This window comes from Panthera leo, chromosome A2 (genome assembly GCF_018350215.1).
Source record: "Panthera leo isolate Ple1 chromosome A2, P.leo_Ple1_pat1.1, whole genome shotgun sequence".
In the NCBI taxonomy this organism is placed as follows: Eukaryota; Metazoa; Chordata; class Mammalia; order Carnivora; family Felidae; genus Panthera; species Panthera leo.
The window spans coordinates 59199156-59269833 of NC_056680.1; the positions used below are offsets into that span (position 1 = coordinate 59199156).

The following is a 70678-nucleotide window of genomic DNA, read 5'->3' on the forward strand; positions in this document are numbered from 1 at the left end:
GTGTGTGGATGTCCTGGCTGGTAACCCCAGCTAAGACTTCAGCCGAGAGTTTGCGTCAATTCCCAGAAATGTGATGAGCAATCTTGCAGATCACTTCGACTCCCAGACTTTGAATCACCTCAGCTGATGCCAAGTGGAGCAGAAGCGTAGTATCCCCACTGAGGCACACTCAAATTGAAGATCTGGGAGCAAAATAAGTGTTGTCACTGTTTTAAGCCAGTAAGTTGTGTTGTATTTGTTATGTAGCCAACGCAACCAGAATTTCTCTACGCCAGCTATTGGCTAAGTAGGCCCTGAGGATAAGACGGGGAGTGGGCTATTTCCCGCACCTAAGGAGATCATAATATATTCAATTCAACTAAAAAAATTTAAACAATGTAAAAGAGGGTGAATAACCCACATACTCACTGGAGCCTTAACATTTGTTCTTGTCGACATGGTGCCCTCAGACTCGGCCGTGGATGGCCCTCTCGAAGGGTAGGAGGCACGCTGGTGGGTCTGCTTCTCTGGGAACGTTTGGTCAGATTGTGCTAGTGACAAGGGGGTGATGAGAAGTTGGATGCTTTTGCCTGTGCTGGCCCCCTTTGTGGTCCGGTGGTCCGGGTAGTGTCTCACCTCTGCCCGCTCCAAGTCTGGCACCCGGGGGCCGGAGAGCAAGCACAGCTCTCTCCTCCTAAGTGTGGACTGAGTGGGGATCTAGGAAATGTTTGTTGAACTGGGCTGGAGAGCCATACTCCTAAGGCTTTAAGAGGCAGACTTCAGACCTACAGGGCGGGCAGAGCTACTGGGCTCTGGAACACGGTTGCCCAGTGACAACCAGAAATGCACAGCCCCTCCCGACCCACATGAAGCAGAAGGGGGGTCACCTTGGGGAAGAGTGTGGCCGCCGTGAAGGAGCTCTGGTGAGCCTGGAACGGGGGCAGAGGGGCCCACGGGGAGCACGCAAGGGCTGAGCTGCTGACAGCTGGGTCCTTCTCTGCCCCCGTCGTAGGTGGGAGCCAGGCAGGTGTTCGTGCTTGGGCTGAGGTTGGAGATGAGACCTTGGAATGACCCTTGGGGGGTGGGGGACTGACTGAGCAGTGTGAAGTTATTCCTTCAGTCATTCAAGGAAGACTTATTGAGCCCTCATCACCGGCCAGGCACATGGGAATGCAGAAAAGAACAAAAATAGTCAAAATCTCTCCCCTCAAAGATCCAACCTTCTCATGGAGAAAGGGAGACAATGCATAAACATCCCAACAGGCAGCAGGCTGGATGGAGAAGAGGCAATGGCAAGAAAGCTGAACCTTGGTAAGGGCGCTATGGAGGGTCTGGGGTGGGGGAGTTATTCTGTCGTACAGAGTGGTCAGCACAGGTCTTCCGGGAAGGGGACTTTGGTCCAGGGACCTGAAGGAGGTGATGCTGTTCGTGTACCTCTTCCTGGGAGACATGCTGTCCAGGAGCCCCGGGTGAAGTGGGAAGCGGTTGGTCGGTTTTGGACCCAGGACGATGTGGCAGGGTTCTGGATGCTGGGAAGAGGGGCAGGGTCGCATGTACATGGTGAGCCTTTGCTGGGCGCCACGGGTCATGAGACAGAGAAGCCAGTGAGGGCCCCGGAGGTGACTTTGGCCTGAGCACCCAGGAGCGACCAGAGCACGCGGTGAGTGACCGCTGGGCTCTGGAGGAATTCTCAGTCCCCAGCCAGGGCTTGGCGGTCACTCAGCAGGGCTGCAGCGCGCCCGTACATTCCAGCCGGCAGCAAACCTTTATTGCTGTCGGGGAAAGAGGATGCAGACGTAAATCATTTGTTCAGTCATTTATTCACCCAGCAAACGTGTACTGAGCTCCTACTATCTGCCCGGCACGTGGCAGGAACTGGAGGTCTGTGGTGGTCTCTGTCCCCATGGAGCTCACGGCCCCTTAGGGCAGAGAGATGTGAATCAGATGATGACTGTCACAGGGAGTGAGCAAAGGGCTTCGTGGACAGGAGAAGCACTAGAGGGAGGCCCCTCCAGGGTCCATGTGAGCTGGAGAGGGTGAAGCTGAGGCGGAGAGGAGGAGGGCAGAGAGGTGGCAGGGATGATGGGGCTCTGAGGAGCAGAGGGGTTGGGGACAGGGACAGCGGGAAAGCCCAAGTCGGAAGGCTGAGGGAGAGCCGAGCCAGCAAATCAGGATGAAGCAGGACCCAGAGGGGCAGTGACCCACGTGAAAGGCCAGAGGTCAGGAAGGCCCCGGGGAGCTCAAGGAACTACGTGGAAGTTTCCGTCAGCTTTTGCCCTGTAACAAACGGCCCCAAAATGTAGTGCTTAAAACAACAGCCACTGAATTTGCTTGTGATTCTGTGACGCTCCACCTGGGCCCGGCAGGGCTTGCTTGCGTGTCTGAAGTCAGCGGGCAGGTTGTTGGAGCTGGGGGCCTCGGAGGTCCTGGGTGTGAGAGGGCTCCTCCTTGCTCCCCTGTGGGCCAGCCCGGGCCTGTCCCGCCAAAGCCGGGCAGGGGTGTGGGTGGGAGCTGCAGGGCCTTAGGAAGCCCAGGCTCAGAGGGGCACAACCTCACTGCTGCCACGTTCTGTGGACCAAGGTGAGTCACAGGCCAGCCCAGACTCAAGGGATGGAGAGGCAGCTCTATGTCTGGACGGGAGACCCGGAGGGATGACGTCGCGCTTGCCGTGGTCAATGGGCGGACCTTGAGAGCAAGGGGGGGCGTGGGGTGGCCGCAGGGGGTGGAGTCTGTGTTGTGCAAGGGGAGACCACTCACCTGGGGACTTCAGCTCATTAACATCTTTCAAAAGTTGGAATGGATTGGAGCAGACAAGAGCACATGTGGGAAGAGCCGTGGCTCTGGCCTCTGGATGAGAGGGAGGTGGTATGGACAAACCCAGGGACTAGGGAGGGAGAGGCTGAAAGAAAATCTAGAGGACCGGGTAGATGGTCGGCTGTGGGGCCAGGAAGAGGGTGTTGGGGTGACTCTTCAGGATCTGGACCTCAGAGTTCCCCGCCCAGATGACTTGGAGCCTGGCCCCAGACCTGCCCCTCCAGGAGGGAGGGTGCATCACAGGAGTGTGCGCCCTGAGGCCCAGGAAAAGCAAGGGTGCTGTTTGTGGATGTGGATGTGGGTGTGGACAGAGTGTGGGCCCCAGTGTTCATGCACGTGTGTGCTAGCCCTGAAGCTCTGGACGGATCCGGGACGGGAGGAGAAGCAGGTAGACGGCGCCTCTGTTTCCCTCTCACCCCGGGTTCCACAGATAGTAGGGGTGAGCCTGCTGGGGTCAAGGGAGAGCAATCACCGAGGGTTGGTGGTGTTTCAGAGACATTCATGTTGAGCTACAAACCGGTGGCTGGGTGCACAAGATGGGAATTCAGGGGAGAGGTCCCAGCAGGAGACGGAAATTTACAAGTCACTGGCAAAAAGACGGCAGACAAGGCACGAATACAGATGAAGTCACCTGGAAAGGCCGATCCCAGGGCATAGCATCGTTCCAAAGTTTTGATGAATTTCAACGAGAGCAGGGGAAAAAAAAATGGTTCTCCCCTTGGGATAAATATCTTACTTGAAAGAGAAGTAAATATCAGAAAATGGCTGATTTCGTTATTTGATGAGATGAGGAAGGCCTCAAATCTGTTGCACGTGGACAAGGAAGATAAAAAGAAAAATCAACAAAGTCCAGGCGGTAATACTGGAATAATGGCTGGATGTGCGAAAACGGGAGATGTGGTTGACAGGCATCCAGAACGCGGGAGTCAGAAGCTCGGAGGCCTGTGGACTGACACGGGAGTTCCTCTTCAGGGCAAGACAGTTGCAGCATAGAAGCCAAGGGCCTTCGGGGGAGGAAAAAGCAAGGAAGGATGTAAGCCAGCGTGGATGAAAATACGCCCACTAATAAACCAAACCAAACAAACTTGAAAACTCAGTGGTAACATACAGCTGGGACATGTTTACATATTTTGCAGAAAAATGCTGAGCCCCCAGAAGCTTGCTGGCAGAAGACAGAAACTATTTTTTAAAGACATGAGCTTCGGGGTGCCCGGGTGGCTCAGTTGGTCAAGCGTCCGACTTCAGCTCAGGTCATGATCTCACAGTCTGTGGGTTTGAGCCCCACGGGCTCTGTGCTGACAGCTCAGAGCCTGGAGCCTGCTTCGGATTCTGTGTCTCCCTCTCTGTCTGCTCCTCCCCCACTCATGCTCTTTCTCTGTCTCTCAAAAATAAATAAACGTTAGAAAAAATTAAAAATAAAATAAAATAAAGACATGAGCTTCAAACTGCACCCCTGAGAAACAGCCCTGAGTGACAGAAGCCCTCCGGGGGCAAGAGTAAGACAAAAGGATTCTACAACCAGCTAAGTAGCGTTCCTGATCCTTTCTCAGACTTGGAGTTATTGTCTGTCCCAGCCAGCTGCCCCTGGCATTTTTCTTCTCTGTTTAACAGATGGGGAAACTGAGACCCAAACATCTGGAGGCCACACAGCTGGCAGGCCTCTGAGCCTCTGGCGGCCTCTTCCCCTGCATGGTTATGCCTTCCCCAGTGGTCAGTATCCCCTACATGTGGGCCCCCCTCTGTCACCAAGCATCCTTCATGTGACCGCTACTCTTGACTCCTGTCCGTCAACGCCTCCTCCAAGGCCCTGGTACACAGGCTCCCCCTACCTCTGGTCCCATGTCCAACCCTGTCTGCCTGCTCTGTTGGACAACCTGCACCATCCCAAGGGGGTGTCAATGCTTATGCTCCTGAGCAATGCTTTGTGCCTGGGGCCGCCACCCTCCCGGGTAGCGATCATCCTGGCTCCCACCTCCAGTGTGGGGTCAGGGGTGGGGAAGTGGGACTGCCTGGCGGTCAGACCCGAGCTTGACCTTCTGGGCCTCTGTTGCCTCCCATCTCTGATGAGGACTCAGTCTTCTATTTTCTTTACAGATGTCCTCCCTCAGGATGAAGGTTGTGACTTTTTTTTTGTCCCAAACTTATGGCTCTTCAAGAGCCTGCGCTCTGGCTTCAGATGACTTGCCTTCAAATCCAGACTCTGCCATCTTTCAGCTGTGTGACCGGGGGTGAGTTCCTTCACATCTCTGTGCCTCAGCATCCTTACCTATAGGACGGGACCATGAGCGCACCTGCTGTATAAGGCTATGTGAGCATTAAGTGAATTAATACTGGCAAAGCTCTTGGAATAGAGCCTGGCCTGGGCTAAGCTCTTGGTCCCACTGTGTGTCCTGCTGGATTCACGCCGCGGCCGCTCCCCTGCCTCAGACACCTTCATCCATCTTACAGAGTCTCCAACTGCTCTCCTGGCTTCCACCTTATACAACCTCGCCCCTCTCCTTTGACTCTCCCTGTGTTGCTGTGGCCACACTAACTTCCTTGCTTTCTTAGCTACCACAGGCCGGCTGCCTCAGGGCCTTTGCACCCTCTCCTCTTCCCTTCCCCTAGAAAGACTGCTGTCACTTCAACAAGCCTCACTCCCAGTGGCCTGTTCCAGACTGCCTCCTGCGTCTCTGGCCTGGGGCTCCTGAGCACAGCACTCTATTTCAGTTCTTCTCCACCGTGTATCCCCCTTCTGACCTCTCCTATCATTGCCTGTGTGGGCCTTTCTGCTGTCTGTTTTCTGTCTTCCCCGATAGAACGCAAGCTCCTCGAGGGCAGAAGTCTTTGCCTGTGTGTTTGCTGCCGTGGTTCAAATGCCCAGGTGGTAGCTGACATGCAGCGGTGACTCATAATGCGGACTGAACTGGGATGTTGTGTCTGAGGCGGGCACATTCTTCAGGGCCTTGCACGGAAGGCGGAGGCCTGCACCCCAGAACCCCGCCTGACTGCCACATGCCCCACTGCCCGGCCCACAGTTGGAGGCTCACTTCTCGGGCCCCTAGCTGTTCTCGCCCCCGAATTCTCCTGGTTTCTCCGATAGTGGCAACACGCCCAGTGCTGTATGGGACACATTTGCTCTTGCAACAAGTGGCCAGAGGCACAGAATAAAGTCCAGGTGAGGACCGAACCAGATAAAGAGCCATTTTCAGGCAGCTAAAGAGGTCTTGCTCCTGAGGATGAAGGATGGCCTGAGGCTGGGTCAGTGTGGAGGGCCCAGCCCTGCAGGGGCGAGATAGTGATCCCTCTCCCAGCCTACAAGAGGAACGGGAGCCGGGCAGGGCTGCTGGTGGGGCCGGCAGTAACTGGGCAAAGGGGTTTGGAGTGGGTTAACCCAATTCCCTTTGATTCTCTTATCAAGAGCCAGTGACACACCTTGCAGATGTTAACCCAACTTTAAAAATGCAAATATCCTTGACCTAGCTCCACCCTCCCCCCTTCCCCTTCCCCTTCCCCTTCCCCTTCCCCTTCCCCTGCTCGGCCCATTATGCTACAGGGGGCGCTGGCAGTGAATGGTGAGTCACATGCACAGTGGAACTGAAGTATCAGGGAATATCCGCTGTATCCACACAGAACCACCCCAGGGAGATTGTTAAGAAGTGTGTGTATGTGTGTGTGTGTGTGTGTGTGTGTGTGTTAGACTCCACTTTGTGTATTAAAGATGGACACGCTTTTCTGCTTGGCAAACCCATGGAGATGGCCTCAGGGTGGCCTCTGGGCAGGGGCACTGTGGGAGGGGGTGACAGTAGGAGGCACACTGGCTCTTTATTGAACACCCATTTCCACTTTTTGACTTACTTGCTGTGCGCATGAGTTACACAGAAAACTCTGCTACCCTGAAAACAAACATAGGCGGCCATGGTCCCAGCAATGGTCATGCTGGGCACACACTCACTCACCAGGCACGGACTTCCATTCCCTTCGTGCCCTGCTCGGGGCTCAGCACAGGGAGGGCGCCTCGGGCGTTCTGTTTTGGTTTTAAATGTTTTTTGTTTGTTTGTTTGTTTGTTTTTTTAATTTTAGTTTCTGGGAAAGAGAGAGAGAGTGCGCGCGTGGGAGAGGGAGGGGCAGAGAGAGAGGGAAAGAGGAGTCCAAGCAGGCTCCGTGCTGTCAGGTCCAATGCGGGCCTCGATCTCACAACCACGAGATCATGACCTGAGCCAAAACCAAGAGTCGGACACTTAACCGACCGAGCCACCCAGGCGCCCCTGGTGCGTTCTGTTTTGAACCAGGGAGAACCCATTCATAAGTCACCAGGAAGCCGACTGAGAGAATGTGGCAGCCCTGAACCATGCGAGCCCAGGACCGCAGATCCGGGGCTGAACGGCAGGATAGTGAAGAGCTCTGTGCAACTCCTCACTGGCCTTGGCTGGAAACAAGCCCTTCCCTCTGGCCTGCTGACCTCTGCTCCACTGCCTGTGCTGACCATGCTACGGACACACTGGTGTTGTCTCGGTCTGTCTCACCTCAGTGCCTTTGCATGTGCCGAGCTCTTGGCTAGAGATGCTCTCGTGTGATTCTCAGCCTGGCTGGGCCCTTCCATGTAAGAGAAGCCTGTCTTGACATTGCAGTATAACTATGCCTTCTGTTCCTCTTTTTTCCCTGTCTCAGTCTGTGGCTGGTTTTCTTCAACCACGTTACAGGTAAGCTCTCTTCCCGACAGGTGTTCCTGTAAGTGCCAGGGAGCAGGGGCTGCGCTGACCTTGTCTGCTGCCTTCTCCTCAGCACCCAGAATGGAGCCTGTACCTGGTAGCTAGAGCACACACACCTGTATCCTTGATGCCATCCCTCCCTGGCCCTTCTGCCCTGATTCTCATGGCCCCAGAGCCCACAGGAGTCGGTAGGGGGAGTCCTCTCACGGCCCCCAGTATACCCACCCCATGTGGCCTCTCCCATCTCCCCCCAGCCTCACCTGGGGTCAGTACCGGTGTGCACAGGCAGGGCAGGAAGTCATAGGGTCCCGGACGGGACATCCTCCTCCCTGGATTCCCTCCTCCCCAGTAAGATGGGGACAAAAACAGTCAAGAGGATGATGCGGTGAGCCAAGGGAGGTGAAAAGCCAGAGAGGAGAGCTTGGGCAGGTCCCAGGGAGTGGGGACGGGACAGCAGCAGGAGCTGGCCATCTGGAGCGAGAGTGCAGAGAAGGGAAGCAAGGACCCTTGTCTGCAAACGCAGTGACCCCCCCCCCCCCCACTTTAAAAAGTACCCGTCCTCTGGAGCAAGCCTGAAAGGGACTCTTCAGGGGACAGTGACTGTCTTGGTACCTGCAATGAACTTTGATGTTTTCCTTCCTTTCCCCTTCGATTGTACCCTTCGGTTTTGTTCCGAACAATGCTGATTGCACTTCACTAAAGGGATCGCCATGACCCACTTACTGGGCTCTAACTTGCAGCTGGACGTAGAGGTAAACACGTCTGGCAAGCAAGCATGGAGGGAAGGTGCCATCCAGGCCTGGCTCTGCCGCTTCCCGTGCCCCTCCCCCCAGCACGTTGGGGTCGGGGAGATGATGAGTGTCACACACCTTCCTCCATCCTGCTGGGTTGGGCTGGTCCCCCCACCCCAGATGCCACCCCAGGCTGAGCTCGGCCTCTGGCCTCTGTCTGTCGTTTCTTGCTGTGCCTTAGGAACATTCCAGCATAATCCCCTTTAGCTCAAATGCCACACCTGGGTGGTGACACACCCAGGGCACCCTGGTGTGGATGGACCAGCAGGGAAGAGCCCTGTCCTGACCTCCAAGGGTGCCCTGTTCCCAGCCACTCCTCTGCCCTGCGCCCCACTCTGCAACCCCTGGGCTGCCCGTGGCCTGGTGACAGAAGGGGGCACCTCACACAGCCCGCCCTGCCCTGGCGCTCTGACCAGGGGACGCCTGCACCTTCCTGGTGGGGAGATACTCTGAGTGTCCTGGCTGCCCACGATGCCTGTGTGCCTTGACACCTGTGCTCTCCCCTCACCCACCCTGGGCCCCCACTACATCTTGCATCTTGTGTTTTCTGAAGAGCCCCCAAAGTGGAAAAAAGCCCTTTCTGCAGGAGTCTAATCCAACCCACAGGCTGGTCCTGGGGTTCCACCTTCATGTTCCCAAGGCCATTTCCTCTGCTGCTAGCCCGCCCCAGCCAGCTCTGGCTCTCACCTGGCTCTTCCATTGGCCCCACTCTGCTCCCCACCCCTGTCAGGGACCTCTGCTATGTCCTGGAGGCTGACCTTGCACCTCAGAGGGGATGTCTGTGTGGTTGGGCCAATGAGAGGCAGACAATGGGAGGTGGGAGCGGAGAGGGGTGAGGCATTTCCCCTGAACCAAGGTTCTGGCCCGCTGCTGGCCCCTACCTTCCCACGCGGTTCCTCCAGCTCCTTCCGGCCTCGGTGGGGGTGACTGGTTGTGGGACTGCCCCTCACCTGCCCCACCTGTGCGGAGCGCCCTGTCTTTAACTCAGTATCACCCTTTTGAGGGCGTTGTCTGTCCTTCCGGGACTCTGGCTGACTGACTGACACACCCCAGACACTCCCTTTTGCATACAACAGCAGGATAGTCTTTTTAAAACCTCAGTCTGGTCCAGTCTCTCCCTCCCCTAAACACGCCGCCGTGGACTCCCACTGTGCCGAGCAAACAAACAAAAATCTTTATTTCCATCTACAACAGCCTGGCGTTAAACTGCCAGTTGCAGCCCCTCAGGGGGTCAGGAGGTTAATTGCAGGGGTTGCATTCCTTTCCTTTCTTCTTCCTCCCTCCTTTTGAGGAGAGCAGAGCAGAATAGACAGAATAGAAAACCCCAGCACTCAGTGCCGGGAGCGCGGCTTAGGTGATGGGGTGAGACTTTTGCTAACACACAAGCTGGCGAAGCCGGAAGGCGAAGTTTCACCGTGGGTTGCGGTGTGCTGAACGTTGGAATCCCTGGCCTTCTCTGGCCTCCTCTCCATTGCTCCTGCCTCACCCCCACAACTGCCTGGCTCACAGCCTCGGCTTCCTGTCAGCGCCTCAAACCCACATGCTCTTTCCCTCCTGAGGCCTTTGCATGTGCTGTTCCCTTGGCCTGGATTGCCTTCCGTTGGCTCCTTCTAAGAACTCCTCCTCACCCCAGTGTCACCTCCTCAGAGAGGCCCTCCCCGGTTGGCCACCCTGAAGCAGCTTCCCTCTGTCTGTCCTGGTCACAGGACATTGGTTCCTTAGAACCTCCATGAGGACATAAAAGCTGTTGGGTGAGTATTAGTAACTGTTCCTAGCACTTATTCGCATGAGGAGTTACGCCATGTCCCTTTATTCCTCTCCTTGCTTATTCCCACTGGAATAAAAGCTCCAGAAGATGGGCTTTTGCCTCTAGTTAATGGCTGTATCCCCAGACCAGTACTGGGTACACGGTAAGCACTGCCGTATACCCGGGCCAGTACCGGGCATACGGTAAGTTCTCCATAAATGCGCGCCAGGTAAATGAGTGGATGAAGTGCTCCTGTAACAGAGAACAGGGAGGTTTCAGGGAAGCACATCTCAGGATGCCTTGCGTGTTTGGCGACCCTGGGTGGGGGCTGGGACTCAGAGGAGTGGGTGTGGGTGAGATGGCTGAGGGTCCTCGAGCCTCAGGCTTCGGCCCCTTGCCCGCCCTGGGCCCTGCTTGTGTCAGCACCTACGGCTTGCAAGGTCCCACACAGCCCTGACCTGACAGCTGGAGCTCCCTATGGGTCCCTGCTCCTGGGACGGGTCCCTTCCTGTGGCAGAAACCTCGAGGATAGGCACCAGGAAAGCCCCCATCCTGCCTCTGCTGTGTGTAGGTGGTGTCACCAGACACGGTCCTCTGTGTGGCTCCCCCTTCAGCTGAGAAGTCAGGATGGAAAGCGATACGTACTGTAAGGACCGAGGGAGATAGTGTGCTCTGCTGAAAGACTGATGTGCAGTGTGACATTGACAGTAAATCATCCCAAACTGGGGGCAGAGTGGGTGCCCGCTGGTTGGGCCAGTTGAAGAAGTAGCTCCTGGGTCCCACGATGGCTCGTCCATTAAATGTCAGTGGTGGTTCCTGAAATGCCACTGTCTGGACCCTCCCCCCACCCCCAACCTGGTAGCTTCTCCCGAATCCTCTTCTGTAGGGCAAATGCCTTTGGGAAAGGCCGTTTGATAGGGCTCGATAGGGCTCCTGCTCGGCTCGCTGTGGAAAAGAGTTTTTCTTGAAGGTGGGGATTATGCAAAAGGCCAACTCATGACAGGAGGAAGTGCTGAAGCCCAGAGAGTGTGCAGGGAAGACTGGTCATCCAGGGATGGCTGGCCTTGACTTTTAGACACAGGGGACGTCCTAATCTTAGCACACACCCATCCAAATAATTCCAGCTGGACTAAAGAAGCAAGTGAGAACACCGAACCGTGACAGCACTGGAAGCAATGCAACAGGGGTCACTATGCAACAGGGCGAAAATGTGACTAATCCACAGGTAACCCTGAAAGAGAGCAATTTGCTAGATATGACCCCAAAGGCAGAATCCTTAACTGCATTTGGCTCCATCAATCTAAAAAAAATCCTGCAGCTTCAAAACGTGGCTGGTCACATCCCTGGTGCATAGAGTTCACTCATCCTTCCTGTGCAGTTCCTACACACCGGTAAGAGAAATATCAGTATCTCTATACAAAGTAGAGATAGGACTCCATGAAGAAACACAAACTGCCAGTAAAATATAAACACAGGAAAAAATGCAACTTCACCAATAATCCAAGAGATACACATGAAAACAACGGCACTTTTTAAAAAACCTGACACACTGGCAAAAACTGCCCAAAATGTTGTCACTTTTTATGAAGTGCTAATATTCAGTACCGACCAGGATATTGGAACTTGGGGATTGAGATTCATTGATGGCAGGAATCCAGATTAATATAATTTTTGGAGGACAAATTGGTCAAAGAAACCAAATCTAAAAATACCCCTTGACTCAGAAATCTCACTTTTCAAATTTATCTTTAAGAAATAGTAGGATAAGTACACAAAGACTATTGCAGTTTTGTATATATGAAAATTTGGAAACAATGTAAATGTCCTTCAAGAATGGATTTGGTAGGGGGCACCTGGATGGCTCAGTTGGTTAAGCATCCAACTTTGCTTGGATCATGGTCCCATGGTTCATGGGTTCGAGCCCTGCGTCGGGCTCTGTGCTGACAGTTCAGAGCCTGGAGCCTGCTTCGGATTCTGTGTCTCCCTCCCTCTCTGCCCCTGCCCCACTCATAGTCTGTCTCTCTCTGTCTCTCTCAAAAATAAATAAGCATTAAAAATTAAAAAAAAAAAGAAAAAAGAACAGATTTGGTAGGATCCCTATGTTATACAGCTGAAACTAATATAACATCATATGTCAACTATGCCTCAATAAAAAATAAAGATACATTATTTAAAAAAAAAAGATTTACCAAATATAGAATACTAGGCAACTTAATAAAAGTAATTGCTATTGGGGCACATGCGTGGCTCAGTCGGTTAAGTATCTGACTCGATTTCAGCTCAGGTCATGATCTCATGGTCATGGGATTGAGCCACGCATCGGTCTCCATGCTGGGTGTGGAATCTGAGATTTTCTTTCTCTCTCATTCTCTTTCTCTCTCTCTCTCTCTCTCTCTCTCTTTCTCCTGCCCCCCCACTTGCTCTCTTTCAAAAAAAAAGTAAAATGTTTAAAAGTATCTGCTTTTGGGGCGCCTAGGTGGCTCGGTCGGTTGGGCGTCTGACTTTGGCTCAGGTCATGATCTCATGGTTCGTGAGTTTGAGCCCCACGTTGGGCTCTGTGCTGACAGCTCAGAGCCTGGAGCCTGCTTCAGATTCTGTTTCTCCCTCTCCCTCTGCCCCTCCCCTTCTTGCACTCTGCGTCTCTCTCAAACATAAATAAACATTAAAATTTTTTTTAAAAAAAGTAACTGCTATTAATTTATCATTATTGGCACAGGAAGAGGTACACAATATATTGTTCTGTTTGAAAAGGCTCTAGAAACAACCCAACTGTCCATCAATGGATGAATGGATAAGCAAAATGTGATAGAATATGGTTCAGCCTTTAAAAGGAAAGAAACACTGTCACATGCTACAACATGGGTGAGCCTCAAGGACATTCTGGTTCATGAAAGAAGCCAGTTACCAAAGGACAAATATTGTATGATCCCACTCCTATGAGGCCCCTGGAGTGGTCAAACTCACAGAGACAGAAAGTAGAGGGGTGGGTGCAGGGGCACGGGAAGGGGAATGGGGAGTTAGTGTTTAATGCGGACAGAGTCTCAGTTTGGGGAGATGAAAAATTTTGGAAATAGACAGTGGGGATGGTTGCACAACAGTGTGAATGTACTTAATGCCACTGACTGCACATTTCAATGGTGAAGATGGTCAATTTTATGTTACATGTTTGTAGTCACGAGTTTTACAAAGTCTCTAAAATAGTATGTATGATGTGTTTCCATTTTTGTAATATAGCAAGAAAACGTTAACAATGATGGGATTACAGATGAGCGTTTTCTTCTTTTTTATACCTGTTTGTATTTTCTGATTTGAGGGCAGTGAGAGCATTTACTACTATACTAATGAAAAACCTATTTAAAAAATAACATACCAAGTTGCACAATCAAACGATATTTTTTTTCTGGTTATAGAAGTAGTATATATTCATTGTAGAAAATCTGGAACAGTGAAAAATAGAATGCTAGAAAAAGATCACTTGTAATCCCATTATTCAATATAAATACTTTCATTTAAAAATTTTTTTTAGGGGCGCCTGGGTGGCTTGGTCAGTTAAGCGTCCGACTTCGGCTCAGGTCATGATCTCACGGTCCGTGAGTTCGAGCCCTGCATCGGGCTCTGTGCTGACCGCTCAGAGCCTGGAGCCTGTTTCAGATTCTGTGTCTCCCTCTCTCTCTGCCCCTCCCCTGTTCATGCTCTGTCTCTCTCTGTCTCAAAAATAAATAAACATTAAAAAAAAATTAAAAAAAAAAAGAAAAAAAAATTTTTAATGGTTATTTTTGAGAGAGAAAGAGAGTGAGAGAATGAGTGGGGGAGGGGCAGACACACACACACACACACACACACACACACACACACACACACGCAGAATCCGAAGCAGGCTCTAGGCTCTGAGCTGTCAGCACAGAGCCCAATGCAGGGCTCGAACTCACGGACCTTGGGATCATGACCTGAGCTGAAGTCGGATGCTTAACCGACTGAGCCACCCAGAAGCCCCTCTAATGTTTTCTATAAACATATATTCTTTACATAATCACATATAGAATAACTCCTACATAAATTTTTCATCCTGCCTTTTTTCACTGTAACTTTTATCAAATAGTCTTATGAAAACCCAATTTAAATAGATAAATGATATTCCACTACACAGATGGGGCATTGTTCATTATCACTTTCCTTTGGCTGGACATTCATTCAGTGGTTTCTAATTTTTCTCAGCTGGAAGCAACATTGGGAAGAACAAGCTTGTATAGAAATCTGCCAACAAATCCGATCACTTCTTTGTGATCAGTTCCTAAAAGTAGACTTACAGACTGAAAAGTGATGTCTATATTGCAAGGTTGCTTTCTGGAAATGTACCTCTTCCCAACAGTGTTATAACTTAAAATGTCCTTGTCAGTTGGATGAAGACAGCACGTTTTCATTTGTGTTCTTTTGATCAGTGGTGATGTTAGAAATTTCCCTGTGCATGCACTGGCCATTTGCGCATTCTGTTTACATCTTTTTCCCACTTGGGTCACCGTTTTCCTTGTTGTGTTTTGAAATGACAAGGAGGTCCTCCCTGAATCTGCCAGGTGGCTATTGTCAGGCTGGCGTGGTGCCCGCCCAGTGCTCTCGGTATCTTCGTGTAAGTCCAAGATTCTGACACAGACCCCCCCCTGCTTACCTGTGAAGCCTGCCCTGTGGGTGCCGATCAGTGGTCACTTCGCAGCCCCACTGGTTCCCTGTGGTTTGCTTGGGGCCCGTGATAGCTAGCAACTTCCCGGACTACCAGGATAGGCACCTGGGGAAAGGAGATGGGGACCTCAAGTACAAGGGTGGCTTAAAAAGCACACACTAAACCTCGAGGGCTTTAACTAGGCAGGAATGACTCACCAACTCCCTGTTATCCATCAACATCTCTCTGCCGGAGCGAGGAGGGGCCGGATTTCACTGGGAAGGTGATTTTGATCCATCTTCATTTCTGCATGTGAATTCAATTCCTTCCATTGAACCGCGGCTCTGGCATTTTTCTCTCATAATTTCCATCTGTCGCTTTGATTTGGTTCTCAGGTGTGTCCATTCTGCTATTCAGTCTTGGTTGGGTTTTCATGATTACTGTGAACGCTTATGTTTTCGAATGTTCTTTCCTGTTCTCTGAATGCTCCTTTTTCATAGTGGTTGGTTCTTATTTTACAGGTTTGCTATTCCTGTGGTGATAACAACAGCGCCTGCATCACAGAGAAGTTGTGTGGCTTAAGCGAAGTGGAAGTTGTAAAGCACTTAAAATAATGCCCAGCATATAGAAAATACTAATAAATGCTAGCCCTTAGCTCCAAGCCTGGTGTATAACAAGCACTTAATAAAAAAGTTACCTGACGTATTAGCAGCAGTTCATAGAAGCTTTTCCAAGAAAGTTTGGGAGCTCGGGGGCTGTGTCAATGGCCTGGGGTGCATTGCTTGCCCCCGGCCTCCCAGTACAGTCGAGGGAGCCACCCACAGCCTGATTTCACCTTTCCTTCCCCAAGACTGTGCCTCAATGGCCTCGAGAGACTATTGGTTCAGAGTCTTCCACTGAGGACCCCTCAGAGGCTATTTTGGCCAAACGTTTGGTGCAGAGAGGAAAACAGTCCCACAGAGTATATACAGTGACTCGCTCTGATCTCTGCAGCTGGAGACAGGACAGGACTGCAAGTGTCTGGCTTCCCAGCCCCACTGGCAGACAGACACAAACCCGGCCACACAGCTCACACCCCAACCTTGTTTTCTCCCAGTGACAGTGGCTCCTTCTGCGTGGTGGCCTTAAAGGGCAGAGACATCCCTCCCCTTTTTCTTTCCCCTTCCCACGGGCTAAAGCCCACGTGTAGCTGTGAGTCGTCATGTGGGAGAGGGCAAGGCCCTGCAGGGAAGGAGCCTGGCAGGCAGCAGTCTGGCCTGGTGGGTGGGTGCGAGATGGATTCCTCTCTTATTTACAACGCTGCTAGTCTCAGAGCCAGTGTCACATCTTTGTCCTGGGCCTCCCCCCTCCCAACAGTGGGCTGGAAGCTTGGCTCAACCCCAGGCCTGTGCCCACTTGGCTGCTGGTCACTACTTGGACCTCCAGAGCCATGCAAGATCCCCTAGGCCTAGGTGCAGTGGGATCGTCCAGAGGTGTGGGGGTAAGGACAGTAAGGACTGAGTGACAGAAGATGCTGAAGAGGCGAATGCCAGGTGTCACTGCCGGAGCTGGGCTTCATCTGTCTCCTGCCCTGGGAATTGTGTGAGGTCCGATGCCCTGACCCACCCCCTCCAGGCTCCCACCTGACACCTTGCTAGGGGACCCTTTCTCCAGACCCTTCTCCTACTGCCCCTTCCCAGGGTTTCAAAGCCTTCTCCAGGAAGCAGCAGATGCCTCCCAAATTCCCATGACCTCGTTATTTTCCGGAACCTGAGCACCACCTCCTGCCGGCTGGGCTGCGTGATTTCTAGTAAGTGACTTCACCATGCCTCTGTTTTCCCATCTGTAGCATGGACCAAGTAGGAGGGGGGCTATGGGGGTTAAATAAAGTCACCTGTTTAAAGAGATTAGCACAGGGGCACCTGGGTGGCTCAGTCGGTTAAGCTTCCAACTTCAGCTCAGGTCATGATCTCATGGTTTGTGGGTTCGAGCCCCGCATCGGCTCAGTGCTGACAGCTCAGAGCCTGGAGCCCGCTTCAGATTCTGTGTCCTTTCCTCTCTCCCCCCCTTCCCCACTCATGCTCTGTTGCTCTCTCTCTCTCTCAAAAATAAATAAACATTAAAAAAAAATTAAAATAGATTAGCACAGCGCTGGGCATACTTCCTGCCTTCCCCTTGCCCACTTGACTTTTGCCCAGGGGACTCCTGCTGTTTCCAACCAGTGGGCCCATTAAGTTGTATCCCATGCAGGGTTGCCGAGCGCCCCCCAGAGGAAGCTTTCCTTCTCCACTGACTTGCTAGGCCAGCAGCCAGCTTGGATGATGATGCTTCCCCCTTCCCGGGTACACGGAGGTGGGGTAGATGCAGCAGTGAGAGCGCTGGTGGTCTTGTGAGGACTGCTGGTCCCAGGACTGCAGGCTGGTGTGAGGTCTGAGGTGGGGGTCCGCCTCTGCTGCATCCAGCCATTCTGGCTCCATCCTGACTCCTGACAGGGAGATCCTCTCTGAGTGGCAGGGAAGGGTACAGGTGGCCTGGGAGGAGCGGCAGGGTGAAGCAACAGTGGGGACGCTGTCCTGGGGCCAAGCTCCACAGCCTGGGATGGGAGAAGAGAAGTCTCTGGAGCGAGATAGTTCTCAGTTCTCTTTTTGTCTTTGCCAGTGCATTTGCTGTGTGACCTTGGGTGAATTGCCCACCTCTCTGGCCTCAACTTTCTTTTCTGTAAAACGGGAAGAGTCAAGATGTGAGCGCTGCCCCCCGTGTCACAGCGCCGGGCCTGGCACGCCGCAGACCCCGCCCTCCTCCACCTGTCTCAGAGTGCGTGGCTGTGAAGGGTCCAGCATAGACCCGGCACATGGTAAGTCCACCCTCTTTCTCCGCTGCCCTCTCCGGCAGCCTGGGACTGGTGAGGCTGCTTGGCACCCCTTACCATGAGGCAGATCTGGGCTTCCTGCCCTCGCCGGTGGTGGTAGGTGTCAGCAGGAATTGGATGACTAGGGAGGGCTGGCCGCTGTGATTGGCCGTGCTGCCTCCATGACGTGAGTCCTCAGTGTGACCCTCACTGAGGGGGCCAGGAGCAGGGGCTCGAAGGCCTCCTCTGCCTGGTGGCCTGGCTCGTGTGTCGGGGTTGGGACAAGTGTCTACCTGATTTCAGCAGGCTGGCAGCTCCTGCATTAGGGGAGGGGCTGCATCTCAACACTCCCTTCTAGCCTGGTGTGCACTGTCCAGCGTGGTGGCCGCCAGCCGCATGCGGTACCTTACTGGACAACAGGCATACATGGAGCATCTCCTGCCTCACAGAAGGTTCTAGCGGATAGTGCTGCTCTAGATTTCTGTACAACTTCACTCCATGAGCTGGGTGCTGCGGCGGTCCCCGAGATGGCTGAGAAAGGGTCCAGCCCCAAGAGAACTCATTCACTCACTCATCATACAATAATCAAGGACCTTCTAGGTGCCGGGAGCACATGGTGATGACCAAGGTGGACCTGTTCCCTGGCTTCACAGAGCTTCCTGTTCTACAGGTAGCCAAATCTCTGCCGTTAACAGAGACTCGAAGTAGTGTTGGCTTAAACAAGCTACACTTTGAGTTTTCTCTCCTTGAAATCCCACGCTGGTGAGGCAGTGCACTCTGAGGCTGTTTGGGTCTGTATTCCTTCTACCTTGTCCATCTCTCCAGCAGACAGCATTGGCCTTGTCTGCCCGCATTCCAGCCAGCAGGGAGGAGGAGGGAACATGGAAGGAGGCATACCCCTTCTCTTCCCAGGGGAACTCAGAAGGGACAGCCATCACTTCTGTGTACATCCCATTGGCTAGCCGCAAGAAAGGCTGAGGAATGCAAGCTTTCTTTGGGGCAATACTGTGCTCTGCTGAAAACTGGGAGTTCTGGGAAGGGATGGATAGGGATCTGAGGACTGGCAATCTTTGCCCCAGAGAGACAAGCGTGAAAGAAATGAACACACATAAATGGATAAACCTTGAAAAATTCTTTGAAGGAGAGGCACATAGTGTAGGGAAAACATATAAAGGAGGTCAGGTAGGCTTCCCTGAGGAAGTGACATCTGAGCTAACAGGAAAGAGGGGTAAGAGGGCTCACAGTAAAGGAACAAAGGCAGTGGTGGGTGCAAAGGCCCTGTGATCACAGGAAGCATGGCACACTTCGGAAACTTAAGAAGGCCTGGTCCACAAAAGAATATGCAGAAATCTATGGACAGGGCAGATACAGTCCCCAAGAATGGCCCTTAGAAAGGAGCTACGTGGTGTTGGGACTCAGATACCTACTCTGTTCCAGGCACCTTTCTAAGGTTTCTGTGTGTGTTAATGCGTTTAATCCTTGAACAACCTATGAGACAGCTATCCGGGCCAGTTCTCATCTTCAGAGAGCAGATGCCAAGAAGGGGTTAGACGTGCAAGAGGCTCGTGGGGCAGTGCCTGTGGAGGATGAGGGGAAGGAAGTAGGAGCAGGAACTGGCAGGGAGAGCCTTCGATCTGGGTGTGGGGTTGGCACCCGTGAAAGGAGAAGGGAGGAGGGAGGATAAAGAGGGAGAGCCTCGGGCTGCAGTGCAGCCGGGAGACAACTGGACCACACTCGGTGGAAAGCCCCCGGGGTCAGCCTGCCTGTGGGGAAGCGGGGGTCAGGCAGGAGCAGTGGCTCCAGTGCCTAACATCCTGGCTTCTGGGTGAAGCTCGGCTAGATCCCCAGGTGGGGCTGCTGCTGGAGGCAGTCAGTCAGCAGTGCTCCGTGTGGCAGCTCTTTAAGAGAGACTGAGCAGGACACCTGCATGGCTGAGGAACGATTGCTGCTGTCCCCGCATCGTAGGTATGGTGGCCCACAAGGGGAAACAATGTTCCTAGAGTTACGCAGCTCGGGGGTGGCAGGAGCATGATGTGAGCCCAGGCAGGTCAGTGCAGAGTCCTTGCTGTCCTTGGGTGGGACAAGTGGGGCAGGAGGCGCGTCACTCAGAGCCATGGATGCCCGGGGAAGTTAGGGCGCAGACCTTTTACTGTGATCATGGGGAGCCAGTGTGGGCTCTGAGGCAGGAGACTGCTTTGCCTGGCCACCTGCGTCCCCCCGCAGCATGGCCATCCTGCTGCCCCCACACATGACTAGGTGGGAATTGCTGGATGAAGCACTGGGTGAGGGGGGTGCCGGGATGGGGGCACCCTGGGGGGTTATGATGTTACTATATCCCCCCCAGTTCGTACGTTGAAATCCTCAGTACCTCAGAATATGTACTGTATTGGGAGACACAGTCTTTACAGAGGCAATTGAGGTAAAATGAGGTCATTGGGGTGCCCACGCATCTCACCTGACAGGTGTTAATAAGAAGAGAAGGTTAGGGCCCGGCCCACGTGAAGAGTCGGAGAAGGCCACCATCCACAGAAGGAAGCAGAAGGAAGCAGGATTGCTTCATCTTGATCTCAGACTTCCGGCCTCCAGAACCGTGCGGAAATCATGCGTATTGTCTGAGCTGTCTGGTCCGTGTTGCTTGTCACAGCAGCCTGAGCTTACTAGTACCCCGGGGCAGAGGGGCAGGCCTAAGGGGTTTTCCTTGGGAGACGCCTGGTGACGTCTGCGAGGTGTCAAGGGGAGATGTCTGGGGAGGATTTGGAGCTGGGGGCTGGGGGGAGGCCAGGGCCGCAGATATCCCATGCCTCATGGATGCGGTTTATGGGACCACACACAGGGCTCCTGCCGGGGGAGCAGAACGGCAGAACTGGCGAGGCCCACCAAGCATGTTCGGGACAGGCCCTGCCAGGCCTCGTGTCTCGTCCAAGCCATCTGGCTGTGGGTGTCCCGGGCCCTGCGGCGGGCCCAGCCCCTCAGCCAGGCCTCGGGAGCCTGCAAGGACAGGGCCGCACGGGCCCGAGGGGGCAAGTGTGTGCGGGCCCTGCCATGACTGCGTCATTGGCCCCTGCGAACAGGCGCCCCCTCTGAGCATCATTTCCTCATCTGTGATGCCGGCCTCTGGGGTGCCGTGAACACACAACAAAGTGAGCATCTTTGAAGTGCGATGCGTGCGCCTCCATATTATTAACCCGAAAGCTGGAGATACCCAGCCAGGAGGGTTGCCCCCAGACGGGCCTGTGGAAGAGAGACTTTGGGCGAGGATGGGGGCGCGGTGGGAGGCAGAGGCTTTCTGGGCAAAGGTTAGGAGAGGGGGGGCTTCAAGCTCTGCCAGGATGCCTGAGAGGAGCCGCTCCCACTGGAGAGACACAGCCAGCTGACAGTGACCCACAGGGGACAAATGTAATGTCATGTTCCTCCCATCCTCACCTGTCACCAGTGCCTCCCACTGGCCAAACCCTCTCGGAAACCAAAGGGCCCCCATTCATGGTCTGTGCAGATAAGCCTCTGGGGGCACAGAGCAGGGGCAGAAGGGCAGAGAGAGATCTGGAGGGGCAAACACAGAATGTGCAGCACACAGAAAGGGGGCATCATTCGCTTCCTTTGTAGACACAGAAGAGACAAGCATAGTACGTACAATTAGGTCACATGGAAACAGAAATGCTGAGCGGAACTGAGGCCGAGTGCAATTTTACTCTTCATTTCATGCCTTTCTGCGGTGCTTCAACACTAAAACAATGTGCAGGCATTACTTTTAAAAGAATTACTCAAGGGGCGCCCGGGGGGCTCAGTCGGTTAAGTGCCTGACTCTTGATTTCAGCTCAGGTGGTGATCTCAGTTTCTGAGATCGAGCCCTGTGTCAGGCTCTGCGTTGATGGTGTAGAGCCTGCTTGCGACTCTCTCCCTGCCTGTGTGCTCTCTCTCTCTCAAAATAAATAAATAAACTTCAAAAAAGAAAAGAATTATTCAAACAAATGGCTTGGATGTCAGTCCAAGTGGCTTGGGCTTGCACCTGCAAGGGGACAGAGAATCTACACCTTTGGTTCCATCCATAGTGTGGCCACTGTTTCATAGGCTTTCTTGTATTTTCCGGCATTCCAGAGCACGTCCTGGACTGCCTCCTCTCCAAGGGGGCCTGGACATACGCTTCTCAGCAAAGTTGCTCCCTCCTCCCCAGGAGGGGCTCCTTGCTGCCCTGTTAGAGCTCATTTACTGCCATTATCCAGCTGCCCCCTGGGGGGGGGGGTGCTGTGTGCCAGGCTTCCCATTCCCCAGCATTGCCCAGTGCTGCTAACCGCCTGTCCTCAGTCTCTGGACCTTTCCAATGCCTTTTCCCATCTATTACTGTTTTGGCTCCTCCAACAACCCTGGGAGGTAATGAAGTCAGGGGTCCTGGCACCCATTTTATAGATAAGAAAGCTGAGGCTCTGATGGGCAAAGTAACTTGGACGGACTCTACCAGGACTGGAGGCCAGGCTGCCATAAACACAGTCCCGCTGGGCTGAGACCCAGCCTGCCTCCCAGTCTGGAATTCTAGCAGATGTCAGAGAGACCACCATTTATGGCAGAGATGGGGAGGAGGGAAGCTGAGGAGCCCTCTGTCTCCCGGAGCTGTGCCTGTGTCCTCGAAACAGGGAAAGCTGGAGCCCCTGCCCTAGAGGTGAGCCCCACTTCTGTCCCTGGGGTCTTTGCAACCGTTCAGGGCTGGACAGGTACCAGGGACTCGGGTCCTTTTCTGTGGGAGATGATGTACAAGTAGGGAAGGAATTAATTGCGTGGGAACGTTGGGGGTTTTCATTGCTATGAAGAGAAATATTTCTTTCTCTTTGTCATCTGTTTGGAAAAACACTACCTGGTTTCTTTTTCTTCTAACAGAGTCTCCCCACAATATGGGAGAGTTTTTCTACTTAGATACAGCCATACCTAACTACTCAGGTGGACATTCAGCTACTTAGGCTGCCAGTGTCCCCACATTCACTCATTCATTTATTTATTTTCTCAACAAAAGTTTACTGAGGTCCTACTACATGCCGGGCACAGTGCCACAAAGGATAGGCATGTGAGACCTGGTCTTGCCTGCATGTGGGAGAGGTTTTTATGGGACTATGTCCCCAAGAAAGGTAAGTTTGAGCTGATGGCTGAAGGATGAATACAGTTCACCAGGCCAAGGTGGGGGCTGGAGGGAGGAGGAGACTGAAGCAGAGAGAAGGCACCCTGTACAAAGGCAGAAACTAGCTTGAGGGTGCTCTGGGTCTCTTTGGGGAAAACCGTTCTAATTTCTCCAGTGGCCAACTCCTTAACTCATTTGGGGTAGGTCCCTCAGCCCTGTTGAATTCCTCTCAAGCCGACCTTTTTGCTTTAAGTCAGAAATTCATTAATTCAATAACTGAGCACTTACTATGTGCCTGATGCTAGAAATATGAAGGGAACAGGTGGAGAGAAATCACTGCTTTGGTGGTGCTTACATTCTATTAGAGGAGACAAAAACAAATAAAATATAAAATATATAATACATTAGCAGGGAATAAATATCAATTAAAAAGTTAAACAGGATAGGGGAATAGGAAATACTAGGGAGAGTGTTAACATTAAGAGAGAGAGAGAGAGAGACAGAGTGCGAGTGGGGGAGGTGCAGAGAGACAGGGAGACACAGAATCCGAAGCAGGCTCCAGGCTCCCAGCTGTCAGCGCAGAGCCCGACTCAGGGCTCAAACTCACAGACTCACGGACCGTGAAATCATGACCTGAGCCGAAGTTGGCCCCCCAACTGACTGAGCCACCCAGGTGCCCCAGGGAGAGTGTTAACATTTTAGACTGGGTGGTTAAGGCAGGGCTCCCTGAGAAGATAACATGCAGAGAAAACCCTGAAGGAGGCGAGAGAACCATGTCATTTGCGTGGAAAGAGCTTGTACAGGCAGTGGGAAGAGCACATGCAAGGGCTCTGAGGTAGGACTGTGCCTGGTATGTTTGGGGAACTGCAAGGAGGCCAGTGTGGCTGGAATGATGTGAGCAAGGGGAAAAGAGTAGAGTGTAAGGTCAGGGATCTAATTTTGGGGGGGAGGCGATCCTGTAGGGCATTGCAGGCTGTGATGCTGGGAACCCCTGGAATGTTCTGAGCCAATGAGAGACATGATCTTACTCAGGTTGTAACAGGAGCACCTTGGCTGTCCTTCAGTTTCTTCCCCTCCCCCAGTTTTATTGAGACATAATTGACATGCAGTTTTGTATGAGTTTAATGTCTACAACATAACAGTTCGACACCTATTTTGTGAAATAATTACTGTAGTTTTAGTTAGCAGCCATCATCTCATATAGATATAATAAAAAGGAAACGAAAAAAAAGAAAAAAAAATTTTCCTTCTGGTGAGAACTCTTGGGACCCACTCTCTTAATCACTTTCCTGTATATCACACAGCAGCACAGTGCATCACGTTGCACATGACTTCCTGGGACTTAGTTCTCTTACACCTGAAAGTCTGTACCTTTTGATCCCCCTTCTCCAAATCCTTCTCCCCTGACCCTCTGCCTCTGGGACCACAAGTCTGATCTCTTTTTCTATGAGTTTTTTTGTTTGTTTGTTTTTAGTTTTTAAAATTTCACAGAGAAGTGAAGTCACACAGTATTTATCCTTTTCTGCTTTTCAGTTTCTGACCACCTACGTGCTGAAGCTGCTATGGGTGTATTTCACCTTTAACACCAGTGTCCCCTAACCTGTCCCCCCCCCCAGCCCCTGCCACCCCCAGCTGGGTTTGGCTCCTGGTGGCAGCAGGAGCCACATCCCTGGCCCCAGCTGGGTATACAGGGAGGACCACATGACCCAGGGGCAAGCACCAGCCTGGACTTAGGAGCCCAGACCCACAGAATTCCAGAGAGCAGGGAAAGGTCCTGGCTATGAGTACGCTGCTCTGGCAATACACTGGGAGAAAAGTGGAGGGAATGCTCTCTATCTCCCAGGCCAGGAAGGGAAAGGATGTCACTCCTTAGAAGGAGCTCTGCCCACGTGTCCCTGTGTTGCCCAGAAAAATGCCCTCCGGGGGCAGGCGGACAGGCTCTGCCTCACCCCCTCCTCTCTCCTTACCAGCCGAGTCACCAGGGGAGGACCCGTGGCCCCTCACAGTCCATGTCTTCATCTGTAAGCTGAGGATCCAACAGGAGTGTGAGTTAAAGGGCGTTAGCAGGGTGCGTGGCACCGTCGGCTCACTGCCACCTCTTGGGCAAGTTCCTCTGGGCCTCGCTCTTCCCATCTCCGCGCGGAGTGCCAAAGCGTCCCGGGACTGCTGCGGACCACAGCAGCCTGAGAGTGAAGCACAGGTCGGTCCTCAGGAAGGTGTCCCTGACATGGGGGTGTCACTGATTCGAGGCAGGGGTCAGACGCCCTAGGCCGTCCTGGAGGCTGGGAGGCTCCGAGGCAGCGCAGCGCAGCGAGCGTGCACTTTCCCGAGGGTAACCGTGATCGCTAGGCAGAAACACCGTACCGTATTTCTCCAACAGTACGTCCCCAGGGTAACCCCCCACTTTATCCGGCCCACAGCCGGAGGCCAGCTGCGGGTACCGGAATGGAGGTGGGAGTGAGGGTGGCGGTAGAGGCCAGACCTGCCCTGGCGGCCTCATGACGCCCGCCCCCTCCTGGACTCCATTTCTCGCGGGGCCCGCGGCCTGTCTCCCGTCCTCACCTGGGGACCGACCTGCAGAAGCGACGCCTGCGGACTGCGCGAGGCCACGGCCGGGATGGGGGGAGGGGAAGTGGCCGGAGAGCCCGCGCTGCGCGCAGCCGACAACTCCCGAAGCCAGAGCAAGGGGCTGGGGGCGGGGCCAGGGCCGGGGCCGGGGGCGGGGCCGAGGCGGGGCCGGGGCCGGGGCGGGGCGCGTGACGCGCGGCACGGGCCAATGGGGCGCGCGGCCGGGGCCGAGCCTCCTGCGAGCCTTCGCGGCGCCCGCGGCGTCACGTGAGCCGCGGGGAGTGAGCGCAGAGCGAGCCGCGGCGGGCGAGTGCTCCGCCGCAGCGACCCGCGGGCCAGCGGGCTAGCGAGCCAGCGCAGGACCCGCGGCTGGGCCCGCGGCCGCCGCCGGACCGGGAGCCAGGCCGCCGCCCCCAGCCCAGCCCCCGGGGCCTCAGGACCGCCGGGGCCTGGCCGCCAGCCGGGCGTGCTCCAAGTTCAGGTGGGAGAGGCTCTAGGAGGCCGGAGGGGAGCCCAGTGGGCTGATCGGGACGCGAGTGGGGCGGTGGGACGCCGGCTGGGCTCTGGTGGTGCGGCCGGGTGCCCGCGCCGCTGTCCGGAGCTCCGCGCCAGTGTCGGAGGAAACGCCGGAGAAGCCGAGCGAGCCCCTGCTCGGGGCCCGGGGTCGGACAAGCCCGCGCGAGAGTGACCCCCCCACCCCCCGTGCCCATCGGCACTTTCCCCGCGCGTGTCCGGGCCGCTGCCTCGGCGCCTGGCCCCGCGGGTCCTGCGCGCCTTGCGAGCTGGCCCTCCCATATGGCGGGCACCGGCGGGGCCTGGCGACCGGAACGGGCCGGCGAATGCGCCGGCCAGTCGGGGGCCGAGGAAGGGGGGACGAGGGGGCTGTGGTGGAGGGGTTACTGTCGGTCACCGCAGCCGTGGCCTCTGGGAGAGGGGCACCGGCCGAGGGCATGGTGCCCGGCCGGCAACGCTCCCGGGCTCTACCGAGGGGTCTTCCTTTCCCACGCTCCTCCCACACGCGGGCGGGCACCCACGCCAGCTCCACGCGCGAGTATGTCGCGGACACCCTCCGGCACAGCCACACCGCTGCCGCGCACCACGCCCCGCACACGCACAGTCACACGACATGAACTCACACCCCTTCGCGCACACCCGCACTGCTCACACACCTCTTACTTCTACTCCCCACGCAAAGTCCCTGCTGCTTTCCACTGAACATTAGCAGAACGATGGCCAAGGGGTGGCAGGGGCAGAGGAGAGGCCACCCCCACCCACCGTGGCCGTGCTGTTCCCTCTTACCTCCACACTGTGGTATTCCCTAAGGAGCCCCCCTCCCAGGGCACCGGGGGGCTGTTTTCTCGCCCAATCCCTGGGAAGGTGACAAAAATCCCCCAATGCTTTAGTCCCTCAAATCACCTTTCCCCCAAGGACCGGGTGGCTCGTGGGAGCCCCCGCCGTCCTACAGGTGGGAGAACGCCTGGGTTCTGCGACTTTGGGGCCTGCGGGTGGCGCAGGGACCAGAGACTCTTATTTTGAAGGGCGGCCCCCACCCGCCACCCCCGTGATTTGCACGCTGACCCAATGGCAAGCCCTTGGCCGGCGCTGGGCTTGTTATCAATTACATGTTGTTCCTGCAGCGGCTGTGTCCCCGGGAGGATAAACAGCAGGCCGGGCCGGGCCTGGGGGGAGGGGGCGGAGTCCGGCTGTAGGCCGGGGACGGTGCCCGGAACAGCGTGTCCCCTCCCCCTGCACGCAGCCTGTGCTTCTGGCTATGCCATGTGCTGCTGTGTTTTAGCTTCCTAGCCGGCTCCCTCCAGCCCCGGCGGGCCCTTTTTCTATCTCCAGTGCCCCCGGGTGTCCCAGAACCCCTTCTCTGCTTTCAGTGCCTCAGTGTGCAACCCTGGCTGACCAGCCCTGCATGAAAACCCTGCTGCCTGACCCTGGCCATTCCATACCTGGGAGAATCCCCACACCCCCACCCCCTGCCCAACTTCCCCAAGCACCTCTCACACAACCAGCGCGTTCTACCAGGTCCTGTTTTGGAGGCCGGGGTGGTGGCAGACTGGATAGCCAGAATAGCTTCTATTTTGGTGGGGAGGTAAACAGAAAAGTACACAAACCCATAACCAAGATGATTTCCCCCCTGGTACCAACTACTGGAAGAATAGTGTGGGATGAGTTAACAGATGGTGGTCAGGGGAGAGCCCTGCAGGCAGTGACTTCTGAGCTGAGCTCTAAATAAGGCACTCCCACTTGGAGTGTTGGGAGAAGAGGGCCCCACAGAGACAGCACAGTCAAGGTGGAGTGGAGCAGGTGAGGTGAGATGTGGGAGAGATGGGCAAGGCCCAGGTGCTGGGAGAAGATGGGGTCACATTTCCTAGGGAAGTTATTGGATGTTTTCTCCTACCCTACCCTACCGTACTTACTCCTCCTCCCTCCACACTATTTCTTTTTATACCATTTCATCTGTGAATATCTAATTATCAACTATAATACCATCATCGCACTTAAAAATATGAACACTAACTCCTTACTATCATGTAATATTCGGTTGGTGATCACATTTCAGGGGAGAGTTTTAAGTGGGCAAGAATATGGCCTGATCTGCCTCTTAACCACTAGTTAAGGCCTGTTCCTAGGTTCTAAGAAGGCTGGAGTCCCTCTGATTCCTTAGGATTACATCGGAGGGGCACAAAGACCACGTGTTCACCCATTTGGAGGTTAATCCTAATGGCTGGTACTGACCAACGCCTGAGTGCATGCCAGCCAGTGTAGTAAGTGTTCACCTGGTGTTAGCTCATTGAACTCTTTGAGTAACCTGGGAGCTAGGCACTACTGGCAGCATCCCTAGCCAACAGACTGGACACAGAGAAGTTGTGCCACCTGCCCGAGGTTGCCCAGCTAAGTTGCAGAGGCCAGAGCAGAGCCCCCTGCTCAGAGGGTGGGCCAAAGTGGTGGTGGGGAGGCCCAGGGCCCAGTGTGAGCTCTGCACAGCCTTGTTGCCCTTCACGTTATCTGGTACTCTTATTCCTTCCTGGCACCTGATTGGGTGAATAGCATGTATTTTAAAACTTCCAGTTTTAAATCCTCAGATGAGTATTAACAATTAAAGAGCCAAATATCCTCCTGGCAAAACTGCCCTGGGGTATGGACTCGCCAAAGGCATCCACCCTGCCTTAGCTTCCTGGAGCTGCATGAAGCTTCCTGGATTAGTGGGGAACTGAGGTCACTGGGGCCCGGAATAGATGGGGAAACTGAGATTCGGGGAGTGAGGACTTGTCCAAGGTCGCAGCTGATGATGATCCTGGCCCTGACAGGTTTCTGTCCATGGCCAGACCTGTCGGCCGTAGAGTATGCTGTGTGCTAAGTCCGGCAGTGGCCCTCGAGACAGAGCATAGGAGTGGGTGCAGAGTGGGGATAGGCAGCAGAGAATCTCTGGTTTTAGACGTGGAACATTCCCTGTTCCCCAACCTCACTGGTCATTGGGCGGGGACAAAGGTCCACAGAGGTGGCTCCATCATAGCCATACACTGTTGACTCTCCTTGGACACCGGACCTAGCATGGCCTTCAGAGGACACAGATGTCCCCTCTCTTCTCTGTTGATGTTCCCTGAGTCCCTCCTGGGCACTAGCTGCCATGCCAGAAGCTGGGAACACAGTGGGGACCCAGCAGAGCGGCCTGCCTTCCTGGAGTTCACGGTCTAGTGGGAAGACGGGAGTTAGCTGGGCCTTCCTGAGGTGGTGAGTGATCCATGGGGTACAGGCCAAGGGCATCCTCTTTCTCATCCCACTAGGTGGTCGTGTAGTCACATGGGGTAATAGCCGTGCAAGTACTCTGGGACCTGGGTCCACTTTTGCCCTTGTGAGTTATCACCGTGGGTCAGGGCCCTGTCCACCCCATGGTAAAGCCTCAGTAAACTGTCTGGGTACAGTCGAGAGCCTTTTTGTTCTGTCCCTGCCTCTCCCACTTCACAGAGGAGGCAGCTGAGGCTGGAGGGGTCCGAGAACAAGAGGGTGGATGAGGTCTCCCCCTTCAGATGGGGAAACAGAGCTGGTGAGAGCAGGTGCATATGGGTCTTTAATTTTTTTGCAGGGGAGGCACAAATTCGACTTGTCTGATTAAAATATAGACTGCCAAGTTGAGGTTCAATCTCAGATAAAATATTTTTTTTTAATTTTTTTTCTGTTTATTTATTTTTGAGAGAGACAGAGAACAAGCAGGGGAGGGGCAGAGAGAGAGAGAGAGAGAGAGAGAGAGAGAGAGAGAATCTGAAGTGGGCTCCAGGCTCCAAGCTCCAAGCTGACAGCACAGAGCCTGACGCAGGGCTCGAACTCACAAACTGCGAGATCATGACCTGAGCCGAATCGGACGCTCAACCCACTGAGCCACCCAGGCGCCCCTAAAATAATTTAATATGAGCATATCCCTTTTAATATTTGGGACATACTTATGTTAAACGTTGCTTGTTTTTTAAAACCTGAAATTCAAATCTAACTGGGTGGCCTGCAGTTTTATTTGTTTAATCTGGCAACCTTACCCAAGCCCCAACCAACACAAGGGTCAGGGGGCAAATGGCCATCCTCCTGCCCCCTTCCAGTGAGTCAAGAATGAAGCTGAGGTCAGGTGTCCTCAGAAGTGCAGCCACTCCAGTCAGCTGGACAAGGTTCCCCAACGTTGGCCATTTCAGGGTACAGACATCCTCCTTGCATACTTTCTCGCTCACACGTGCACACACTCAATCATTCACAGATACACACGTGTTCTTTCCCAGAACTGTTCTGGAAAACCTGTTTGAAACCAAAAGTACCCCGGATTGTGCAATGGGCTTGGAGAGCGCTCTTTTGCAAACAGGTGGTGCAATTTCGGAAAACACTCTTGCAGACAGAGTTCTCCCACGGGATGGGATGGAGACAGGATCCAGGCATTTGGCAATGGGAGACTGTGGGCAGGCAGCGGAGGTGGGGGGGGGGGGTGGTGCACAGGCCCACGAGGTGGCAGGTGAGCATGCCATCCTTCTGACCAGGCCTCCTTTGTTCTTCTCTGCAGCCGCCACCGGCACGGCCAGGCCAGCATGGTGGACCACTTGCTTCCAGTGGACGAGACCTTCTCGTCACCGAAATGCCCAGTTGGTTATCTGGGTGACAGGCTGGTCGGTGGGCGGGCGTACCACATGCTGCCCTCGCCCCTCTCCGAGGATGACAGTGACGCCTCCAGCCTCTGTTCCTGTGCCAGCCCGGACTCACAAGCAGTCTGCTCCTGCTATAGCGGTGGCCCGGGTGCTGAGGGCCAGGATAGCATCTTGGACTTCCTGCTGTCCCAGGCCACACTGGGCAGTGGTGGTGGCGGTGGCATCGGGGCCAGCAGTGGCCCCATGGCCTGGGGGTCCTGGCGGCGGGCACCAGCACCTGTGAAGGGGGAGCATTTCTGCTTCCCCGAGTTTCCTGTGGGTGACCCTGATGACGTCCCAAGGCCCTTCCAGCCCACCCTGGAGGAGATTGAAGAGTTTCTGGAGGAGAACATGGAGCTGGGGGTCAAGGAGGCCCCAGAGGGCAGCAGCAAGGACTTGGAGGCCTGTGGCCAGCTCTCAGCCGGGCCACACAGGAACCACCTCCATCCTGGGTCCAGTGGGAGAGAGCGTGGCACTCCCCCTCTGGGCAGTGCCAGTGTGGGGGGCAGCCAGAGTCCGGGTGGGGGGCCCACATCTGACAGCCCCATCCCCGTGCTGCTGCAGATCCAGCCTGTGCAGGTGAAGCAGGAGTCGGGCAATGAGCCTGCCTCCCCTGGGCAGGCCCCGGAAAGTGTCAAGGTAGCCCAGCTTCTGGTCAACATCCAGGGTCAGACCTTTGCACTGGTGCCCCAGGTGGTGCCCTCCTCCAATGTGAACCTGCCCTCCAAGTTCGTGCGTATCGCCCCTGTGCCCATCGCCGCCAAGCCCATTGGGTCGGGACCCCTGGGGCCTGGCCCCGCCAGCCTACTCATGGGCCAGAAGTTCCCCAAGAATCCAGCGGCAGAACTCATCAAAATGCACAAATGTACTTTCCCCGGCTGCAGCAAGATGTACACCAAGAGCAGCCACCTCAAGGCGCACCTGCGCCGGCACACAGGCGAGAAGCCCTTTGCCTGCACCTGGCCGGGCTGCGGCTGGAGGTCAGTATGACAGGTGACAGGCCAGGCCATGAGCACAGCCAGCTTGTCTCTGCTCCCCTGGGGGTGTGGTCAAGGCCCAGTTCACCATTACATAAGGCTGATTAGGAAGGGGAGATGGGGCGGGCAGGCAGCGGGGCCAGAGCTGGCGTGGCTGCCCACAGGCTTCCTTGTCCCTGCTTCCCTACTGATCACTGAAGCCTGAAGCCACCTGGTCTCCAGGTTCATAATGACCCGGTCCGGCTTGCTGCGGGTGAGGGGCTGGGCCATGGCAAAAGGGCTCTCTTAGTAGTAACAATGGCAGCTAAGAATGATGGAGTGAGGGCTGTATGTCAGATGGGGTTGTGGCCCTGTGTGCGCTGTTCCCTCAGTGCCTCACAGAACCCCTAAGGGCAAGTGCTACCCTTACAGCTGAGAAAACAGGCTCAGACCAGCTAGGTAACTTGCCCAAGGCCACACCACTTGGTAAATGGGGTTTAGGCCCAGAGGGTCGTATCAGAGGCGTCACATCCTGAAAAAACGCTGCTTTTCCGACCGGAGGGACCAGCTTCACTTGTGGACGTCCTCAGACACCTGGACAGGGCCTGGCCCTTGCTTCCCTGCGGGTACCTGAAGGTGTATCTGGGAAGCTGTGAAGGAGGACCAGGCTGGGGGTGCTGCAGCAAAGGTGGATGAGTCCTCCCGGACTCTTCTCTGTGTGGTGCAACACGAGAAGCCAGCTCTCAAAGGGCCGGAGTCTTGCTCCAGGGCTGCTCAGCCAGCAGACGGCAGAGCTGGATGGGATCCCCCCGGGTCACTCTCACCTGGGCCCCCAGGGGTCCCCAGATCACCCTTCAGGTGGACTGGGTACACCTTTCCCTGAAAAGCAGTCAGCCGGGAGCTCACACCCTCAGGGGCACCACAGCTGGGCTGTCTCCAGTTTTTAGGACACCTACCCTGCAGGAATCTGGCCTATCTGGCCGGGGGTGGGTGCAGTGTGCATTACTAGCACATTCCCGGTCTTTACTGCCAGGGCTGCTGTGGCCGCCGCTTTGTGAGCATGCGTGAGAGAGCGAACGGGCATGCCCCTCTGTGTGCAGACCTCACAAGTGGGCGTGTAGCTGCGTGTGCACCTACGTGTACTTGCTTTCTTCGTGTGTGTCTGGGTGTGCTGCAGGACTACGCATGTCATGTACCTTGCGCGTGCGTGTGCATCTGTGTGGGTGTGGCCTACAGGGAGCAGTTGGCAGCTTCTTGGTCAGACTCATCCGGCAGCTCGGGAGGGTTGGCCCCAGTTGGGAGGTGCTGGCCACAGAGTCCTGGCCAGCTGAGGCCCTGACTGCAATATGTGATGTGACCCTGCAGCCGCTTTCCGTGGAGTGCTGAGCTGGCCAAGAAAGAGACTTTTCCCAAATAGTGTCTTGGGTTATGGAGGCCCTTCTTGATGAAGGGTCTCATGCAGCCACTGCTCCAGAGGCACCCACCGGACAGGCCCACGGGGCTTCTGCCAGAGGCCCATAGGGTGTCGGTGCTGGTGTCACATCCCTCTCTGAGCCTCTGCCGTAGTCTGTTGAGTGGGCCCCCAGGTGACAGATGTACCTGCAGGGCCACTTTGAGACCTGGTACACTGGTGGGTATGCGGTGTTGGTGGTCAGAGCTTGGGGGTGTGGGGAAGCCGAGGCACTGGGGCCATAGAGGCAGGTGCTCAACTGTAGAAGGGAGGGCCATTGACCTTGGGTGGGGGGTAGCTGGCGGCAATGGTGGGAGCCTCAGCCTATGTCAGCTTCTGACTTGCTATGTGCTCTCGGGGAGCTCCCCCGTGGCCAAGCCTCAGTTCCCCATCTGTGAAGTGGGGGGCCTGCTCTCTCCCTCTCCCTCTCAGGGCCGGGGGCACAGGGGTGCTCAGCACCACCCCTTTCTCATTGGTGGCACTGTTACTCATACAAGGGCAGAGTCTGAGAAGAGTATCGTTTCGGAGGTGGCCCAGACTCACAGGGACTCCTCTTAGATGCATTTTCTCTTGGCGGGGGGGCAGGCAGGGCTGTGGAGGGGTCGGGCATCTGGCTGGACAGAGCACTGGTCCGACTCCTGATGGGCTCACCTTCCTGGGCACTGTCCCCTGGCCACTGCTAACTCTTGGCGAGTGGCCCTTCCTGTCGGGATGAGGCTGGGCAGGGCTACAGGGAGAAAGGTGTGGTCCTTGGTGAAGGCTACCCACTTGTCTCATTCCCCCAGGAGGGGACGTGCTTTCTGGGCTGTCTCAGAGAACAGACAGAATCCTCAGCCCAGAGCGCATCTTAGGGAGGCAGATCTCACCCCCAACACCGCAGCCTCAGGAGATAGTGAGTTTTCCATGGTAGGAGGTGTGCAAACAAGAGTGGGATTTGTGGAGGGGATTCAGCCTTGCCACTGTCTGGGTCCTGGCACTGTTCTTGCCCAGGACCCACTTGGCAGGGGAAGGCACGGCATGTGCCTGGCATAGTGAGTTCCTGTGGAACTGACCCTGGGGCCATCCTTGCCTCCAGCCACTCCTAGGCCTTCAAAGGCCTCCCCTGCTTCTCCCAGGGTTCCCCTGGAATGGGATCTGGCCTTTGTGGGATTACATGTGATGGAGGCACAGGCAGCTGAGGGTACCTGTGTTTTGGGAGAGCTATTTCTCTGAGGATGCAAGAGTCCCTCATTGGCCTTCGGGAGTCCAGAACCCTTGGGATGTACACGAGATGTGTGTGTCCCTTCTATGCGGAGGGAGCCCTTGCAGTAGTTGGGCAGGCAGGCCGACCGGCGCTGGGACAGCTTGATCTGGACAGGACAGCAGAAGTAGTGATGATGATGGCAATTAGGTGCCACATTTTCTGGCCACCGACTGTATTCTGGGCACCACCCTAAGGTGCTCAGAGTGGGAATCCCTTCCACAAATCCCCATTACTTGGTTGTATACTTCCTGCCATGAGGAGCCCATTACTTTATGAGGCTACTCTCGCCTCTTCATGTACTTGGTACTCTTAGATTCCTATCCACACTTCGCATTCTGGCCTGATCTGCTGGCCAGCCTCCCTGGCACAGTGCAGGCTCACACTTGGGCCCCCACCCTCTTTGCCCCCTCTGTGTGCCCCCTGTTTCCAACACTTCCCTCCTGATGGCAATGGTAGTCGATCTTGCGATGGTCCCTGCTTTCTTCTGCACGTGTCACAGAAATGAGCTTGTTGAGCCCTCAGGACAGCCCCATAACATGGGCGCACCAGTCTGCATTTCCCAGAGGGCCCACAGGGGTGGAGCTAGTGAGCGTGGCTCTGGGTGTGCCCTCAAGCAAGTGCCTCAGCCCCGCCCTGTCCCTCCAGCAGTCTGGTGGGCATGCCTTTCGCACCTGGACAGCTATGCAGCTGGCCTTTCCCTCATCCTCTCTCCCTGCGCACCTGGTACCATGATGGCTGGGCGTCGTCTCTCCCCGACGAAGCCATCAGCTCTTTCAGATGTGAAGCTTCTGGGCTAGGAGCAAAGAGCTAACAGTAACAACAGCAATAACAGAGCTCTCGTGCACGCGCTGAACATTCCAAAGTAACTCACTGAATGCACCAGATAAGTCCACAAGGTAGGCACCAGTATGCTGCCCCCATTTAGAGAGAAGGAATTTGAGGCACAGAAGAGTTAAGTAATTTCTCCTTGGTCACACAGCTAATGAGTGGCAATGTCCGGAGTCCAACCCAGACTGTTTGCCCCTTGACCTCCTACACCCAGACTCAGGACCTCTCTCCAGCCCCCTGCGCACCCTCCAGTGAGGGATGGCCAGCCCCAGTGCTGGGAGGGAGGACCTCCACCTGCAGCTGGTCTTCAGGCAGCACCCCTGCACACTTGCCTGCCTCCTCGTATGGGGAGTTTACCACTCCCAAGGCCACGTATCTTCCTGGTGGCCCTGGCCCTGTGTCCTGTGCCCCTTTGTGAAATGATGGTGGCTCCCCCACTCCCCCATCCCTGCAACAGCCAGGTCATCATTTTGCCAGGTCACCAACCCCCCACTTCCTTCAGCTTTTGATCCTGAACCCAGTATTCTCTGTCCCCTTCCTTCTCGTGACGTGGTGCTGGCATCCTTGACGGGGCCGAAACCAGACTTTGCCTGTTCCAGTCTGTCTGGGAAGTGGCTGTTTGCCCGCCTTCCTAGAAGTTCCCTTGCTACGCTCTCAGACACAGGCCCCTTTTGTTCATGGCAGCAGAACATCCTGTTCCGGAATGGCCAAGCCATTCTATCCAGTAAGAATCCCCTCCTTCCACAGCTAATATGAATATTAATAACTTCTAGCAGCCCTGTGTGGCAGGTACTGTGGTCATCCCTGGGGGAGACAGGGGGCCCAGAAAAGGGAGCCTGTGGGCCTGAGGCCCCAGAGCCAGGATAGGATTCAGACCTGGTGGTACACTGCTGGCCTGCTTGGTTCCCATGTCTCTGCTGCCCTTATTCAACAAGGCATTCTCTCACCCCTTCCCCCAAGTGGTGTTGGACAGGTTGTACACTGTACAAATCTGGGGGGGCACCATGCCCATTGCAGGCCTTGAGACCTGTCTACAATAATGGCTTTCTGGCTGATGGAAGGAGCACTTTGCACAAAGGTGCTGTGTGTGCCAGCGGTGGGGCTGATGTTACCGGCTGCTTCCCTCTCTAGTACCTCAGCAGCACAAATCATGGTGTTGACCCATATTTCCTGGATGTCACCAAGGAGCAGGTTCTGCGCTGAGCAGCTTGCAGGTAATCAGAGCCCACGGTCACTGAATCATTGCCACGTGCTGAGCACTGTTGTAAACCCTCAAGTACCTTCCCCAATCCGCACAGTCCCCCGAGGCAGATCTGTCCTTTCCACGTCTCCAAGTGGGGAAACTGAGCCTCACAGAACTTGGTGACTTGCCCGGGTCACCTGGTCATAGGTGGCAGAGCTCACAGCCTACAGAGCCTGCATCTTAGCCACCTGGCCCCCCTCCCACTATGTGGTCCCCGGGCTCCTCCAGTGGCTGCTGTCTGGGAGAATGTGAGGGTGTGAGGTAGGGATCCTCTGAGGGCTCAGTTCCCAGGGATGGACCTCTCAGGTCACAGGGCCCTAAGGCAGCAGGGAGGAGGCTGGCAGGTAGGGACAGCTTGTTCTCAGGCCTGGCTCTCATGATGTGCCCAGGATGAGAGGGCCACTGTGGCCATTGTGTCAACTCCTTCGGCCTCTGAGACGAGTCCCAGCAGGTGGGCCAGAATCCCAAAGTCTTCATTGGATGAGTGAGGAAATCTTGCCCAGGACCACACCGGGGCTCCTGGTGGGGTAGGGACCTGAAAGGATCCTGCCGTTCTGCTGGCTCTGACCCTGGCAAGCCCCTTATCCTTTTGAGCCCTTGCTGTGGTGTTGTCAACCCTATGGGACTGATCCTGGCTCCCTGGCCAGAAAGGTGCAAGGTATTCCCAGTGCCTCGTGCCCAGGATGGCTCAGATATTGCTGGTGGCGTTGTTTCTGTGGCTTCCTGCTTACCCCTGCCCTGGGCAGGCCCACCTGTATAGAAGCTGTATGTTCAGCTCCTGCTGGGGCAGGTGGCCCTGGCCTGAGAGCACGGTCCAGGGTGCGTTGTGCAGCTTCCTCACTGGCTCAGGGCTCCAGTGATATACCGCCCAGCCAGGCAATGTGGAGGAGGCCAGGCACAGCAGGGAGCTGGATCAGGATCTTCGCTCCGGCCTTGGCTGCTCTGTCATGCTGGGGATGCTGGATCAGGCCCTCATCACGCTGAGCCTTGGTTTCCTCATCTGGCAAATGGGCCAGTCAGTCTTCCACAGCTCCAAAGATAGGATGAGAGCATTGCTCTGTAGCAGCCTCAGTTGACGCTCTGGGATATGAAGTGGAGTGCCAGCCACCTGTCTTCTGTGCTTCTGGGCCCGGCTCCCTATCTGGTGTTCAGGCCTTCCTACTGCCCACCTCGAGCCTTCCTCAGGGAATGTTCTGCTGTGTCCTGATTCTTGGCAGGCTGTGGGATTAAAGCTTCCACCAATAGGGTCAGGCCACAGGTAGGCTACCGGTCCCAACACATTGGCTGGTCTGGGGACAGCTGTTCCACCTAACCTACCTCTTGCTGTGTGGCCCCAGGTTTGGGAAGGGACTGTTGGTCCCGGTACCTGTGTGTGTGTACATGTGTGTGCTCACGTAGGTACACGTATGCCCATGCACATGATGTGCATACGTGTACATGTGTGCGTGTGCACACCCTGTGCACCCGTGTAGAGTGGACGCATGTGTGTGCAGTGCACCCATGCTTATGTAGCACATGGGTAGCTTGTGTGTATGGGTGTGTCTGTGTGCATTGCATGGTGTGCACGCATGTGCGTGTTTGTGCATGCCATGGAATTTGAGAGTGCCCTGTAACAGTCCTTCGTCCTCCTGTGGGTGCTTGCTGTGTCCACGCTCTCACGTGAATGCACTTGCTGGCATCTGCCATGCACCAGGCCCTGGGCTGCTTGTGGGATGGACCACAGGGAATGAGACACACATCTTTCCTCATGGAGCTGATGGTCTAGTGGTACAGGCTGACATTCATTAAGAAGTTGGAAGCGAATTTAAAGTTACAATAGTGGCAGGGCCAGGAAATTGAGGTGCATATAGTGCTGTGGGAGCCTAGAATGGGATGCAGTCCCGGAGGGCTTTCTTGAGGAAGTGACATTTGAGCTAAATTCTAACAGATGGGGGGAGGCAGCAAGGAGAGGGGAGAGAAAAGCATTCCAGGACTGGAAAAAGTATGTGCAAATGTCCTGTGGCAAGAAGGACCAAGGATAGGTCCGTGTAGATGGAGCAAGAGGAAGACAGTATGTGGCAGGGAAGGGGGACGAGTGGGATCTCGTTGTCAGGATGAGGGTCACGGGATGGAGAGAGCTTCAAATCCCTGAAGTCAGTGACAACATTCTGAGCCCTGTGGTCCAGCTCAGATCCTTACCTCTTGCATTAGCAGCTGCTCATTCTCAGTGGTCTCTGGGCTATGGGAGCACTCACTCCCAGGCAGGCTGAGGCCAAGAGAGGGAAGTGGCAGGGGAACCATTTAAACTCTCAGAAGTACCTTGCAGTGGCATGGTTTTGTTTGGTGACGTTTTAGGGGGCCCAGCCTTCAGGAAAGCGGTGTCTGGGACTGGAGTGGGGACTCAAGTCTGAAGACCCCCACATCCGCTGTAATGGAGGCAGGAGGAGCCGGGAGATCCCTGCAGGGCCGGGGAGACACCTCTCCCAGGCTTCAGCTTCGGCTCCGGACAGGCCTCCGCACGCACACGCCCATAGAAGCCCCAAGTTCTGGCCTAAGGGGGCAAGGGAACGCGAGGTGTATCAGGGCCAGGATGACCCCACTGCACACTGCCTGGCGGGAGGGGGCTGTGGGCAGTAATCCCGGACTCTGGTGGGCTTGATCGCCTATCGGAGTATTTACCAGCTGCTCGCAGGCCCAGATGCCTGAGAGCGGACCGCCGTGCAGCACTGGGCCTTTTACTGGCTGTTCTGGAGGGGGGATGGGCGATGGGGCTTGGGACAGTGACTTTTCAGCAGTGGATTCAGAAGTTCTCGGGAGCCGGAGCAGCGCCGGGGCCGCGCCTGCCGGTCCCGTGCGTAGAGCCCTGCACCTGCCGGCCGCGCTCTGGGTGGGCGTCCGGCGGGGCGGGTCTCGCTGACCGCTGCCCGTGCGTGTCCCGCAGGTTCTCCCGCTCGGACGAGCTGTCGCGGCACCGGCGCTCGCACTCGGGCGTGAAGCCCTACCAGTGTCCCGTGTGCGAGAAGAAGTTCGCGCGGAGCGACCACCTCTCCAAGCACATCAAGGTGCACCGCTTTCCCCGGAGCAGCCGCTCGGTGCGCGCGGTGAACTGAGCGCCCGCCGGCCCCGCCCCCTCACCCGCCCAGTTCTTTTGTAGCAATAATTTATTTGCCTCTTCAGAGGCACGTGACGATGTTGCAAACCCACCTTCTGGAGCCCGGGAGGTGCAGGAAGAGAGGGGCTTGCCTGGGAGGCGGGAACCGGAGCCGCCCGGCCCGCTGCCTTTCCCGGGAAGACCTAGAGCCACGCCTGGGTCCCTGGGGTCTGAGCCCCTACCACCCGCGCAGGGGGCCCTGCCTTCCCGCCTTTGTGCCTTCGTGCCTTCCAGCGGGCCGGCCTGTGCTGCAGCGGCGCGGGGAGCCTGGACCTTCTCCCACTGGGCTCCCTGCCTGGGCCAAGGCCGGCACTTTTTGCTCAGAAGAAGAAATGTGCCGTTTTGAAATGTCAGTTCCCAGAGGGAGCTGTGCTGGGAAGAAGGAAGTAGGCCAGAAGTCCAGGGCTGCACTGTGGTGTGAGGGTGGCTTGGTCCCAGACCTCTGGCTCAGCCTGACTGCCGGAGGAGGGTACGGGAAGGGCCGTCAGGGGTTTAGAACCTGGCCTCTGGGCAGATAATGGAATTAGGGTGAAAAGCCCCCTCTTTGGGTGGGGGGGGGGGGGGGTCTGGCAGTGCATGTGCTTGAGTTAAACAGTGCGGGGCAGACAGGTGCAGTCTAGGTACCCAGCATGGCTCATCCCCTCGTCCTGTTTCCAGACAAATCCAGACACCAGCCTCCAGGATCACCTTGGGGAAAAGAGGGGAGCAGGCTGCATTGCGTGTAGACGAACTAGATAGAGCCTCCGAATCCTGATTTAGAAATGCATTCCTTATTTTGTCTAGAAATTAATATCAAATGAACTAGCTTGTTTTGACAGGTTTATTTCACATCCTATGAATGTATGTAAATAAGCTGTACATAGGTACATCTACATAAAATATCTTTTAATAACATATCAACATTTGTGTACATTTGAAATTAAAAAAATCTATAAAGCTGGTGTACATATGTTACAATTATGTATATTTTCTTTGGTCCTTCATAAAAATATATTTACTTTGCCAATAAAAAGAAAAAAGAACTCGATAACTTTATGGCATTCCAGTGCTGTTTTCCTGTTTCTCCAGAAAGTGGGTGTGATTCTGAGGGCAGAGGCTCTGTGTCTGTGTTTGCAGCATTTAGGGAGCCTTGTTTTGTATCCAGAGGGACACGAAGATCCCTTAGGGGTTCAGCCCCTGGCCCATCAGTGCAGGCTTCCCAAGGCAAGCCCTCCTCCATGCTGGCTGCTGGGTTTTTGCAAATTGTGGACTCCCGGAGGGCTCTCCCTCCCCTCCCCACAAACCCAAATCCAGCTCCCATCCCAGCATCACCTATGGGAAGCCACCATGGGCTAGGCCAGGCCTGCAGTGATCACTATGACGACTATTGGAGACCCTCACACAGTGCTTCCTGTGCAGTCAGTCCTTCAAGCATCTGCTGTGCAGAGGAGAGTCCCCTTCGGAGATGGCATAGTTATTCTCACCGGCTCGGGGCATAGTGAACGAGTGGACTGGTGGAGGGGAGACTTAGAGAGGCCGGTATATGCCAGGAGGCCGCCTCCTGCACCCATCCCAGCTGCTCTGAGCTCTGGGGAGACAAGTCCTCCTGAATTCCCCCAGATTCCTGGCATCTCCACCGTGTGCTTGCACAGTTGAGGTCTGAGTGCATCCACATGTCCTGGTGGGTTGGAAGCAGGGGACAGTGGGAGCCTGAGAAGAAGGAGAGGCCGTGAGCTAGCAAGGGGCTCAGTGGGGTGGCTGAGGTTGGGCAGAGAAGGTGGGCTTGGTGGCTGTAGTAACGAGGCAGCCCCAGCTCTCCCGTCCACGTGAGGTGACAGACAAGGACCTTCTAAGGGTGACCCTTAGAAGTCCGATGCAAGTTGGGCAAGTAGTTTTTAGGGACCTCCTCGGAGATGGAGGCAGGTGGTGATGCATCCATGGATTTGTAGCAGAGCGATGTCTAAGTGAGACGTGTGTGCACGTGTGCGTGAGGTCACGGGCCTTTGAGCCACTGTTCCTGCTGATGGGAGTCATCTGCCACCATCATCTTTCCTGCCTGGCAGGAGCTGGCAGGTGTGAAGCTGTCACGTGTGCCCAGCACACAGCATGAGTGATCGGGGAGTGGACGCTTCCATCCTGACCAGCTCTGGCCCTGGGGAAAGGACTTTGCCTTGTGACCTCTATCCTTTGACTTACCCTCTGTGGTCAAACATGCTGTGGGGAAGTGAGGCATTGATTTCCAGTGCATTAACGTAGCCTTTCTTTATTCATAAACAAGCAGTGCAGCCCAAATAAAAGGAACAGTGGAGGTCAGGACAGTCATACTGGAGGAGGAATAAGTCTGTGAGCCCATGTCCCCATGATGCCAGGCACCAGGACTCTGCTTACCTCCGTGTATGTCCCCCAAAGTCCACTGCTCTGAGCCTGCAGTGCCCTGACTAACCTGTGCTGGCCAAGGTAAGGCTGGCCAGTGTGCAGGGTGGTCTAAGCCATTGCCCTCGGTCTGGACTCCGGACTCCCCACCTAATGTGTGTGCTGACACCTGTCCCGCGTGGGCAGCACAGCCCCAGGCTCTGCTTCCCAGAGGCGCCAGCTGAGAGAGAGCTGGCAGGGACAGCAGAGTGAGCACGGCAAGAGGGAAGGATGTGGGCACGAAGTCAGCTGTCTCTGGATCCTCACTCTACCTTCAGACGAGTTTGTTAAAACTTTCCGAGTTCACCCTGCAGGATGGACACGATAGTCCCTGGGTGCCATTGGTGAGCGTGAGTGTGACTTTGGACAACAGCAAAGCCCCTTTCTAGGGTGGGAGCCTGTCTCTCGGCCAGGTGGAGAGGCTGGGGAGGCGGGGTCTCCGTGCTGGGCCGTGGCCGGCACCTGTGCAGGCACCCCCGTAGTGGGACCCACAAGAACACTGAGAGCTCTGCTGAGGTGCCTGGCCTGTGACTTGGCCCTGGGAGACCCCCATGCCACCACCTTTGTCACCCTTTGTGACCTCTATGACTGGAAAAGTAGTGTTTGTCTTGGCCCACAAGCTAAGGAAATGGGTGAGAGGTGAGCCAGCGTGCCCCCAACTGTTTGTAACAGAGAGGAGTCTGGATGGTTGCAGAGCAGAAATCTGACCTTGACAGCCTCTGGCACCCTGCCCTGCACAGTACCCCTTCCCCAAGGCACACAGAGGGGAAGGAAGTACCATGTATCGAGGGCTGTATCAGGCAGAATATGGGTCAGGTTGCTGTAACAAAGAGACCCCAAACACTGTGGCTTACACAAGGTAGACATGTATTTTTCTCTGTTGGAATAGTCTGGAAGCAGGCAGCCTTGGCTGAGAGGTGGCTGTGGCACGGGACAGCCAGGCTCCTTCTCTCCTGTTGCCCTCCACACCCTAGGTGCTGGTCCAAGGTGTCTCGACAGGGTATCAGGTGAGCCCATAGAAAGTAGGCAGGGGGCCCATGTTCCTTTTCCCCGTGAGTGCACGGGCTGGGATTTGCACGGTTGGGCCTGCTTGGGTCTCTTGGGCTAGTCACATGCCTCATCCACCACAAAGGAAGCTGGAAAATGTGGTCTTGAGCTGTGAGGTCGTGCACACAGCTAAAATGCAGGGGTTCTCCAATGTTTGTAGCAGCACTATCCACAATAGCCAAAGTGTGGAAAGAGCCCAAATGTCCATCGATGGATGAATGGATAAAGAAGATATGGTATATATATATACAATGGAGTTTTACTTGGTGATCAAAAAGAATGAAATCTTGCCATTTGCAACTACATGGATGGACCTGGAGGGTATTATGCTAAGCAAAATTAGAGAACGCCAAATATCATGACTTCACTCATATGAGGACTTTAAGACACGAAACAGATGAACACAAGGGAAGGGAAGCAAAAATAATATAAAAACAGGGAGGGGGACATAACATAAGAGACTCTTAAATATGGAGAACAAACAGTGTTGCTGGAGGGGCTGTGGGAGGGGGGATGGGCTACACCGATAAGGGGCATTAAGGAATCTACTCCTGAAATCAATGCACTATATGCTAACTAACTTGGATGTAAATTTTAAAAAAATTAAATAAAAAAATAAAAAATAAATAAAATGCAGGTGTTGTACTGCAGGAGAATGAAAGGGAGCCTAGGAGCTGCCTTTCTGCCGTGAGCATATCCTCCGTGCCTGGCGATGTGTGCAGAGAGGGCCCTACAGCTCTCCCCAAACCCCACGCCTACACAGTGAAGTCATGGGGGGACTGGTGGATCTCCTGACGCATGGCCTCACCCACATGCTCAGAATGGGTGTCACTGAGAGCTCTGGGACCAACAGTCAGGCTTCCAGGGACAGCAGGGGATCACCAAGGGAAACCGTGGGAAAGGGGTGCTAAGATGCTTTGGTGGACAAGCCAAGGCTGCCAAATGGCAGAATCCTAAATCCTGTGGACAAAGTAAACAAAACCAAACCCTTATAATGTCATCAGTGTCTACTCCTGCATAGGGCCCAGAGTCTATACAGGTGCTGTGAACAGAAGTGGAAATCCCCTGGGTCCAGGCTTTTAGGGACTCGTAGTCTTTCCTGGGCTCCCTGAGTTCAGAGTACCAAGGCTCAGGGCAGTGAGTACAAGGGAGACTCTGCAGAGAATAGGTGTGTTAGTCTGGACAGCAGTTGTTATGACTAGGGGCTTTGAATGTCACATAAGGAGACCCAGAGTGAGGACAAGGTCTGTCCTCTGTGTGACAAACACCAAGTCTCAGCAGAAAAAGACCGCAGATGGAAAAGAGGAGCATTCAGAAGACCCAAAGGAAGTGCACACTCCAGCCATTCACTGCAGGACAAAGAAAGGCATCCCTGCAAGTTTCCTGTTACTGTCAGTCTCCTGGGAGGCCATAGGGAGAGCTCAGGTTGAAACAGAAGAGCAGCTGGGACACCTGGGTGGCTCAATGGGTTGAGCATTTAAGCATCTGACTTCAGCCCAGGTCATGATCTCGTGGTTCATGGGTTCGAGCCCCAGGTTGGGCTCTGTGCTGACAGCTCAGAGCCTGGAGCCTGCTTCGGATTCTGTGTCTCCGTCTCTTGTGCTGCCCCTCCCCCGCTCACGCTCTCTCAAAAATAAATAAATGTTAAAAAAAAAAATAGAAGAGCAGCAAGACAGAGTGCAGAGAGAGATGGAGGGGATCAGGGAAAATCCCAGGGAAATAAAGATGGTAATATCAGAGTCAAAGCCTGCCTTGGTATACAACAAGGGGGGTTGGGAATACTCACATAGATCTTCTAGAACTAGTGGGGAAGGAAGGATGGAAAGGAGATACATAAGTGTGGAGGGCAGAAAATACAACACCAATAGTTGGATTCTGGATCAGACTCCAGAAAAATAACATATATACCAATACAAACACATATAATACACTAATATATAGCATGTAATATACTAATATGCAACATATGTAATATGCTAACACACTGATACATAATATTCTAATATATAACATATAATACATAACATACCAGTATATACTATATGAATATATAACATATAATATAATAATGTATAACATATATACTAATAAAATATAATATATAATTCTGACCATACACACATGTGACATAAGCAGAGGACAGGGAAAATATCTCAGCTTGGAGGACAGGAAGGCATAGTGGGGGATCTTAGAGGCATTTCGTTGACATGAAGCCACGTGAGCTTGGTTGGCCTGTCTGAACTTCGGAATCCTTATCTGTGAAATGGGTGTGATAATGCTGACCTCTGGGCTGGGTGGAGATGGGACAAGTCACCCTGTTTAAAACAATGGACCCAGTGCATGGTGGATAAGAAGTGGCAACAAGTGACAAGGTGGAAAGGAAAAAAATGCAGTAAGCAAAGAAGGGCCTACCACTGGAGGAAGCAGCTGAGATAAGGACGTAGAGGCTGTGCTGGGAGTGGCCACATCTCATAAGGTCCTGCTGTATGTAAGTGGGAAGGGACACCTGGGGGCCTTGCAAGAAGGAGCCTGTTGTGGAAGGAGGTCTAGACCCTGAGACGCAGAAACCTTCCAACCACCATTGGTCCCTCCCCATTTCAACTCATTTGCACTGACTCTGCGAGCCCCCCACACACAACCTGCCAGCATCTGCCTCTGATAGAGACCTGAGGACGCTCCCCAGGGCTGTTCATTGTCCACCTGTTCCCAATGGCAGTTCTGGGAACTGGGCTCAAATCTGAGCTGAGCTAATCTGGTAAAACCCAAGAGCAGTGTCTGAATGGGGTGGCTGCTGGCACAGGTGAGGAGCGGGATCACCACAGCTCTTGTGGAATGATGACATCAGAGACGTGACCAATTGGGTGACGAGCAGAAGGGAGACCTGGGGCAAATGCAGGGTGGTCATAGTTGGACATATCTAAGAATGAAAATACGTTTATGTAGAGATGAGTCTAAATACTTGCAAATGGGTTTTAAAATCTAAATGCAGATGTCAAATACTGTCTCAGAAAGAGAAGGAAAGTTTGCAGTGAAGAAATAATAATGTAATACCTACCAGTTATCCGGCTCTAAAGCCCCAGGCTGTACAGACTCAAAGTTGTGTGATGCTTAAAGTAGGTCTCTCATCAACCACCTCTTTCCCAAAGAAGAGCATTGTACATCAGTAGCATTTCTTGATATCCTATTTTGTATTTCCCTCTTCCCCAAGAAGTCTTTGTCTGGTCACGTGATGAACAAATGAAGCCAGATGCCATTTCTATTGGGTAAATTGGTAACTGATTGGACAACTGCCTCCAGTGAGCTCAACTTGAAAGAAGAATGAGGGCCACTTTGGCCCCACAGCAAAGTGGGTGATAAATCCCACTAAACCTGGACAACAAGCATGCTGGCTTGGGGCTGCTACAGGACAAGTGGATGAGTGCCCCCCTCGCTCCTGCAACCACAGGACGTTCCAGACCTGTGATTGCACCATGCAGAAAAGTTCTAGTTCCTGCCTTGGGTGCTGAAGGTGTGGCCCCTCCCTGTATGTCAGCTTGAGGGGGGGGCCTTTGGGGGTGGTGACATTGTGAGCAGTGGAAGTCCTCTCTCTCCTCTGTCCCCAGTCACTCCGCTCCAGAGCGGACCTTGCTAGATGGACCTTGCTAGAAATTTGGGTGCTCAGCTGGAAATTCATGCCCCCTCCTAGGCTGAGGGCCACTGGACGTCCTGCACAGAATTCCCATGGTGGAGAAGGTTATGCCTTGTGGGATACCCGTTCCCTCCTGTCACACTAGTACACGTTTTTCAAGTAGTGATGACACCCCTCAGCAGTGCAGCAGACTCTGCTTTCTATGACAGCACCAGTTTGTCATGCTTGACCCCTCCACTGGTTCTGAGAGTCCAGCCACTCTGGTGAGTGCCATCTATGTGACTTCTCCTGAAGGTCTGTGGGGTCCCCTGGCCCCGATGGTTTCCCGTGGAAAATACTTCAACTTATTCTGTTGAAATAATGTAATAAAATAAATTATAATATATACTAAGTGTATATAAATACACATATGAATGTAATATATAATATAATAATCTAATGTAACATATATTCTAATACCTAATACAATATACTAATATATAACATATAAAATATATAACATATATACTAATGTAACTATAATACAATACTGTAACATAACTAAATAGCCTAATAACTATATGCACACATATAGAGTTTAAAGAACACAACTTTATTATATGCTGTTATTTATAACTTAAATAATAGAACTATATGATATATAATGCAACCAAAGACTATAACTGTACTTAACTGTCACATGCGCTGTGAAGCACCCAGGGACTTGCTTCTTGAATCTGTCCCTTGACCACCTTGTGAGCATCTTCCTCTTCCTCTCAGAACATCCAATTCCCTACCTTTTTAAATACAAGAAGAATTTAGAGCCAGACTCCCTGGGTTCCTATAGCCTCTCCTTGCCTCAATTTCCTCATCCGTGTGGGACAATGATGGTACCTCTCTCATAGGGTCACAGTACAGACAAAATGACTTAAAGCATGAAATGCACTTAGAAGAGCCTCTGGCAGGGAACAAAAGCTGTTATTGTTGGTAGTATTCTATTACCACCCGTTGTCACTTGAGTATTCCCTCAGTATCCCCATCCGCTTCACTCCAAGGGGTATAATAAGACACTTCTGCTAAATGAACACTGTCCCCTTCTGATATGCATGTTTCTCGGATCAAACATTCTCCAGCACTGGCACCTTGCTGTCTAGTGTGCAGATGGGTCTAGCAGAGGCCAAGCTCATTCCTTTGGCAAAAGGATCGTGAGGCTCTGTTTAATCAGTGTCTTCTCAGTCTTCATTCACAGACCATCAAATACTTAACGCTAGGGAGAACTATAAGCCAATGTGTTCAAGCCACTGCTGATTAAGTATCAAGCAATAAACAAGATAAAGCCAATCAGAAACTGTAGTGGCTGTAAAAGGTCATGCATGTCTCATGGGTTTCATTTGCATTTTCCTTGAACAGAAAGCCAGTCATTGGACTGTTCCACTCAATGCCACACACCTGGGAATACTACCTAGGCCTGAATCCTCTCTTGCCAGCACTCTTTTCACCTGCACAGATATGGCCCTGTGCTTAGGGGCCTGAGACCTGAGGGTAGTGGCCTGTCTCCAGAGGGTAGTTGTGCTCTCAGACAACTGGGCAGTTGAGGCTCACTTAAAAATGCCAGGTGGATATTCTGGGCACCCTGTGGTGGAGGCTGGTGACTCTTGAGTTTCTGTCCATGGAGCTGAGGGTGAGGGGGTGTCTTAAGTGTTTCTTTTTCTCTCCCTCCGCCTCCCTGCTGTTCCTATGAGAAGGATGCTAGATGGATTTACCGTGTCTAGAAGAATGTTCTCAGGCTGCTGGAGACACTGGGTCCCATAATAGCCCTTGTATTCACAAACAGCAGCATACTCCTGGCACGCACAAAACCTAACTACACCCTTGGTATTGTTCGTGAAGACCTTGCCAATGACAACAAAGAACAATAGCAAAGGAAGGAACAGGGTGATCTTTACTGCATATGATGTGATTATCCAGGGGAAACCATCCACTGAAGGTCTATCAGAATTCGTGACTGTTTACCTAGTGGCCAGGTGCAAGGTACACACGTAGAGTTAGATTGCTTACATATCATTGTGTTAGCTAGGAATTGCTGCATAATGAGCTGCCTCGAAACTCAGTGCTCTAGAACAGCAGAGATTTAACATCCTAGCTGATGCATCTGGCAACTGGCTAGGGGTCCGCTGACGTAGGCTGGCCTCACGCATGTGTCTGTGGTTTGGCGGGGAGTTCTGCTCTAACTTGGGCTGCGCATGGGCAGTTTAGCTGGACCTGTGCTCTACATTCACTCATTCTCTCCTGGGCCCAGTGGTGGGCCACCATGTTTTCGAGGGGAGGGCAGAGCTAGGATCCTACATGGAACTTCTAACCACGGGAAGGGCAAGAGCGTGAGTTTGAATGTGCAAGCCCATTTCGAACCTCTGCTCGTGTCCCATCCACTACAACCCACTGACCAATGCAGGTCATGTGGTCAAGCGTCAGGGGGTGGGATAGGTTATCCCTACCCTAAGTGAGAGCATGTGAGGTCACATGGTAAAGGACATACATAAATGGAGCGATCATCACTGGCGCCAATGATGCAGTAAAAACCAACTAAAGCTGTAACAATAAATAGCATTCATGACTTTCATTAACAGCAAGAACAACATGGCAGTAAACGGATTAAAAATGTGTGAGAATAGGAGCACCTGGGTGGCTCAGTCCGTTAAGTGTCTGGCTTCGGCTCAGGTCATGATCTCGCGGTTCGTGGGTTCGGGCACCGCATCAGGCTCTGTGCTGACAGCTCAGAGCCTGGAGCCTGCTTCGGATTCTGGGTCTCCCTCTCTCTCTGCCCCTCTCCACTCATGCTCTGTCTCTCTCTGTCTCAGAAATAAATATTAAAAAAAATTAAAAAAAAAAGAATACACATCATGGATAGGGTTGAAGGACAAGTATTAGATATGGAGAGAAGTATGTGAGTAACGATCCAAATATATCTGGAATGCATAGAACTGTTCTACAAATTACCGAATAAAAGGTAAAAATTCCAACAGAAAAGTGTGCAATGGATATAAGCTAGTAACTTGTGGAAAAAGAAATGTCAAGTGGCAAATAAGTATAGGAGAAGATGTTTGACCTTGTAAATACATGGGAAAATAAAAATAACAATATATCCTATTTATGCTGGCTAGAATGAAAACAGGTGAAAGATTGACAGTATGTCCAGGGTGGGGGAAATGACTACTGTCATCACTGTTGACTGCAACACAATTGTTTTTTGGAGGATAATTTGGAAGAATGTATCAAAATTTAAAATATATCTGCTCTTTGACCCAGCAAACCCACTATTAAAAATCTGCATATGGAGGGCATTATGCTAAGTGAACTAAGTCAGACAGAAAAAGACAAATACTGTATGATCCTAGTTAGATGTGGAATCTAAAAAGGAAAAAAAAAACTAAATTAGAAGAGATCAGACTTGTGATCACCCGAGGCTGGGGCGGTGGGAGAGGGGAATTGGAGAAGGGGTGTCCAAAAGTAGAAACTGGCAGTTATAAGATAAGGAAACACTAAGGATATAGCATACAGCCTGATGACTGTAGTGAACAGTGCTGTGTGGTATACTTGAAAGTTGTTAAGAGAGTAAGTCCTAAGAGTTCTTATCACAAGGAATAAAACATATTTTTCTTTCCTTTTTTTTTTTGTATCTATACGAGATGACGGACGTTAACTACTGTGGTTGGCATGTCATGATACGTGTATGTCAAATCGTCATGCTGTATACCTTAAGCTTACACGGTATCGGGCATCACTTACATCTCAAAACTGGAGGGAAAAAGAACACTTAAGGAACATATTTTAAAAACCCACAGACAGGTGCTCCTGGGGGCTCAGTCGGTTGAGTGTTCGACTTCGGCTCAGGTCATGATCTTGCCGGTGTATGGGTTTGAGCCCTGCGTTGAGTTCTGTGCTGACAGCTCGGAGCTTGGAGCCTGCTTCAGGTTCTTGTTTCCCTCTCCTTCTGCCTCTCTCTCCTGCTTGTGCGCACTCTCTCTCTGTCTCAAAAAAATCCATGTACAAAGATATGTGTACAAGTGTGTTCTTTTTTTTTATTTTTATTTTTTCTTTCTTATTTATTTATTTTTAAATTTTTTTTAACGTTTATTTATTTTTGAGACAGAGAGAGACAGCATGAATGGGGGAGGGTCAGAGAGAGAGGGAGACACAGAATCCGAAACAGGCTCCAGGCTGTCAGCACAGAGCCCGACGCGGGGCTCGAACTCATGGACCGCGAGATCATGACTTGAGCCGAAGTCGGCTGCTTAACCGACTGAGCCACCCAGGCGCCCCAATGTGTTCTCTTTTTTAATGTTTATTTAGTTTTGAGAGAGAGAGAGAGAGAGAGCATGTGCACACACACAAGCTGGGGAGGGACAGAGAGAGGGGGACAGAGGATCCAAAGCAGGCTTTGCATTGATAGCAGCAAGCAAGATGTGGGGCTCAAACTCATGAACTGTGAGATCATGACCTGAGCCGAAGTGGATGTTCAACCGACTGAGCCACCCAAGCACTCCCAACTTTGTTCTTTAAAAAAATCTTTTTTAATGTTTATTTTTGAGAGAGAGAGAGACAGAGTGCAAACAGGGGAAGGACAGAAAGAGAGGGAGACACAGAATCTGAAGCAGGCTCCAGGTTCTGAGCTGTCAGCACTGAGACCAATGCCGGGCTGGAACTCACAAACTGCTAGATCATGATCTGAGCCAAAGACTGTCACCTGACTGAGCCACCCAAGCCTCCCTGTTCTTTTTAACATTATTTATAACTGCCAACAGTGGGGAACAGTGTAAAAATCTACTAATGGAGAATTGGGTAAAGTAAGGTGCCCAGAAACCAGTTCTTTACTTGGTTGGCAGTGAAATGCTCATAATTAGATACTATTTACATACATAAAAATTATGCATAGGGTTTTAATTTTTAGAATCACCCTGTGCACAGAAGATAGAAGGGTTGGTGAAGGGACCTAATTAAGGTGCAAATATCCATGACACGAGCATAGCTGAGAGAGATGTGACAAGAATATGGAGAGGTATGCTCCGGGGAGAACACAAGCCCTAAGAATCATGGAGTGAGTCTAGTTCATGAAGGAACATCTCCTTTATCAGCAAAATATAACTGGAATCTCCTCCCACCCACTGGGGCCCAAGCCACCCCTGACCTCTCGCACGGACTATTGCAGTACCTCCCACAGCTCTCCCTGCTGTGGCCTCACACCCCTAGCACAGCAGCCAGAAGGATCCAGATAAAATCTGTCTGATGGTGTCCCTCCTCCTCTCAGAACCTTCCAGGGGTTCCTGTGTTTCACTCAGAGGAAAAGGAAGACAGAAAGCCCTACAAGGGCTGTCTGCCCTGCACTGCATGGACCTCACCACTCTTCTCCATCCACTCCAGCCTACTCTGCTGATCTGGGAAAACAGCTCCCGCCTTGTGGGCTTCGCGTTGATGGTTCCCTCTGTCTGGAGTGCTCTTCCCTAGCTACTCCATAGCTCCTTCCTCACCTCCTTCAAGCCTGTGCTCAGATGGTACTGTACAGGAAAGGACTCCAGTTGATAGCGGGGGTCTACCTTCATGCCTTGAGTCTTGATAAATATACCCTCCATATGTAATGTGTTCCTAGGGCAAACTGGGGGAGGGCATTCGGGGGCCCTCTGTACTATCTTTGCAACTCTTGTAAACCTAAAATGTGTCAGGACAAAAACAAGCAGAAGTTCCACCCACCAGCCCTCCTTCTCCCTCTGAGCTCTTGATCTTTCTCTGCAGCACTTACCGCCTTCTGCACAACTTGATTTACTCGTGTGTTCATTCCCTGCTAGACTGCTCTGTGAGGTCAGGGTTTGCCATAAACCCACATCCTACAACAAATATCGTGTTAATCTACAAATTCTAGATTCTGGGCACCACTTATTTAATGGTAAGTTGTTCACCATCACTACATGATTGATTAGTTCCCAAATGTCTGCTGTCATAAACGTTGCTATAAACATTTAGCATATAGAACATCATAGACAGATTTTTAAAGTTTATTTATTTTGAAAGAGAAATAATTCATTTATTTGAAAGAGAAATTTGTTTATTTGAAAGAGAAAGCAGGCATGCACACGCATGTGTGCATACACACACACACACACACACACCATGCAGGGGAGGCTCAGAGAGAGAGGGAGAGAGAGAATCTGAAGCAGGTTCAGCGCTCTCAGCGCAGAACCTGATACAGGGCTCAATCCCACAAACTGTGAGATCATGACCTGAGCCGAAATCAAGAGTCAGACCCTTAACCGACTGAGCCACCCAAGTGCCCCTCATACGCAGATTTTTAATGGTGGGTTTGCTGGGTCAAAGGGTAGGCACATTTAAAATTTTGATAACTTTTGCCTAATTATCATCCCCAAAACAATTGTGCTGGAAACATGTCTTACTTATTTATTCCTTTTATTATCTGTTCTTTACTAGAACATAAGCTCCTTGGGAATGAGGAAACAGGGAAACCGTTTTGTTCGGTGCTATAAACCCGGCTCCCAGAACAAACTGGGTAGTAGCAAGGGCTATGGCTAAAATGGATGGGATAAGGTATAGAGGTTTAAATAGATTATTTAAAGTTATAAAGGTAGTGTGGTAGACAGAACAATGGTCCCCCAAAGATGTCCGCATCCTAGTCTCCAGAACCTGGGAATGTATTTCTTTGCACAGCAAAAGGGACTCTGCAGCTGTAATTCTGCTAAGGCTCTCCACCTGGGGAGGTGATCCTGGATTATCTGGTGCACCTGGTGTCATCACAAGGGTCCATACAGGAGGGTCATAAGGAGGTGTGACAATGGAGGAGAGTTCAGGGGGACAGGTTGGAAGATGCTGCTGGCTGTGAATATGGAGGAAGGAACGCGAGAGCCTCTGGAAGCTGGAAGGGTGAGGAAGCAGAAGGGACGCCACCCTGCCCACATCTCATTCTAGGACTGACCTCTAGAACTGTAGGAGAATGCACTGGTGCTGTTTTCAGCCACCGAGTTCGCGGTGATTTGTTACAGCAGCAGTAACAAATTAACCCAGGTACCAGGAGAAGTAAAATAAAAATGTAAGTCCCAAACATGAGCTGCGGAGGAGGTGGGATTAGAAGACAGAGGGAGGGTAAGGCTGCCGACGTGACATCAACCGGCAGAGTCCAGAGTCAGCAACTCCAGACGCAGGACCCGCTACACTCAGATGCAGCCCCTAGAAGGATAAGAACCAGACAGGTAAAGGAGGCCGTCCCTGGAAGAGGGCCAGGCTCACGGGGCTAGTTGTCACCTGCCCTGTTTGCACTTTGGTGCTCATAGATTCATTATCGTGGGCACATCTGACTGCCATAAAAATGCACTCTCAAAACCTGCTCCTGGGGCACCTGGGTGGCTCAGTCGGTTGAGCATCTGACTCTTGATTTCGCCTCAGGTCATGATCGCAGGTTTGAGGGATGGAGCCCTTGTTGGGCTCTGTGCTGAGTGTGGAGCCTGCTTAAGATACTCTCTCTCCCTCTGCCCCACTCCCCTGTTCACGCACGCTCTCACTCTCTCTCAAATTAAAAAAAAACAAACAGGGGCGCGTGAGTGGCTCAGTCAGTTAAGCCTCTGGCTCAGGTCATGATCTCATGGTATGTGGGTTTGAGCCCCACGTCAGGCTCTGTGCTGACAGAGCCTGGATCCTGCTTCAGATTCTGTGTCTCCCTCTCTCCCTGCCCCTCCCCTGCTCACACTCTGTCTCTCTCTCTCTCAAAAATAAATAAACATTAAAAAAATTTAAACAAACAAACAGCCTGGCTTTGCATTGGTGCTCTGGAGAAGTGACAGTGTGTCCTCAGCCATGCGTCTATGGGAGTCCAGTGGCCGCAGAAAGGCTCAGGCAGACTGGAGCTGCCTCTACCTACTGGGAGGACGTTGTGCCTGGGCCTCCAACAGCTCACCGAAGCATGCCCAGTGGGAAGGGAGTCCAAGCAGGAAGGCAGAAGGTCCAGAAGGTACCATGCAGGTACCACGTAGGGGGCGGAGTCTTGGCCCATGATACCCCATCCCTCAACCACAGAGACTGGACTGACCACCATCTTCACCCAGGCCCAAGGGGGCACCTCTGTTCTCCAGGCCTTCCTGCTGGAGAGTTCCAACACAAGGCCACCCGTGTGTGCGTGTGTGCAGTACTTGTGTACATGGGTGTGCGTGCGTGTGTGTGGGCACGTGCAGCTGGGTAAGTTGAGGCATGAGAGAGGCATGTGTGTACAGGCATACATGCTCATCTGTGTGCACACTGCCAGGGCTGCGCAGAATGTGCACGTGTACAGACACATGTGAGTGTGCGCAGGCTCTTGTGTGGGTGCATGTGCGTGTGCGTGTGTGTTCACGTATGCATCTTTGTGCATGGAGAGCTCATGGTGGCCTTGTTGCCAGTGTTAGCTCCTGGCAACATTCTGTTTGGTTCTCATGATTCAAAAGCTCGGAGCTAGTATTTAAAAAATTAAGTTTTACGTGGGGCGCCTGGGGGGCTCAGTCTGTTGAGCATCTAACCTCGGCTCAGGTCATGAGCTCACACTTCATGGGTTCAAGCCCCACGTCGGGCTCTGTGCTAACAGCTCGGAGCCTGGAGCCTGCTTTGGATTCTGTGTCTTCCTTTCTCTCTGCCCCTCCCCCACTCACGCTCTGTCTCTCTCTTTCAGAAATAAACATTAAAAAACAAATAAATAAAAAATAAGGTTTTACAAACAAACTTACACGTTCAGCTTCTTTTGAAAAGTAATAAGGCAGTACTGGGCCCTGTTTCTGAACGGTGTAGGCTCTGCCCTGACCCTCTAGAGGGGTCATGTGACCTCCAGTGAGTCAGAGTCCTCACCACTCCCAATTGTCTCACACATTGCCTGCCTGGCCTGTCTATGTCACCTCTTTGGCTCTTACAGGAATTTGAGATCTTTTGACGAAGTCCGGACAATTTAGCAGCAAGTTTCAACCTGGTCTAGTGTGTACCCCCACCCCAACCTGGGCAGCTTCTGCACTCCTGCCTTCATTCACCTTCAGGGGCTTTGTCCACATGGTCACTCTGTCCACACGGTCACGACATCTCCTGACACTGTCTCCCTAGTCTGCTATGCCCGCCCCACCCTGTGTCTCAACTAGAGTCTTGCTCTTTCTTCAGCAGCACTTCAGATGGGTCCCCTCCTCTGTGAGGTCTTCCCAGATCTCCCCCAGCCATCAGTCACGCCTTCTCTTCTCCCTGACTCGCGATGCTTCAATGCCGATTGTACTTCTGGCCAGAGTACGTGGAAAGGTCATCTTATGACCTGGGATTAGAAATCCTCCAAGGGAGAGAAATATCTTTTCTTGGGAAAGCCTTTGATAAGTCCACGGTATGAGAGAGGAGGCACAATTGTGATCAGGAGCCCAGTCACTAAAATCAAAGAAAGAACTCCTGAAACTCAGCAATAAGAGAAGGAACAGCCTGATTAAAACATGGGCCAAAGACCTACAGAGACACCTCATCAAGGTGCACAGATGACAGATCAGGATATGAAAAGATGCTCCACATCATCTGCCATCAGGGAAATGCAGATTAAAATGACAGCGAAACACCACCGCATGCCTATTAAAATGGCCAAATTCCAGGACACTAACAAGCCAAGTGCTAGAGAGGATGTGGAGTGACAGAAACTCTCCTTCATTGCTGGTGGGAATGCAAAATCGTGCAGCACCTTTGGAAGACAGCGTGGCAGTTTCTTACAAAACTAAACCTGTTCTTACCATAAGATCCAGCGATCACACTTCCTGGTATTTAACCAAATGAGTTGAAAACTTATGTCCACACAACAACTTGCACATGGATGTTTACAGCAGCTTTATTCATCATTGCCTAAACTTGGAAGCAACTGAGATGTTCTTCAGTAGGTGAATGGATGAACTGTAGGACCATCATTCAGTGGGATGTTAGTCAGGACTGAAAAGAAATGAGCTATCAAGCCATGAGAACACATAGAGGAACCAGTCTGAAAAGGCTACACACTGTATGATTCCAACCATATGACGTTCTGGGAAAGGCAAAACTACAGAGACCGTGAAAAGATCAGTGGTTGCTGGGGGTTGGGGGGTGGTGGAGGGGAGGGATGATTAGAGCACAGAGGGTTTTTAGGGCAGTGAAAATACTCTGTGGGATACCATAAAGATGGATACATGTCATTATTCATTTGTCCAAACCCATAGAATGTACAATGCCAAAAGTGAACCCTTTTGTAAACCATGGACCTTGGGTGATAATTACGCGTGGATGTAGGTTCATCGATTACAACAAATGTACCACTCTGGTGAAGGATGTTGATAACGGGAGGTTGTGCATGTGTGGCAGGACAGGGGATACAGAGAGACTCTGTGCATTTTACTAAACTTTGCTATAAAAATAAAGTTTACTGGGGTGCCTGGGTGGCTCAGTTAAGTGTCTGACTTCGGCTCAGGTCATGATCTCACAATCCATGAGTTCGAGCCCCGTGTCGGGCTCTGTGCTGACAGCTCAGAGCCTGGAGCTGCTTTGGATTCTGTTTCCCTCTCTCTCTGCCCTTCCCCTGCTTGTACTCTCAGTCTCTCTGTCTCTCAAAAATAAACATTAAAAAATACAAATAAATAAAGCTTATTAGTTAAAAGCAATAAAAAAAAAACAAGATGAGTCATGTCTTAAAAGGGGAGTTAAACCCTAAAACCAGCTCAGCAAATGAAATCCCAATTAGCCAAAATTACTTTTGAAAGTTTTCTTAAATCATCCATAGAGCACAGTGTGTCATGTATACTGGCCACCTTGGTCACTGACATCCCCTCTGTCCATATGGCCATCACAGATATATTTTTCCCTTCAAGCTGGGTAGAATCAGTAGTTGGCTTGCATTTAAGAGGCATTTATTTTGTATGATAAATACATGTCTCTCAATGCTAGTAATAAATGAGGCTGGAAACTCACTCTGAGAACTGGAGTCAGGATTGAGAAGCACACCTTCTAGTACACGGGTGTGGATGATCCCACACAATCTAAATTAATGTGAATTTTTCTCCTTCATTTTTGGGAACTGCCGTAGTGTGAGGTAAGTTCTCAGAATGAGGTTATAGTCAAGTTGCTTGGCATGATAAAATGGAGGAATTTGTTGGAGGAGAAGAACCAGATGGAAAGATGGAGAAGGGTGCGTGAAGGCAGAAAGAAAGAATTATGGTGGATTTGGAGAGAGGAGCTGCTTTTTCACAGGTCCAAGTTGGCTCTGTATAAAGCAGAGCCAGCTAGCCCTGAATTAGGGGCTTGGAGCACAAAGTGATCACAAAGATGTTTTTTCCTGGGACATTTGTAGATATATTTGGGAGGGATTTGAATGTCCACAAGACGTAGAATTAAGGATGTAGAGTCAGTGCTAATTAGATCTCAGAGCACAGGGCAGCCCCAGGTGACATCTAATCTACCTGCCATTATATTCATGGTTTGTAGTATTACTTTCTGTGTTCGACTCAAAGGGATTGTTGCCCCATGGTGAAGGTGGGAAGGAGATGGATAGAATCTAGAGGACCTCCTGGTACTTCCAAATCTTATGGTGAAATTTAGTGGAAAATCCTAGGGATCTGGGATGAGATCAAGCAGGGGTGAGATCAAGAATTTTCCCGGAAGCTGGCGGAGAGCACAAGGACTGGGCCAGGAGGGGAAGGTCGCGATCACAGGCAGCAGCCATGGTCTCATGGTCAGTTGCTGAAATGAGGATGTGGCCATATTTGCAGGTCTTTCCTTGTTAGGTTATGGAGATATTTGTATAGAGTAACTGTCCTTTTCTTCCCTCTCTTTCTCCCATTGATGCGTTTGGGATGCTCTGTAAACTTTTGGAATGCTAAATTGTAAACTTTGCAATTCCTCCATAGGTTCGGTATGTTAAAACGGGACCATGATGGTCAGAGGAGATGTGGTCATCACTCAGGACTTCGAGTTTGCAGCTGAGGTCACCAACCGAATGTGTCGGTCAGTCGAAGGGGTGGACTCTGCTGGGCAATCTGGCCTGGGTGCCAGACTCAGTTCAAGGAATCTGATTCTATGTGACACTTGCTTACCTTGACCCTGGGTAAGTTATGGGCCTAGGACCTGTGCTTGGCCAAGCAGATGCTTCTGCCTTGATCCTTGGATCTGGAGCAAGTGAAAAAAGAAGACACGACAGCTCATGATTCACTGTGGTGGCTTTCATGACCTGGCACGTGGTACCTGGGGCAGAGTTCACAACAGCACTGGGGCCGTGTCCAGGGCTCAGCAGCAGTGCCAGCCAAGACCAACAAGTCTCTCTCTGTGGTGTGGTCTTGAAGGTGACTCTGCCCACAGCAATTGCCCATTGATCTGAACCTTGTTCTCTGATAGATGCGGTGAGCTACTCTGGGTCTTTCCATTAAATCTCTTTTCTGATCATTTGAAGTCAAAGTCCGTTTATTGTTTGCAAAAAGGAACCTTGAGCAAATCAGTCTGTCTGCCAATGTGCCTTTCAGGCAGCTCGTCTGTCCCTCGGTTCTCCCAGCATGTGAAACAGACCCTGGGAAGGCTTGATCCTGTATGGGGGCAAGCCAGCTAGGTGGAGGAAATATTCAGTTTGGACTGTTCATCTACCCACCCCCCTCACCCCCACCACCCAGCACATTTCTACATCCTCCATGGATCTATTCTTAGACAGCTTTGGCTCTCTGTGGCTCTCCCAAGGTCCCCCAAACCTTTCGTCCCTTCCTCTGGTCTCCCCTCAGCTCTGAGCCCAGAGAAACCTCCCACACCTTTGGGTGACAATAGGTGATTTTATTGGCTGAAAAGAAATCCAAAGGGAGGATATAGAGATGTAGGAGAAAGAAACTAATCGGTGGAACAACTTTTCTAAGGAGGATGACGGACGCCCAGAGGATTTACCCGCCAACAGGTGGGACGCACATTTTTCCCAGATGGCAGAGCAGGAGAGTGGGCACAGGTGATAGTTCACATGTGGTGACAGTAGGGAAGTGAGTTGACTCTGTCCTTCCTTTGCTGTGACCTGCCCCACCCCTTTCCCCCTGAGAATAAAGCCTTAGCTCTTGGGCATTGCGTGACAGGGCCTCTCCCAATGACACCCTTGCCACTCAATAGCACATAATCTGTTCCAGCCTGGCTGGCCTGCTCCTCTCTCTTCACATCCACATATATATGGCCATTCCCACATTGGTGATTTTATTCTATTTTTACGTATTTGGAATGCCTTTCTCAGATTCTCTAGCCTGGGTTTCCCCAAACGCTGGCCCGGAGACAGAGATTTGGGTACAAGTTATTTATTCAGGAACAGATCCAAAAAACATTGGTAGGGGAGTGGGAAGAGTAGGGCAGGCAGACGCATGGGTTGCCACTATGGGCAACTGGGGCTCCATCTGGCCTCATCCCAAAGAGGATTGAAGACCTTTGCAGGTGGGGGTCACTCTGGAGGCATTCATCCTGTGGCACTTTTGCCTGCCCTACCTGCCAGATCACGTGTGCTGCCTGGTCTCTGAACACCCATTGGCAGGCAGGGGGCTGTCTGCAGGTGGCCTCTGGGTCATGCACAACCGTCTTTGCCTCACCATCAAAGCCTAATTTGAGGACAGGAGTAAAATACCCATGATGTCTCTAAACTTTTGGAATGCCAAATTGTAAACTTTGCAATTTCTCCATAAGTTTGGTATGTTAAGATGGGACCATGATGGTCGGAGGAGATGTGGTCATCACTCAGGACTTTGGGTTTGGAGCTGAGGTCACCAACCGAGTGTGTCAGTCAGTCAAAGGGTGCCCAGCATTGTCCTTCCTTACTCAGGTGGAAGAATCTGATTCTGTGTAGACACTAGCTTACCTTGACCCTGGGCAGGTTATGGGCCTAGGACCTATGCTTGGCTAAGCTGCATGAACTTCCTCAGTCTTCACAGAAGCCCAGTGAGGTAGGTATGACTGTGGCTGTCCCTGCTGTGTAGATGAGGAAACAGAAGCACAGATAGGTTAAGTGACTTGCCCAGGGTCCTCACTTCAGTTATCTTGCTACGTAACAAGCTACCCTAAAACTTGGTGTCTTCAACAGCATTGCCACTTCTCTCAATGCTGTACATTGGGCTCAGCTGGGTGGTTGTCCTGCTGGTCTCACTTGAGGGTCTCATGCTCAGGTGGTGTCTGGGCCTGGAATCTCCAAGTGGGCTCCATGTTCATGCCCTGGTGGGGACAGCTGGCAGACTGGGTCTGTTCTTTGTCTCCACTTTTGCTTTGGCTTCTCAAGGGGGTGCTGAAACCCAAGAGTAGGAAAGTGGTGATGGCCAGGCCCTCTTTCAGGCTTCAGACAAAAATGGCACAATACTCTACTGGAGAAAGTGAGTTGGCTGCCCAAGTCGCAGGTGTGACTGCTGGGAAGTGAGGCTCATGGGAGTCATCTTTCGAGACCGCTGACCTTAGTTTCACAGCAAGTGAGAGACAGCAGCAGATCCCAGCCATGTTGCCAGGCTCTGGAGCCCATGCTTACGGCATTACTCCCAATGGCTTCCCTGCACCCAGAGTGTCACCATGCAGACCCTTGGTGGCCAGTGAAGGGTGGCACACATGATGTCAGCGGGGGAGGGAGGTGTTACAGTTTTCATACATGCCACCAGGGAACCCCCTGGAGTGGGTGGCGGTCCCCCAAAAGATATGGCCATGCTCAAACTTCCAGAACCTGTGAATGTGACCTTACTTGGAGGATGGAATTGAGTCCAGGTTCTCAAGATGAGATCACCCTGGATTATCTGGGTGGGCCCTAAATCCAATGACAGGTGCCCTTGCAGGAGACAGAAGAGGAGGAGACACAGAGAAGAGGAGATGGCCATGTGAAGAGGGAGGGGAGCTGGAGCTGGTAAAGGCTGGGAGAGGTGGGGAGGACCTGAGCCTGGAGCCTCTGGGGGGAGCGCAACCCAAACACTTTGATCTCTGGCTTATAAGCCACCATTATGGGGGTCCGCCCTAGGAAATGGGTATACCCCCAGACCCCTCCAGGTCAAAGTGAATTGAACTACTTAGCTGGAGAGGGTCTTAGGCCTTCTGAGCTTTCTGCTGCTTTCCAGGGCCTTCTGTGGGGATTCTTCTAGTCCTGCTGAGAAGATGCTCAGCCCTTTCTTGACTCCAGGCATTCCCAACTTTGGAGTCCCTAAGGAGGACGCAGGAGCAGGGGCAGTATGGGACAGGAGGCTGCTCACAACCCCCCTATGCTCTCCATCTCCCACTTTTTATACTGTGATGGAATCTGATTTTTCCTATAAAGGGGAAGATAGCAAATATTTTAGGCATTATGAGCCACATCTACATATGGTCTTTGCTGAAATTCTTTTTCTTCTCCTTTTTTTTTTTTTTTAACAATCCTTTAAAAGTACAAAAACCATTTTAAAAAAAACACACCATTTTTAGCCTGCACAAGAACAGGCGCTGGCCCAATTTGGCCCTCAAGCAGTTTGCCAATCCCTATTCTAGAATTTCAAAAATTCCTCTCTCTCTTATGCAGAGTGAGGGGTATGGTCGGTGTGGGAGCAGGGGATGTGGGGGGGCAAGGGGGACATGGAAGGATGCTCAAGTTGAGTTGTGTTGGACCCATCTGTGAAATAAATGGCTCTGGGCCCTGCTAGTATCACCCTGGGAAATGTCGACTTCAGCTCTCAGGAGGCTTACTAGCCTAGGGCTTAGGCTCAGAGGTGCGGGGAGGCAGGAGCACCTATTGAATGGGAGGAAGCAGGGGATGTGACTGGGAGCTCTGAGCCCTAAGAACACCACACCAGCCATGGTGAAAGTCATTCTGTGTGATATTCCTTTCTCCCCACCCAGTCAGTAAAGCTCTGTCAAGGACCCTAAGCTGAACTTAGCTGAGCTGTTGTGTTCAGGGGAAGACATTTGTGTGATTTTTGTAATGATGGTGGCAGTTCCTTCCACTCTTGGTATGTAGACACAGCGTCTCCATATGGGAACTTTCCCTACTTCCTGAATATGGCTGTCATGTGACTGACATGTGATTTCTGAGCCCAGGCTTCCAGAAACTTTGCAGCTTCTGCTCCCAGCCTCTTGGAATCCTGACACCACCTTGTGAGGAAGCCTAGGCAGGCTTCTCTGAGGATGACTATTGGTACCAGCCACCTAGCATGAGAATGATGCTGCCTGATGCTTTTTCCATGAAAAGCAAGATAGTAGTTTACGTTTTGTGAGCCATATGCGGTCTCTATCCAACCACTCACTCGCTTTATTGAAAGTGACCATCAATATACCAACAAATGTTCCTGGTGAGCTCTCATCTGAGAAGGAGAAATACAAAATGTGGGGGAAATGCTACCTGTGCAATCAATGGAGGAGCACGCTGAAAACTGGTTCTTAGAAGGCAGCTGTCCTTCCCGTGAACTCTGACAGGCACAGGTGTCTACAGCATGCTTGACTCTGACACCAGATGCTGCAAGGAGGGGCTGGGACAGGCTGCAGAACTGGGGCTGCCTGGTAGGCCCAGACTAGTCAGGGGCTGGACAGCTCCTACTCCCATTCTCCACAAAGGGATAGAGCACAGCATGTGCATGCAATATGGATCCAAGCAAGAGGGGCCAACCCAACTATCTGTAGTTGATAGGGAACTGGTTGGACCAGCTGCCGTCCCACCTCCAAGCCAGCTGATAAGCAAGGGGCTGGGGCTGTGCCACCTTCCTGGCTTATTCCTGACCACTTAGTAGTAAACACGGTGTGGGGGGGGGGGGCCCACAAACACTGGGCCCAGGCTGGCAGTAGGGTCTGTGCTTTCTAGTACATTCTTACCTTTTCTGCTGCCCTTGGACCTGGCTGACTTTCCCAGAGGTTAGTGAAGGTTGAGGAAATAAAGGTTGGAGCCCTGGGGGAGAAAGGCACCAGGGTATAAAGGGTTCTCTCCCCCTATGGGGTAGCTGATGAATGAGTTGTGATTCCAGAGGAAGAATGAGAAGTACGCACTGTGTCCAGGCACATGACTTAGGGCAGGAGACAGCTCCCCTCTCTCAGCTCAAGGCCTAGTGTCTTTCACAACTTCTGAGTTGTGTTGAGAAGACAGGATAGAGGCCTCTGGAGCAATGGCTCCCATTAAGTAGGTCCTCCTGCCTCCCTGCACCATGATTCCACAAGGTGGAGGATACACTTGGGCACCTTGGATTGGCTGAGCCCAGGACCCAGATGTTAACATAGTCAGCCCCTTCCCAGGGTCTAATGTGCACCTGCTTATACACAGTGGTGTTTGTGTGTCCACCTGGGAGAAGACCAGGAGCTTGACTTGGCAAGAGAGTGGAAGATGAAGGAATATGCCAGGAATTCTCTTCCTCCAAAGGCCCTTTGGACTGAGCTCAAGCTTCTGCTGTCTGGGCAAGGGCCCTTTTCTGGTGTTGGGGGGGTGAGATTCTGGAGTAGCTATCATGGCTGGAAGTGATGGACACGCATAGCAAGGGAACTTGCAGATATGGACAGTGAGCTGCAGAGGGGACTGTGACAAGAGTGGCTTGGGGCTTGGGGGAGACCATCCCCTGCCTCAGGCAAGGACCCAGCGCTGCCCTGGCTTCCTGATGTGGATGCACTGGCAGAAACTGAGCCCCTGTGGTGGGCTAGGGTGGCAGAGAGTTAGGGGATCCTGAGCGGGGGCGGCACTCACCCATAGGGGGGCTTGTAGATGTGTGGAAGCTCCTGGATTGTGCCTTCTCCTCAATCCACATGTGGAAGTCCTAACACCCTGTACCTTGGATGTGACTGCATTTAGAGACAGGGTCCTTACAGAGGTAACTGAGTTAAAATGAAGTCATTGCGGGGGGTGGGGGGTACCTTTCCAGCAAGACTAAAGTTCTTATAAGAAGAGCAGATTGGTACACAGACATATACAGAGGGGCGACCATGGGAGAAGACAGCCATCTGCAAGCCAAGGCCAGAGGCCCCAGGAGAAACCGACCCCACAGACACCTTCATCTTTGAATTCCAGCCTCCAGAGCTGTGAGATAATGAGTGTCTGTTGTTGAAGCCGCCTGATCTGTGGGACTTTGTTGTGGAACCTGAGCTGACTAACACACGGCTGGTGAGGACTCCTGGAGCTCCGCAGGAAGGGCTGTGGTCTTGGCACCCCATGCATGGGGGCCTCCCAAGCTATCGGATGTTGGGTTACACCTGCTCCGTAGCCAGTGTGAAACAGCCCTGAGTTTGCAGCTAAGGGCAGAGCCTGCAGTCCAGGCCTGGGGCAAGAAGATTGTCTGGAACAGAGTCCCAGGACTCGTGCAAGTGTATTTTATATTTTGGGTGATGGTATGCTACAGTATTTATTTTTTCTGCTCCAGCAGTTCCAGCTTTGGCCAGGGGGGTCTCCTGCAGTTGTCTCCTGCAGTCTTCCTTATTGTGGTTTTGATTCTCAAGCGCTTCCTTACTTTTGGCACTATGAGACGTGCCAGGGTCATCCTGTGCCCAACCTGGAATCAGCCATTCCAGGAAAGGGGATCCCTTTTCCTTCTGCTGGAGACAGGCATCAGAAACCAAGGTGTGGGTGTTGGCTGTGCTAGGGGAGCGCCATTTCTTCTTCCAACTAGCAGAGCAGAGGAATATCTGTGTGTGCATACGCACAGGTCAACGAATATTTCTACATGTGGCCATCTGTACCTAGTTAAGTTAAAAATGAGGTCGCATTCACACCTCCAACCCTGGTCCATTATGCACGGATCATTCCAGCCTCTCCCCTGGTTTGCCTGTAGCCTCCTACCCCAACAGTGTGAAACCTGGCCCCTCACCTGCCATCCTGTTCCTTAGTCAACTGTACAATTCCAGGATCGATGTAGGGAGGCATTTGGATCGCTGACCCACAGGAAACAGCTTCACCTACTGGTTGGGTGCTTATGTACTCTCTTGCTGCTGTTCTTAGAGTCTCCACTCATTTCCAAACTCACTTAGGACAGTACTATTTCCCCCAGTCCCCTCAGTGAGCCTCTTTCATATGTGTGTGTGTGTGTGTGTGTATATATATATATATATTTTTTTTTTAAACTATTTGCTTGGGGGCGCCTGGGTGGCTCAGTCAGTTGAGCGTCTGACTTCAGCTCAGGACATGATCTCACAGTTCGTGAGTTCGAGCCCTGAGTCGGGCTCTGTGTTGACAGCTTGGAGCCTGGAGCCTGCTTCAGATTCTGTGTCTCCCTCTCTCTCTGCCCCTCCCCTGCTCTCTCTCTCTCTCTCTCTCTCTCAAAAATAAATAAATAAATATTAAAAAATCTTTTAAATATTATTTGTGTAACTCATGAATTTCTGATGTTACGATTTCCTCATGCAGAATTTCTTACGTGAGTCCATGGCACCATCTCCCCTGGTACCTGCTTCTCTGGTTTGTGCTCCCACACGTCTAAGCGGGGTGCAGGTACTCCACCAGGTTCCCCATCTTCCCCCCTTCCCACCACTGGCTCCCCAGTTCTGATCTCTCTGGATTTTAACACCACCTTCCTTGCTGGCCTTGCTTGAGTCCAGCCCTCCTCAGGGAGCCGTCTTGAGTGCAGCAAAGTTAGCACTCTGTTTTACTGTTTCCCATTTCTCAGCAGTCATGTTAAGATCTTTCTTCCACTTGGAGGACCCCATGGGGAGAGCAGAGTTAGCTCCTCTTTGGGAAATGGCGCAGGAGCTATTTCACTGTCAGGGAGAAGGTCTGCTCTCCCCTTGGGATTGCTGCACTCTCCAGGAGAGTTTCCCCGTGTTATCGCACAGAAAACTTTTCTCTTGGGTCCTTCAGGCTGAGCTCGGAGGCCAGCGATGTTAAGTCAGGACTCAGAGGACAGATAAAACCCAGACAGGGCAGAGACCGCGGAGCTCTGGGGCAACAGTCTTGTGGGTCTGCCTTGGAGGAACTCTCCTGGGGACTTATTTCAGCGTCACATTGTGGCAGATACTGGGATGCACCTGTCAGATCCCTCCTTCAGGAACAAGGGGCTTATTCTCCTGACTGCTGACCGGTACTGGTCAGCTTTTGGGGGATTTCCTCACCTAAAGAGAACTGGCTCACTCATGACTCCTTCCAGTAACAGACCAGGAATAAGGCCTGGCCCTTTCTTCCCAACTTGGGACAATTCTGCAAACCACCAGCCCCAGAGGGTGGCTGAGGCCTGTGTCAGGCCTGCACGGCAGCTCGACTGTCCCTCTGTCAACATGTGTGCAATGGACTGCAAGTTTGGTGTCCCCCCCAAATGCATATGTTGAAGCCCTAACCCCCTCAGTGTGATTATGTTAGGAAATGGGGCCTTGGGTGGTGACAGGCCATGAGGGTCGAGTCTCATGGGTGGGATGAGCACCTTTCTCTGGAGACAAGAGATGATCTGCCACATGGGGACACAGCAAGAAGGAATCTGCTTGCAAACCAGGGTCCAAATGGGCTATTGCCTTGATATTGGACTGTTAGCTTCCAGAGCTGTGAGGACTGAGTGTCTGTTGTTTAAGCTGCCCAGTTGGTGATGTTTGTTATGGCAGCCTGAGCTGACCTAGACACGTTGCTTCCTCCTTGCCCTCCACGGGGTTGCTCTCCAGGGCAGCATGCATCCTGCAAGAGGAGGTCCACCCCAGAGTCTGCTTGTGGCAAGATCAATAGTTTGCCTTAGAACAGAAGACCAGCCAGGAAAGGGCCCAGCCCAGCTGGGCCATGGTTCTTCCTCTGCTCATGCTAGGGACCTCAACTTGGTCACTGGTCGGCTGGCTTTGTGTCCACTGTTAGCCGACAAGCCTGTGGCTCCCTTTCTGCTCCCTGCACCCTTCACCCAGACTCAACATGTCTTCAGGCCAGGGCCTCAGAGTAGGAACAAAACTGCTGAGGCCGGGAGACACGGAGCATGTGGGGAAGAGGCCGGCTGGGAGGCTTGTCAAGTCTACTATCGGGGTTTTCACTGGCGCCTGACGCTCAGGCGGCTCACTCTGGGAAAGTAAGTGAGCAGAGACTGTGGAATGAGAGGGAGACCTCAGTGGGGCTGCTGGCCAGCTGGAGACGGAGTCTGGGCTAAGGGGACCACTGATTGCTGCCCCCAGGAAAGCGAAGGCCCAATGTCGCCTGAGCTGTGGATTTTTAAAGATAGGCTAAAGATCCTGACTTTTATGCAAAACATGCTGGTCTTTAACTGGTGCTGTTTTTCAAAAACAAACAAGACCCACATACATCTGAATCTTCTGGCTGTGCTGCCACATGTGTGGCCCTGCTCTGTGAGGAGGCAATGAGAGGACATGCTGGTGACTGGGCTGGGTCCCGGGGTGGCCCTGTAACCCACTCTAGATGCTTGCCTATGACCAGCATTGTGCTCGTTTCTCTCACTTTTTCAAAATGGCAGCCACATGTCCCATTCCAAGGTCTGCATCCCCTCCTGGCGTCCAGCTTCTTTGCTGACTCCTGCCCCCTTCTAAAAGGAGTCCCTGTGGGTCTTGCCAGACAATGGTCCACATCCGTGTCCCACTGCTAGAGGTTGGGCAGAACTGGTGGTGCCACGGTGGAGAGTGGGGAGCGGAGAAGCGTGTGTCTGGGATTGGGGGGCGTCAGGCCCGTGAGGGAGGGGAGTGCATGGACCGGACCCTCTGTGGGTGTCCAGCCTGGCCCTGAAGGCTGGATGGACACCAGTCAGAACTCCCTCTGGATTCGGCACTGCCCCGAGGGGTTTGTGTGGGGCCAGGCTGCAGGGAGGGGACGATGCGGGGCTGGGCTCCAGGGGCAAGGGTCTAGTGAGAAAGCACGGTAGAAGCAGATGGAGGGCGTCTCTTTAGGCAGCACTGCTGGCGACTGGCTGTTGGCATTCGGCAGTGCAAATGCCCTGTTCGTCCCCTCTCGCTCCCTGACTTGGCCAGCTTGGGCTTCTATCACAAAGTGCTAGACACTTGTGGGGTGATCGACAGCAGACAGTTATTTCTCCCAGTTCTGGAGGCTGGACGTCTGAGGGCAAGGTGCCAGCGTGGTCAGGTTCTGGGGAGGGCTCTCTTCCTGGCTTGTAGAGGCCCTTCTTGCTGTGTCCTCAGTGTGGTGGAGGGGACAGACCTAACTCTGACCGCTTCTGATAAGGGCACTAATCCCCTTCCCGAGGGCTCTCCTCCCCCCCAACCTAATCACCCCCTAAAGATGCCACCTCCAAATACTATCATACTGGGGATTAGATTTTAACATAGGAATTTGAGGAGAAACCAAACATTCAGTTCATAACACCGTCAGAGCTTCCACACACTGGACTTCACAGCTGGGGTGTGTGTGTCGGTGCGTGTGCACATGTGTGCATGTATCTTTGAATGAATGCATGTGTGTGCACACACGTGCAGGCATGCTTGTGTATGCATGTGTGTGGGTGCATGTGCAGGCACCGAGTACCCATGTTTATGTATATTTGCATGAGTATGTGTGTGCACAGGTGCATGTGTGTGTGTGTGTGTGTGTGTGTGTGTGTGTGTATGTTAAGGAAAATGACCATTTGAGGCCAAAGTCAGAGTCCAAGGTTGCCAAGAGACCACAGACCCAGAGAGAGCTCACAGAGGCCTTTGGACTTCAGCAGGGCGTGGAGTGAGGTTTAACCAGTCAACATCTAAGTTACACATTTATTTTCATAGAGTAAATATTTTGGGGGTGGAAGAGAGATGCCACAATGTGTTTTTTTCCCCTCAATGTGATTTCTAAGTAATGTTCACCAGGACTTCTACCCGTAAGTCCAAGAGGCTTCCAAGAGGGTAAGGATTCCAGAACTGTGGTTAGTCCCTGAGTAGGGAAGGTGGAGAGAACACCTCTGAGGCTGTGATGCCAAAAATAACCAGCAGTCCAGGCCTCTTGACTTCCAAAGCACAAACCTGAGAAGAAAGCTTCTAGAAGCTAAATCCCTCTGACCCTGCAGGCCCGAGTTTAGTGGAGGAGACACAGAGCTGCATCTTGCACAGTGGTTAGCATCCGCATTGGCAAGCGTGGAAACAAAAGCATGCGGAATCAGAGTGTTCTGTGAAAATCTCTTTTGCCGCCCATGAAACACAACACATAAAATGTACCTCGATTTCTCCACACACCTCTGACCAATAAATTCCTTGTGCATGGAAGTTTGAAAATCATAAAGATAGTCTACGAAAGGCGTTCTTCCTTTTTTTCCTTCTCCTCTCCCCTTCCCACACACAAAAAGTCTATATTCAGATGTCTGGGATTTCAAAACCTTTTGCCTTTAGGATGGCTGTGATCTCTATTGTGTGGGGGAGACAATGCTGGTCTCCCGCTGCCAGCCTCCCACACCAGAGGCTAGAAAAGCAGGCAGTAACTTTCCCAGACTCCCTTGTGGTAGGAGTGGCCATGTAGCCAAGTCCTGAGTTAGGAAGGGTGGAAGAGACTTTGGGGGAGGCTTTTTCTTTCTTGATAAAAGAGACAGATGCCAGATGAGAATGAATGCTGGGAGCTGCTCTTTTCCTCCTCTTTTTGCTGGAACACAAATGTGATGCCTGGGTCTGTGGCAGCCATCTGGCAACCCTGAGCCTCCAAGGATGAGAAGAAAAAGTTAATACACTTAGGAGAGTGGAGTGTAATTATGGGAAGTGCTGGGTGCTTGATAGTATCTCCGTATCATGTACAAACTTGGAGAATCTTCTGCCTCTATAATTCTTGTTTTTTTGGTATTTGTTAGAATTAGGTTCAGATATGAATGACAAAAAGCCCAAATTCATCATATTAAATAAAATTAAACTTTATTTTTATTAAAATAAAAAATACATTTATTAAAATTTTTTTTTAACATTTATTTCTTTTTGAGAGAGAGAGAGAGACAGAGAGCACGAGCAGGGGTGGGGCAGAGAGAGAGGGAGACACAGAATCTGAAGCAGGCTCCAGGTTCTGAGCTGTCAGCACAGAATGTAACTCAGGGCTGGAACTTGTGAACCGTGAGATCATGACCTGAGCCACAATCAGAGTCAGACGCTTAACCAACTGAGCCACCCAGGCACCCCCCAAAAATATATATTTATTAAAGTAAGAACACGTAGCTGGCAACCTAGCTCCATAAATTGCAGGGACTAGGTTCAACACGTGGCTTTCATTTGGTGGTCTAAGATGGCTGCCCCAGCTCCAGCCATCACGCCTGGTTCTAATCAGCAGGGCACAGAAAAGGGGAGGAGGTGAGCAGGTCTTCTCTCTGTGACAATACTGCCTGGACGTTGTAAGCACCACTTTCATTTACAGTAAATTTGTAAGAACTTCATCACATGAGCACACCTAGTGCCTGGGGGACTGAGAAATGTAAATTCTGCCCGGATGGTCATGTGCCTAACTAACATTTAAGAGTTCTATACTGAGAAGAGAGAGAAGAATGAGATATTGGGAAGGGTCTCACGGTGTTTGCTACATGGGTAAACAAGGAATGGTTTAGGCGTACTCATATTTTCGGTTACTTGTAGCCAATGAATGGAAGGATGGCATTCCACGT

At 52.5% G+C, this 70678-nt stretch overlaps 1 protein-coding gene and 1 long non-coding RNA gene across 2 annotated transcripts; one reads left to right on the forward strand and one right to left on the reverse strand.

The window, feature by feature from the left end:
* Positions 1-14019: 14019 nt before the first annotated feature.
* Positions 14020-17345, reverse strand: LOC122204945. Its single transcript, XR_006195846.1, has 3 exons — positions 16950-17345; positions 14895-15229; positions 14020-14802 (listed from the first exon to the last, which is right to left on the reverse strand). It is a non-coding gene; the product is annotated as an uncharacterized LOC122204945 (long non-coding RNA).
* An 8146-nt stretch (positions 17346-25491) lies between these two features.
* KLF15 (Kruppel like factor 15) lies at positions 25492-39752 on the forward strand. Its single transcript, XM_042912823.1, has 3 exons — positions 25492-25656; positions 30223-31323; positions 38984-39752. Exons 2-3 carry the CDS (start codon positions 30248-30250, stop codon positions 39150-39152), a joined length of 1245 nt encoding a protein of 414 aa, XP_042768757.1. The 5' UTR covers positions 25492-25656; positions 30223-30247; the 3' UTR covers positions 39153-39752.
* Positions 39753-70678: the final 30926 nt, after the last annotated feature.

Excerpts from the sequence above, each read along its gene's own strand:
- KLF15 (XM_042912823.1), top strand. The coding sequence starts at position 30,248 with ATGGTGGACCACTTGCTTCCAGTGGACGAGACCTTCTCGTCACCGAAA. Across the intron at positions 31,324-38,983 it reads TGGCCGGGCTGCGGCTGGAG|GTTCTCCCGCTCGGACGAGC; the intron begins GTCAGTATGACA and ends CGTGTCCCGCAG.